Source organism: Salmo trutta, chromosome 2 (genome assembly GCF_901001165.1).
Source record: "Salmo trutta chromosome 2, fSalTru1.1, whole genome shotgun sequence".
NCBI lineage: Eukaryota > Metazoa > Chordata > Actinopteri > Salmoniformes > Salmonidae > Salmo > Salmo trutta.
In genome coordinates, this window is record NC_042958.1 from 36,382,589 (window position 1) to 36,443,536 (window position 60,948).

A 60,948-nucleotide genomic window follows, 5' to 3' on the forward strand; every position below is an offset into this window, starting at 1 on the left:
GCGCTCAAGGGCATTACGCGCAGCAGCACTCATTGGACTCATGCTGTCCTGTTCCATGTCCGTTGTACTTAAATGTTCATTCCCTGTACCTGCTTCTCGTCTACCAGCGTCAATCCTTACAGAATGCTGACCACTAAAAGAAGCATCAGGTAGTTTTGTTTTTTTGTTTTGGTTGGTGACGTCGGGTCCGGATGCCATCGCCGAGGGAACCGGGGGTGCCTCAGCTAGCTCGTCAGGCTTCCACACCTTAGCTGGCTCGAGAGGTCTTCTTGCCTCGGTGGGCTCGGCAGGTGCCCTCCCCACGTCATGCTTCAGCTGGCCCATCAGGCTCCCACGCTTTAGCCGGATTGTCGGGTTTCTATGCCCCATCGGCATGTCCAGTGCCCATGCCTCGGCCGGCCCGTCAGGCTCGCCCAGGTGGGACGCCGGGTGGCGCCCCTAGAGGGGGGGGGGGGGTACTGTCACGCCTGCTACCGCTTTCCCTCTCTGGCGCTTGAGGGTGCCAGGCTGCCCTTCATTACGCACACCTGTCACCCTAATTACATGCAGCAGCGCTCATTGGACTCACCTGGACCCCTTCCCTTTGTTGATTTCCCTGTCTATAACTGTCTGCTCACACGTTTGTTCCCTGTGTCAGCATTAATGTCGTTATGTGTTCATGTCCAGACGCTGTCCTGTCCTGTTTCATGTTCATTGTTAATTAAAAATGCAACTGCATGGTATTTGCAACTACAACGATTCTGGATAATGATCAATTAAACCATATCAATGCAGTTAAACAGGTTCATGCAAAATAATGAATTTTGTTGGCTTACACTTATGGCACTTCCAAGGCTGTTTCATGATGATTATTATGGTCGTGTCAATCATGTTATATACAGTGGGGCAAAAAAGTATTTAGTCAGCCACCAATTGTGCAAGTTCTCCCACTTAAAAAGATGAGATAGGCCAGTAATTTTTATCATAGGTGCACTTCAACTATGACAGACAAAATGAGAAACAAAATCCAGAAAATCACATTGTAGGATTTCTTATGAATTTATTTGCAAATTATGGTGGAAAATAAGTATTTGGTCACCTACAAACAAGCAAGATTTCTGGCTCTCACAGACCTGTAACCTCACAGACCTTTAAGAGGCTCCTCTATCCTCCACTCGTTACCTGTATTAATGGCACCTGTTTGAACTTGTTATCAGTATAAAAGACACCTGTCTACAACCTCAAACAGTCACACTCCAAACTCCACTATGGCCAAGACCAAAGAGCTGTCAAAGGACACCAGAAACAAAATTGTAGACCTGCACCAGGCTGGGAAGACTGAATCTGCAATAGGTAAGCAGCTTGGTTTGAAGAAATCAACTGTGGGAGCAATTATTAGGAAATGGAAGACATACAAGACCACTGATAATCTCCCTCGATCTGGGGCTCCACGCAAGATCTCACCCCGTGGGGTCAAAATTATCACAAGAACGGTGAGCAAAAATCCCAGAAGCACACGGGGGGACCTAGTGAATGACCTGCAGAGAGCTGGGACCAAAGTAACAAAGCCTACCATCAGTAACACACTACGCCACCAGGGACTCAAATCCTGCAGTGCCAGACGTGTCCCCCTGCTTAAGCCAGTACATGTCCAGGCCCATCTGAAGTTTGCTAGAGAGCATTTGGATGATCCAGAAGAGGATTGGGAGAATGTCATATGGTCAGAAGAAACCAAAATAGAACTTTTTGGTAAAAACTCAACTCGTTGTGTTTGGAGGACAAAGAATGCTGAGTTGCATGCAAAGAACACCATACCTACTGTGGAGCATGGGGGTGGAAACATCATGCTTTGGGGCTGTTTTTCTGCAAAGGGACCAGGACGACTGATCCATGTAAAGGAAAGAATGAATGGGGCCATGTATCGTGAGATTTTGAGTGAAAACCTCCTTCCATCAGCAAGGGCATTGAAGATGAAACGTGGCTGGGTCTTTCAGCATAACAATGATCCCAAACACACCGCCCGGGCAACGGAGTGGCTTCGTAAGAAGCATTTCAAGGTCCTGGAGTGGCCTAGCCAGTCTCTAGATCTCAACCCCATAGAAAATCTTTGGAGGGAGTTGAAAGTCCGTGTTGCCCAGCGACAGCCCCAAAACATCACTGCTCTAGAGGAGATCTGCATGGAGGAATGGGCCAAAATACCAGCAACAGTGTGTGAAAACCTTGTGAAGACTGACAGAAAACGTTTGACCTGTGTCATTGCCAACAAAGGGTACATAACAAAGTATTGAGATAAACTTTTGTTATTGACCAAATACTTATTTTCCACCATAATTTGCAAATAAATTCATTAAAAATCCTACATCTCATTTTGTCTGTCATAGTTGAAGTGTACCTATGATGAAAATTACAGGCCTCTCTCATCTTTTTAAGTGGGAGAACTTGCACAATTGGTGGCTGACTAAATACTTTTTTGCCCCACTGGACTTAGGCTACTGTAACAAGGCATATGCCAGCATTATAGGCCTCCTGCCTCTGCCCAGAGGCCTACTAGGCCTTCAGGGCAAAGGCCGTTAGAGCTCACTTTGCCACGTATGAGCCCTAGTTAGAGTCCCTGTTGCAGCTTTCAATTTCTTACTCTACATTGGTGGCAGCTTGGACCCAAAACAAACACATTCTAAACATTTACAAACTACCTGTTTAAAGTGTTATTACATCCATGGTGTTCTTTTGTTACTGAAGCATATATCAAATAACCTGACAATGATCCACATCGTATTGGTAGACAAATAATGTAAAGTGTGTTATGCAGCAAAACACAACTATCCTTTTTTGAGGATGCAAACTAGTAATATGAATCACTGTTGATCCATTCTGTTCTGATCTAATGACATGGATGTAGGATTTCCCATGGCCTAGAATCGAGGCCTTTCACTCTCATGAAGGATGAAGGTAGGCCCCTCTTGGTTCTCATTGGCAAAGACTGAACTCAAGTCAGGGGTTATATGTCAGACTCTCCTATACCACTATTCCCAAACATTTCATACCCCAGAGGTTGTAAATAAACCCTTTTTATCAAGGCACAAGGCGAGACCCAGATACAGACACAGGAGGCAGATGGTTGGAGTCTTACAATGTTTATTAATCCAAAGGGGTAGGCAAGAGAATGGTCGTGGACAGGAAAAAAGGTCGTGGACAGGAAAAAAGGTCAAAACCAGATCAGAGTCCAATAGAAGGACAGGCAGAATCAAGGTCAGGGCAGGCAGGATGATGATCAGGCAGGCAGGAAAGTAGTCCAGAGTCAGGCAGGGGTCAGAACCAGGAGGACTATAAAAAGAGAATAGAAAAGGAGTACGGGAAAAACACGCTGGTTGACTTGACTAAACTTACAAGATGAACTGGCACAGAGAGACAGGAAACACAGGGATAAATACACTAGGGAAAATAAGTGACACCTGGAGGGGGTGGAGACAATCACAGGAACAGGTGAAACAGATCAGGGCGTGACACTTTCTAAGGTGATATAACTTGTATCATTATTATAGGGCTGTGAAACATATAGCCGAATGGCTTCAGACTGAGCATTTCTCAACATTCATTTACGGAGAGCTATTTCTATCTTATAACAGGTGCTGATGGCCTCTGTTTCAGTAGCGAATGACTTCAGTGCGTCATCAACATAGAACTCACGTTCGACAAACCTTCTCACATCGCGGCCAAAGTCATCCTCTTCCTCCTTGGCAGCTTCTTAGGCCATAAATGGCAACAGCAGGGGACAATGTCATAGTTGGGATCATTGTTGCGATACCACAGGAAGCGGTGGAAGTCTCTGGGATTCTCCCTCACCACGAAGCAGTGGAACATGTGCTGGATATCAGCAGTGATGCCATGGGTTCTTTCCTATACTCTTGTGTACCCCCAGCAGGCTGTTGTTGAAATCTGGGCCTGTGAGGAGTTCATCATTGAGGAAGACTCCGAACGAAGGGAGGTACCAGCATTCTTGACCTTCCTGAAGTGGTGGAGCTACCTCTGCATGGTCATTGATGAGCATTTTCTGCATGAACTCTAGGAAGTTCTCCTTCATCTGAGTGAGTTGTCTTGCACATTTGGCTCGTTCAGGATCTGCTGCTGTGCTCCGTAACTGAGCTTCTCTTTCACCCTAACCTGACTGTTGCATGGGCTGAAGTAGGTTGGACAACCATTTTCCAAGATGGATGTCTTGAACGAGCTCACCTGAGATGGTTTGTTGGCAGCTCTGAGACATACGTCCCTGACAACAACCCAACCTAGGTCTAGCTTCAGGGTGAATGAAGTGTCGTCTGGACTGTTGATTTGGTTCCTGGCTTTATGTACTCTCAAGACATCTCTGCCTAAGAGGAGAAGTATGTGTGCGTCAGGATCCAGAGGTGGGATCTTGTCTGCGATGCGTCTGAGGTGACTGTGGTGTCGAGCTGCATTTGGAGTGGGAATTTCTGAGTGTTTGTTAGGGACTTGGTTACATTCGATGAGTGTTGGAAGGCGGAGACTTGTCTTCTCATCGACTGACTCCACAATGTAACCACGGGCCTACTGGCTGTCTACCGGCTGTCTCTGTGAGTCCCGCACACGTCTTGAGTGTGTGTGGTGATGAACTACCTTCGACCTTGAAGATGTCAAAGAACTCTGATCTTGCTAGAGACCGATTGCTTTGTTCATCCAGTATAGCGTACATCCTTTTGGATTCTTCACGACTTCCTTCGGGGAACACAATAACGAGGCATATCTTGGAGCATGCTCCGCGCTCATTCCTTCTCCACATATCTCGGTGCACTTAGATGTGACCTCCTGATTGGCCGGTTCCTCTTCCTCCCTGCCATGCTCTGAAGAGGAAGGGGATGAGCTTAACTTTCATGGAGCTGGGCCATTACCTTACAGTTCTTGGCGAGATGGTTTGTGGAAGAGCAGCACTGAAAACACACAGAGTTCTCTTTGAGGAACTGTTTGCGATCTTCCAGGGACTTCTCTCTGAAACCTCTACACTTCTTTAACGGATGAGGATTGTTGTGGATGGGGCAGTGCTTATTCACATCCACTGATTTCCTCTGATCCCCCGTGTTCTCAGTTCAAGACACTTGTGTCTTGTGGACAGATATTGTCTTCCCATGTCTGTCTTCCTTGTCTCTTCTGACGGGGCTGCATGGGAGAAGAGGTTGAAGCTTGGGTCTGTCCTGACTTTGGCTTCTCTACGGATAAAGTTGGCGAACACCCAGAGGTGACGTTGTTTTCTAACTTGAATTTGGCCCACGGCCACCCGCTGCTCTTTGAGAAGAGTAAAAATGATAAGTGCTTTCACGTCAGAGTATCCAAAAGTCTCCAATAACACCAGAAAAAGTCGCTAGATTTTTCGCTAGGTGCTTGTTTGAAAATTTGTCGCTAGAGTGGTCTGAAGACTCGCTAAATATAGCGACAAAGTCGCTAAGTTGGCAACACTGCACATGGCTTCGCTTCTGAAACTGCTTCCTGTCACATGACACAAACAGGTCAATTCTACACTGCTCCACGAAATCTGAAATGCATTACGACGAAAACCGTGTAGGCCTACACAAAAAAATAGTATTTCTGACTACAAGTGCACTAGTATCCCAAAGTATTAAGTAAAAACAAGCATAGAAAACAGTATTGGCATTAATAAAAAATGTAAAAACGTAAGGCTACTATTATAATTATTTTGGTGACAGCCTGGTTGATTAAATATATTGGGTTGTTAACACGTTTGCTTTTTATATAAATAAATGTGCAGTGTAGAACACCATTGCTCATCAAGCATTGCTCTAATAACTTTCAAAAGATTGTTTCCCGAAACTTGCCCCCAAAAATGTATTTTCTTATGAATGAAGTCGCACAATAATTTGTATTTTCCTCAAATTAAGTCGCACGCAATTGTGTGTCTTTACACATGAATTAAGCTACACAAAAACGCATGAAATCTGCTGAAATGGTTTTTGTACATATTTGCATGAATTGAGTCTGAGACTGAGTTGGCATATTGGTAGAAATGGTAAGATAAATTGTCAGCTTCCCCAAAATTGAAACTCAGGAGCTGCCTATGGTCTTTACTATTACAGCCATTTAAAAAATTGTGAACGCACAAGCTTGTGCACACATAGGAGGTCCAGTGAAAAAACGTGTCCCCAGTCCAACTGATTCTGTCATGAACGTTGTTGTAATGATCGGACCAAGGCGCAGCGTGAGTAGCATTCCACATCTTTATTAGAAAGTGAAACTTAGCAAAATACAAAACAATAAAGAATAAACTAACCGTGACGACTATGCAGTGCTAACAGGCAACTAAACATAAACAATATCCCATAACTCCCAGGTGGAAAAAATGCTACTTAAGTATGATCCCCAATTAGAGACATCGATAACCAGCTGTCTCTAATTGGGAATCATACAAATCACCAACATAGAAAATAAACCTAGAACCCCACATAGAAAATATAAACTAGAACAACCCCCCAGTCACGCCCTGACCTACTCTACCATAGGAAATAAGAGCTCTCTATGGTCAGGACGTGACAGGTTCGTTCTGCCGCTGGGTCTGTGAAGGCCGACATATGTGGATGCTTGGATTGAGAAGCAGCACATGCTAAAAAAGAGAAATGTTAGTTTTGAACGGACAGATTTTTATGGGGACTTTTTTCTTATGTTACTTAGATTGAAGCACGGGTGTGTCAATAGACGCTTAACATTGTGCACAATATGGGATTTGGGAAAGTGGCATTCGGTTGAACAAAGTTAATGTCACGTATACTCCCTCTCCGGCCTCTAGGTCATCAGGCTGCTGATTATCCCGCACACCTATCACCATCGTCAAGCGCACCAGCGCCTCATGACACTCACCTGGACTCCATCACCTCCTTGATTATCCTCCCTATATCTGTCACTCCCCTTGGTTCTTTCCTCAGGTGTTATTGACTCTGTTTCATGTCGGTGTGGTGTTTGTGTTTCGTGGTTATTGTTTTGTTTTATTTATTAAAACACTCACTCCCTGTACTTGCTTCCCGAATCTCAGCGCACTCTTTGGTTAATCTTTAATCTAGTTTATTATTAACATTGTGGTAAAAGGTTTGATATTGTTCCACGTATCTTTGAGATTTCTTCACATGGCGACAACAGAATAAGCATCTAAATGCTAATACTTGTGTCTATTAACCTGGCCACTTCACGTGTCACATTATTTCACAACATCCTTGAGACACAGGCTACTTCCGGCATGCATACACTGGATATTGGATTTAAAAGGTATGGAGCAGAGGGTAATCCTGGTCTTACATTCTCTGACAACAAAATTACTCTATGGCCTGAGGGGCAGTCTTTCAGGGGCTGCCTGAGGTACTGCCTCCCATCCTTCGACTGCCTCCCCTCAGCATTGCACAGCTCAGGCCACCCTGATCTGTAACTGAAGCATGTACAAATGGAAATTACTGTCCAGGAGGAAAATGAAGAGGATCCATTAGAGAGAGATCTTCTGTTATTCTGAGATAGGAATTTGAATTTGCTTATGAATTTGAAACTTTTTCCCATTTTGAAATGCAAATAATGTAGACCTTAAAGTTCTGGATTTTACAACTTGAATATTCGAACATTTGACAATTACACATATGCCACTATCACCCCAATTGATTTTGTCTATCTGTGAATTGAATTCCTCAAAGAACCATAAACTGCCAGCGCCTGATTCATGCGTCAAACCATGAGGTCATAATGTCACTGTAACGGCTGTCGTCTGAAGAAGTGGACCAAGGTGCAGCGGAGTTAGTGTTCATTATTAGAATTTAATATAAACAACGTGAACACTATACAAAACAAGAAAAGAGCAAACCGACAGCAAACAGTCCTGTCTGGTACAAAACAATTACCCACAAAACCCAAAGGAAAAACATGCTCCTTATGTGTGACTCCCAATCAGCAGCAACGAGCTTCAGCTGTGCCTGATTGGGAGCCACACACACGGCCCAAAACAAAGAAATACCAAAACCTAGAAAAAGGAACATAGAACGCCCACCCAATGTAACACCCTGGCCTAACCAAAATAAAGAACAAAAAACCCCTCTCTATGGCCAGGGCGTTACAGTCACATACAGAAATGCAGTTATAGTAATATATGGCCTCATTGGCCTGAACACAATAGCCTATAGCTGAGGTATATGCCATATTTTGCTGAACCACAAGACAATTATTGGATTTATCTAATGTGTATTTCAAGGCATTAGTGTCATGGATTTTGTCGTTTATTGACAAATGAAATGATCAAATATGCATTTAAGTCAAATATATTACAGGCAGTTCACATATGCATAATAAAAACAACCCTCAATGCAGGGTTAAATCTTTACTGAGAGGGACTCAGATGTGCTGTCTCATAGTTTGATATGAAATATTACACACTCTCACATACACTGCTGTAACACATTTCTCAGAGGAGATATAACTTATATGGGCTCCAATGGCTTTGCCTATTAACCAGGCTATCAGTCTGAAAAGATTGCTATTTGGCCACACACACACACACACACACATACACACACACACACACATACACACACACACACACACACACACACACACACACACACACACACACACATACACACACAGACAGAGGAGAAGGGACAGAGAGAGAGAGAGAGAGAGAGAGAGACCTGAAACAGAGGTCTGTTAAATTGAAAGTATTTTATAGCCCAGTTGTCATATAAAGTAGAGGAGGATAGATATTCCCCCTCTGCGGATCTCCCAATAACCATATACCACATTTCCAGTGTCATATTTGCAACTTCAGCTTCAGGGAAGAGACCGACTGCACAGAGAGTGTTGTACCGTGAAATGAGGAAGCACGGATAAGATATTCTGTATGACAGATTTTCTTCTTCTTCTGAAACACACAGACAGACACACAACAGCTATTTTATCAACGATAAAGCCCTCGTTTGACCTTCTTAATAGGAGCGACGAGGAGAAAGTTGAGATGACAGTTAAAAAATACCCTCCCAGCTCGATCCTCACCAGTTCCAAGTGCTGTGTAATGTAACACAGTGGGGATGTCCTTCAGAACAGGTGCTTGTGCGTCAGAACATCTGTTCAACAGTTCAACCACATACAGTATCTGTCTTAGAAGAACCTTGTTACCCTATTACCCTATTACCAATTATTTTCCCCATCAAACCTAGACAATAGATGTCTGCAAATTGCAACACCAACTTTACAATTGTCAAGAAGTTCATGAGATGGACAAAGACATGTATGCACGCATTAATGCATGCACCTAAGCATGCACGCGCACACACACCCACAAACACACAAATTCAGTTACACCCACATGCACACAAACATTAGCATAAACACTCAAACTTGCAATAGGCTACTGGCAAGATAGTGATTGTTACAGTTCAGTGAACAGGCAGAGATGATTAACAAGTACAGTTGATTGATTGTTTCACTATAGAGTAGCCTTTGTCTATTCGCTTATGTATGTATAAAAGCACAAGTCCTTTTTTTCTGCTGAATTTCAAGCTCAATTAACAGAGAAAGCAATTTTCAATTCACATTAAAACCAGATCTGTTGGATAGAGATATGTAACAGATGGAGGCATCTATTCTTGCTGAGAGTCCCTGATGGTTTTTACTGTTTTCATCTCTCTGACAAAGTCAATTAAGGCTGAATTCAAAGGAACCCACACAGTTTAGTTGGCATTTGGTGCTGCATGGGTGCCACCACTATACACCTACGTAGGCCTAAGCAGGCTATAACGTAGGCAGAGGCCTAATGGACATTGTCTTGGAGTTAAACCTACCTTAGTCTTCGATAAGACCATTCTCTACTTGGAAATGAAACACGTGTTGATAGGTGTGTTTTAACATTAGTATTAGCAGCAAAGAGATCTGTTAACTTCGCGCTCCATCGGTAACTAATGCTACACAGCATGCATCAAGTCCTATGAAAACTGCATCGTGCATTTTAACATAGATCGCTACTGCTCTCTTGTGGCTGTAGGCTCCTACTGCCGTTACGCAAAGAGAGACCAAATCCATGCGCTCCAAGGAGGTGCGATGGTTTTCCAGCTGTGAGTTGGCTGACATAGTTGGCCTTGTATCATGGAGGACATGGGTCGCAAATTCAAACACCTCACATGTCAATGACCCACACCATTGCATAGGCATATTAGGGTACTAGGTGGTAACTACCCCCCCACCCCCACCCCCACCCTCCCCACCCCTGAGAACAATGTCTAATTGCTGACACAAAAAAATAAATGTTTGGAGAAATAAAAAGGTATGTGGATGAAGGTCATGCTAAGGCAAACCAACCATAAAAGTAAATGGCTACATTTCAGACTTTTTTCAGATTTTTTTTTTCATGAAATACATTTTTAGAAGAAGGCCATAACCACGGGTGTGCCAGTTACCCCGGTTGTCACTCCCTGAACTGTTTCACCTGTCCTTGTGCTTGTCTCCACCCCCCTCCAGGTGTCGCCCATCTTCTTCATTGTCTCCTGGGTACTTACAGTATACCAATGTTTTCTATCTGTCTGTGCCAGTTCGTCTTGTTTGTCAAGTCAACCAGCGTTCTGTTTTAGCGCCTGCTTCCCCCCCCAGTCTCTCTTTTTCTCGCCCTCCTGGTTTTGACCCTTGCCTGTCCTGTCTCTGAGCACGCCTGCCTGACCACCCTGCCTGACCCTGAGCCTGCCTGCTGTCCTGTACCATTGCCCCACCTCTGGACTACCGACCCCTGCCTGCCTTGACCTGTTGTTTGCCTGCCCATGTTGCTGTAATAAACATTGTTACTTTGACACAGTCTGCATCTGGGTCTTACCTTCAAAACCTGACACCGGTAGAAGATTATGGCAAAGGGTTTCACCCAAGTGTGTTAAAATCCATGTTTTCCTTAGAAATTCTTTAGTAAGTAATACTTAAAAGCTAAGTCTAGTTGTCTTATTTTAATTATTTAAATAAAATATGGGGGGAATGGTGTTGCACATGTCACCATTACTATCCTCACTATGAGGAGATTTGATGTAAAGTCCCTCTTTGTTCTTTCTTTGTTGTTCCTTTCCCGTACATTCCATTATGTACAATTGCACTAAATTTTATTTAAGTAATGCAAGATTTTAAATCCCAGCAGTCTTTAAAATGACATTCATGAGCAAAAGGTTTTCAAAAGTTGTTTTTAATTCATAAAGAAATATATTTATTGGAATATAACTTCTAAAATGAAATAACATTGGAACATAACATTTAGTAACAATAACTTAACTAATTAACTCAGTGTAACATTGGTGTGGCAACTCTCTTATGCTCTGCTATTGCACAATTCTAATTTGTACATAGGTCACAAATAAAGCTATCCCCAGTCAAATTGGACCACAACTCATGAGCCCACCTCCTGCACTGCTCATACCTAATCCAGTCCCCACATGTGACTGTAAACAGGGGGAGAGATGTCAATTGAAATGCTCTCTCTTAAAAACGTAGCTAGCTGTCCATCAAAATGACATAAAATGCTGTGTAAAATTGCTAAAAGGCTAGTTGCCCTCAACACACTCATCCAACATATTACTACTTTACTCAAAGTATCTACATTTTCTATCTAAACAAGTGGATTATTTATTTTAAGGCTTTCCTAGTTGCACATTTAAAAAAAAATTATAGATCTAACTTCATTGTAATATATCTACAAGTTTTTCAAATTTAAAAAAAATGCGATCAACTTCTCACAAAATCGTTTTCTTGAAATATCTCCAAAAGTTGTGACAACGCGGAGGAAATGTTATGTTGAGCATCAGCAGTGGCAGCCAGGGTACGTTTTGGGAAAATAGTTTGGTGACATCTTGTGCTCTTTATGTGAATTACAGAGGGGGTATACTGTATCCTGATGATGAATTTATAGAATAAAATCTCTATCACCAACCAGGTTTCCATCCAACATTTTTATGCGCATAAAGTATATGTTGGGTAAAAACATGTCATGACAGGCATAATGGAAACATACAATGTATCGGTACACCTTACAAATGTCTACAAAACAATATATGCTTGACAAGGTGGGATCTATTTGTGTCGGTAAAATTAATGCGAGAAATGTAGGAGGAAACGCTTTCATGCGCAAATATTGATACAATAACCATCATATCGAAGTACACATGGAGTCACGCGATGACATGTTGTGTGGTAAAACAAATAAATACAAAGAAAATACATGTTGTGTGGTCCTCCCACTGCGACCTGTCAGGAAACCATGCAGTTTATCAGGCTACAGATGAAATAAATGATGATGAACTTCACAGGGTTGTGAAAGTGCAATGTGATGAGCTTGATGCTCTTTTCAAATAAATATCGAGGGTCTTGTTCTGGAGACATGAAGATCAGATCGATGCTTGACTGCTGTTTGACAAATACAAATATTATTATTATAATAAACTCATCATGTAGGCTAGCCTAACCGCACAGCCTACCCACACTGTATCTGTTGTTGCCTAGAGCGCACGTGTCAAGACCAGAGAAGGCTATTGTTATTTAATGCAACAGTTTTGGAAAATGCGATGGACATTTGATTTGGTACAATGAAATATTAAGCGAAACAAATATGTTTGTGTGCACTATGTCATCACGCACTGATTTGTATCTGGAACAAGTCCGTTTGGTGACAACACTACTGTTGGTTAAATTGCGCATATTTTCGACGTGTGGATTTTAGAATATTTTCATGAAAATCTGTCGCCAATTGGATGGAAACCTAGCTACTCATGGTGGGTGGATCATGTATAGGTTTCATTCAGTGGTTGTGAAGTAGGCTATGCTACAGATGAGCATATGAGAGCATCATCAAACATTGCTTGAAGCCTCCAGTAAAAACTGGTCTGCCCTTCAACGCTTCAGCTGCAAAACATATTTTTTTTGCATCGAAACAAAACGCATGCGCATGGAGCAAACGAATTGCAACACAGTGCAGACGGATGTGATTGAGGCAAGAATCACCTGTATTCTGGCATTCATGGTGACACAGTGAGTACAGTTACATTGGAATTTCCTCTTTGAAATATAATTGAATGCTAACATTTGAATTAGATTCAACATCAGCAATCTAAATGGAAAATGATGGACACTAGATAATTATTGCCAGCATGGTTTCTTGACAATCTCGTTCTATCTTTTGGAAATAGCTACCGAATTTAATGGTCAATTATTTATTTATTGCTGCTGTAGTCATAATTTGCATCAGATCATTAGATGCCATATTCTCCATCTTGAAAGAAAAATACACCTTATGCGTTATTATACTGTATGTCAGCATACAGTATTTCGTTTAAAATATTGTCAATATTGATGAACCTAATAAATGGTAAAAAAACAAAAGCGCTCTAACCCCCAAGTCTCCATCTGTGTTGTATCTGAGGATGCTTGGATGGAGGCAGCAACGCCTCGTCTTTCTCATCCCATGCATGTCTCATCCCAGAGCGCGTTAAAATGATTTGATCCTGCGAATGTTAGGCTTGGTAATAGGCGTTTAATAGCTTATATATAGCATATATATGTTTATGTATTAATGTCAATGACGGTATTTTGCATAGCCAACTGGTACTACATTTCTCGCTATAATAAGTTATAGCTTTGACAGTGAAAAGAAGTTCTCACAGCGATCATTCTGCTTTGTTGAAGTGGTCAGAGCATTCCGCAAGACATGCGCGCTATAACTGATGTGACGACATGCCGTGGGGATTCCCTCAGTAGGCTACTATTTTTACGTCGTTTCGAGATGTTGTACAAGCAGTGGCGGTTCTAGCTTGTATGGCTCCCTGGGCGACCCCCCCCCCCCATAAAAAAAGCACCAATCTGCACTAACTGTAATTTTTATTCAGACATTTGGAACAACACAAATAAATAATCACTACATTTAAAACTATATAAATATATACAAAAATATGACTCATAAATATAAAAAAAAAGTATCAAAGACATAGAAACAAATTTGTGTTGATTTGGCACTCGAGCATCAATACATTACCCATCCCCCAACACTGTCAACCAAGAGTCAAGACTAAACCAATTCACCTTGGTGGTGTGCAGACAGGTTTAATATTATTCCTAACGATTTTGCAAAAAACAGAAAAAAATGCAACAATATGTCTGTGAAACTATATATTCACAGTATTATGAATGAATTGTGGTTTATTTGGTAGCGTTTCGTAGTGTGTCTGATTTTACTAATTGCATTAGTACTGTACAAATTTAGAGGTGCGCTATTTGATAGATTCCCCCGTTCCTCCTATCTCCGGCTCCCAGTTGGGAGACCTGAGGTCAACCTACCCCCGCTCCCCTCCCCATCTCGTACTTCTGAGTGGGAGACCTTCCCAGGCAGTAGCCTGCCTAGCTCATAAACTAGAATCAGGGCGCCCACTCCGACAAGGTTAATTGACCCATAGTCCCACACGGTGACATGATATCATTGACGTGGTGTGCAAATGAGCGCTAGAAAACCAATCGCGCAAATGTCACCATTCCAAAACAAATTGTGTGGGCGCCCCGTGCCGCCCCCAGCAAGATGCCCATGTTGCCTATACCTAAATCCGCCACTGTGTACAAGTCTTTAAAATTGCATATTTTTCACTCCCTCAATGTCATCTACAAGATATGGAGACAAGTATATGGATGGATGACTGATGCCTGCCTTCTATGTGGGTGCAGTGTGAGTGCAGTGTGCTGTATTGTATTTGGGGGGGGGGGGTCTGCAGTATTGTGAGTCTGTCTCACCTACAACCTCAGCGTGGTGTCTTGGTCTGCAGCCCATGGGGTCAGAGCGGCTGGAGATGCGCAAGAGACAGATGCAAGTACACCAGGAAGCCGCGGCCAGTGTCCTCCAATCACAGCACAGGATGGGGAACATGCCCACCAACGCCTCCAATGCCTGTTGTTTCTGTTGGTGTTGCTGCTGCAGCTGCTCCTGGTAGGTACCACTATACTATCCATAGTAAGTGTTCGTGTCCCAAATGGCACTCTATTCCTTATATGGCGCACTACTTTTGACTAGGGCCCATAGGGTGCCATTTGAGACGTAACCCATAGCTACCTTACATTATATGTACCATGCTTATACCAAAACTCTGCACTCCGGAGCAGGGGCGTCATGCACCCCAAAAATCTGAGGGGGCACCAAGTGTGTGAAGATGGCTGGGGAGTGGTCTGGACGGGGACTAAGCCCCCAGTCAGAAAGTTGGAGAATTCTGCATTTTTCAAACACCTGAAACGGTCTTTCCTGCAATCAAGAGCCATAATCATTATACTTAATTCTATGTCAAAAATATTTATATTTTTCTGCATATCTAAGCATACCGCTTGAGCTGTCTGTATCCTCTGTAGTTATTTTGTTAAAGAAACTAAATATGCTCAAATCTGGGTATAAGATTGAAAGGAATGTGAGTCACATTCAGTGGATTTAGTAATTGCTTGTGTTTCGGAAGTCCACCGACAGCCGGCATGCCAGCTAAGATAGTTAGACTAGCTAGCTACTTGATTGATAGCCTGAAATGGCTTCTTGGTATGTAGTTATGAGGTTGGGAGATTGGGAACATATCTGGGCTAGCTAAAGCCAACTTCATAAAATTGCTAGGTGGATAGTAGTATTACAGAGAAATAACAAACCAAAAATTAAACACATTTTTATTATTTCTATTTTACAGGACATCTCTGAGGGGGCATGACGCCTCTAATCTGGAGCAACCTACATACAGTGCATTCAGAAAGTCTTCAGAACCCTTGACTTTTTCCACATTTTGTTATGTTACAGCCTTATTCTAAATGGATTACATTGTTTTTTCCTTCATCAATCTACACACAATACCCCTTAATGACAAAGCAAAACCATGTTTTTAGAAATTTTAGCAAATTTTTACAAAATAAAAAACTGAAATATGACATTTACATAAGTATTTAGACCCTTTACTCGGTACTTTGTTGAAGCACATTTGGCAGCTATTACAGCCTTGAGTCTTCTTGGGTATGATGCTACAAGCTTGGCACAGCTGTATTTGGGGAGTTTCTCCCATTCTTCTCTGCCATTCCTTTCAAGCACTGTCAGGTTGGATGGGGAGCGTTGCTGCACAGCTATTTTCAGGTCACTCCAGAGATGTTCGATTGGGTTCAATTTGGGCTCTGGCTTGGCCACTCAAGGACATTCATAGACTTGTCCCGAAGCCACTCCTGCGTTGTCTTGGCTGTGTGCTCAGGGTTGTTCTCCTGTTGGAAGGTGAACCTTCACTTCAGTCTGAGGTCCTGAGCGCTGTGAAGCAGGTTTTCATCAAGGATCTCTCTGTACTTTGCTTCATTCATCTTTCCCTCAATCCTGACTAGTCTCCCAGTCCCTGCCACTAAAATAAATCCCACAGCATAATGCTGCCATCACCATGCTTCACCGTAGGGATGGTGCCATGTTTCTTCCAGACGTGACACTTGGCATTCAGGCCAAAGACTTTAATTTTGGTTTCATCAGACCAGATAATCTTGTTTCTCACAGTCTGAGAGTCTTTAGGTGCCTTTTGGCAAACTTCAAGCGGGCTTTCATGTGCCTTTTACTGAGGAGTGGCTTCCGTCTGGCCACTACCACAAAGGCCTGATTGGTGGAGTGCTGCAGAGATGGTTGTCCTTCTGGAACATCCTCCCATCTCCACAGAGGAACCCTGTCAGAGAGTCCATCGGGTTCTTGGTCACCTCCCTGACTAAGGCCCTTCTCCCCCGATTGTTCAGTTTGGCCGGGCAGCCAGCTCTAGGAAGAGTCTTGGTGGTTCCAAACTTCTTCCATTAAAAAATGATGGAGGCCACTGTGTTCTTGGGGACCTTCAATGCTGCAGACATTTTTTGGTACCCTTCGCCAGATCTGTGCCTCGACACAATCCTGTCTCGGAGCTTTATGGACAATTCTTTCGACCTCATGGCTTGGTTTTTGCTCTGACATGCACTGTCAACTGTCGGCCCTTATATAGACAGGTGTGTGCCTTTCCAAATCATGTCCAATCAATTTAATTGTCCAATCAAGTTGTAGAACCATCTCAAGGATGACCAATGGAAACAGGATGCACCTGAGCTCAATTTCAAGTCACAGAGCACAAGGTTTGAATAAGGTATATTGTTTTTTTTATTTGTAATACATTTAGAAAAAACAGTTTTTGCTTTGTCATTATGTGATACTGTGTGTAAATTGATGAGGAAAAAAATATTTTTAGAATAAGGCTGAAACGTAACAAAATGTGGAAAAGTCAAGGGTCTGAACACTTCCCGAATTAACTGTACAATATACTCTGCACAGGACACAAACAGAGGCATAAAAACGGAGCATCTGCCAGCCACACACGGTCTCTGTGGACAAATCCCACAGGGACATTTATGTTTTGAAGTCATAGATGTATACGTAAGCAAGAATTATGCCTCTTCCTCTGACTGCTCTCTTAGGACAGCACTACCTGTTGTGTGCAGAATAAGAGCATGCTAATTCACACCTCAGGGAGTGGGAATAGTCTCTGTCTCCACATCAACCTCAATTAAGTTGTGCTAATTGTCGCAGAGCTGCAGTGTGTGGCTGGAGAGCCCAGATGTGGTGGATTCTCACCTGCTTTTAATTAGGCTACAGGTGACTGCTACACTAGGTGTTTAAATTAACTACAGCACATCTCTAAGGACTGGATGACAGTAGTGTTTACGCAAGACCTCCCTGCAGAACTCACACATCCGGGACATGTGCACCTACCACCACTGTTGTTCACAGTTTGGAACAAACAACATGCCTGCTACCCTCCACACCAATTGACAATAGCCGAAAACCCTACATTGTACATACAGTACATTTTCTATTTCTATTCCGTTTTTCACTGTTTTTCAGTCTGACTGTTATGACAGAGGATGAGAGGATTCAAAGAAGCACCTATGAGAGGAGGACAGAGGAAATCGCAAACTGTGATGACAGGTAACAGCACTGCACAGTAAATATCCCCTATAGGGTTAGCTACATAGTTTAGGAAAAACAAGAAAAGGGGATATGGTTGAGACTGTTTAATAAAATCTCTAGACACAAAGCTCTACTAAATTACTAATATGTAATGTAATGTTTTGAGTTCTATATGTAATTATATAGAGCTGGAGCTGAAACATCAACATTAAACATTCTCAACTACATCTATTGTATGAAATAAAGAGCATGGTCCCTTTTTTGAAGCCCCAAGCCTACTCTGGAGGATGCGACAATGTGGACCATGTCGTTTGAGAGGCTGATGAAGAGCCCCGCAGGGCGGGGCTGCTTCCGACAGTTCCTAAGGACAGAGTTTAGTGAAGAGAACATGATGTTCTGGTTGGCCTGCGAAGACCTCAAAAAGGAGACCAACAAAACTGTGGTGGAGGAGAGAGTACGACAGATCTATGAGGACTTCATTTCTATCCTCTCCCCTAAAGAGGTGAGCTTACACTGCTTTGGCCTTTCTTGAGACTGAAGTATCCTATAATTGTGCTCATTTATAGCTGTAAGCCTAAAATGCTTTCTCCATAGAGTATTCTTATTAGTGTGACTTGCTTCAGCAAGACTACTCTAGATTTCACATAATTCCTACTTATTATAGTTATTCATTAGACCGCTACTGCTCTTATTCAACTTCTCTGGTTGTTTAATTACTTCTCCAGGTGAGTTTGGACTCACGTGTTCGAGATGTGATCAACAAGAACATGCTGGAGCCCACGTCCCACACGTTTGAGGACGCCCAGCAGCAGATCTACACGCTGATGCAGAGAGACTCATACCCACGCTACATGAATTCTACAGCGTATGCAGATTTACTGCAGGACCTGGAAGAACCACCACCTGCCACAGAGCCATAGACTCTCATTCTCCATCAATCACTCTACACATTGCTTTTAGATGACACTTCCGTATCTTAGGTCCAGCTTTCAGTTACAATTCACATGTTGATTGATCAATAGGCTCTATTTACAAAAATGTCTATATTAAGGTGTAACTACTGTTTACTACCTTAAATATTGGCTTTCCAAAATCTTCAAAGCGAGCAAGAACATACGCTGTATTCCATTTCAGATTGCAAGATGTTTCCAAATATATTTATATTTTTATATTGCCTAGCACTTGACATTGCACTTTTCTATAGTTTGATGAGGGGAAAGCATGTTGTATCTGTTAGCACTGCATTTGTGTAGTTCTATTGTCAGACTTAAAGCATTTTCAGTTATTTTTAATGAAATCTAATTTCACTTAATATTAAGAAGACATGGGAAAGTGCCTTGGCATTAGATCGTTTATCACTACACCTTCAACATACAGTACCAGTCAAAGGTTTTTCTTTATTTTCTACAGTGTAGAATAATAGTGAAGACATCAAAACTATGAAATAACACATATGGAATCATGTAGTAACCAAAAAAGTGTTTAATAAATCAAAATATATTTTCCATTTGAGATTCTTCAAAGTAGCCACCCTTTGCCTTGAGAACAGCTTTGCACACTCTTGGCTTTCTCTCAACCAGCTTCATGAGGTAGTCACCTGGAATGCATTTCAATTAACAGGTGTGCCTTGTTAAAAGTTAACTTAATGGGTTTGAGACAATCAGTTGTGTTGTGACAGGGTAGGGTTGGTATACAGAAGATAGCCCTATTTGGTAAAATACCAAGTCCATATTATGGCAAGAACAGCTCAAATAAGCAAAGAGAAACAACAATCCATCATTACTTTAAGATATGAAGATCAGTCAATACGGAAAATATCAAGAACTTTGAAAGTTTCTTCAAGTGCTGTCGCAAAACCATCAAGTGCTATGATGAAACTGGCTCTCATGAGGACCGCCACAGGAAAGGAAGACCCAGAGGTATCTCTGCTGCATAGGATAAGTTCATTAGAGTTAGCAGCCTCAGAAATTGCAGCCCAAATAAATGCTTCACAGAGTTCAAGTAACAAACCCATCTCAACATCAACTGTTCAGAGGAGACTCCATGAATCAGGCCTTCATGGTGGAATTGCTACAAAGAATCCACTACTAAAGGACACCAATAAGAAGAAGAGACTTGCTTGGGCCAAGAAACATGAGCAATGGACATTAGACCGGTGGAAATCTGTACATTGGTCTGATGAGTCCAAATTTGAGTTTTTGGTTCCAACCGCTGTGTCTTTGTGAGACGCAAAGGAGGGGAACAGATGATCTCTGCATGTGTGGTTCCCACCGTGAAGCATGGAGGAGGTGGTGTGATAGTGTGGGGGTGCTTTACGTGACACTGTCTGTGATTTATTTAGAATTCAGGGAACGCTTAACCAGCATGGTTACCACAGCATTCTGCAGCGATACGCCATCCCATCTGGTTTGGGATGGCGTGCTCAGCATATGTGGGAACTCCTTCAAGACTGTTGAAAGAGCATTCCAGGTGAAGCTGGTTGAGAGAATACCAAGAGTGTGCAAAGCTGTCATCAAGGCAAAGGGTGGCTACTTTGAAGAATCTAAAATAAAAAATATATTTTGATTTGTTTAATACTTTTTTGGTTACATGATTCCATGTGTTATTTCATAGTTTTGTTGTCTTCACTATTATTCTACAATGTAGAAAATAGTAAAAAATAAATAAAAATGAGTAGGTGAATGAGTAGGTGTGTCCAAACTTTTGACTGGTACTGTAGTTTGAATAAAATGTCACAAAAATGGTGCAGCAGTTGATATTAAATTGTGGTGCTTTCTGCTCTTCTCAAAGAATAGTAACTTTTTACGTACAGTGTGAGCTGATATCTGGAAAAAGATCTTGCCTGTGATATGAATACTGTGATGCTAATTTAGTCCTATTTCTTTCTCAGTCAAAACGTAAACAGGAACATACATGTATGAAATAAATAGTATGTGACCATTCATATACTGTATTTGTGTATTGAATTAACAGAAAATGGCTTTCAATTCTTACAAATCGAATAAAGCACAATAATTTTATGTTGTCGTCTTCTTTTACTATTGCATTATATCAGGGTTTTATTTCCCCATAACAAATCAACATTTTAAGATTCATATTTTCAAACCATACAATCAAAAAAATACTCCCTGGAAGAGATGGCTTTTCAATAGCAAATAGCTACACTGACAACAGTACTGGCAACAGATTAAAATACGGAAGATTCCACCAGGCTCCCGCAGAGAATACAATTGTTTGAAGTTATGGTGTCCCTCTCCTTGGCTTGCCTCTAGCTAGCCCTAAGGCCTGTCCCTGACTATGTCTCTGATAGTCAGAGTTAGCAGCAGGTTATATTGAGTGAGATATGTGGTTCAGACAGTCTATGGAGCATCACAGGAGTCACCTTCAATGAGCTCTAATGGCAGTGGGTGTGTAGGTCTAAGCCTTAGATTGGAGGAAGCTGCTTTTCAATTAACTTCTTGATATCCATAATTTCCTGTTGGACGCAAGAGAGACAAGTATTACTACACAAAATATAATACATTTCATATAAACTCCATTATGCATGTTTAAAGACTTCAAAAAGTGCCAATCTTCTAAGTTGAACCATATTACAGAATTCACACAGCTGCTGTACAAACCATACTAACCTCAGGGCAGGCACTGTGAGGCATTCTGGGATAAGTATTGTTAGAATAATTTGTATGTGTTAGGATGATGACTTAAGTGTTCCACTCTGAAATTGTAGGATAGGGGGAAAAGTTTGATAATTATGAGAAGATAAAACCAGGATGGGGGTAGATCTGTTAGTATTGAAATACTATGAGGTTATATCCTTTAGTAGGGATGTAAACAGAGTGAAGTTGTAGAGTAGATAATAGAAAATCATTGGAGGGTTTCAAACCAAGAGGGTCCCAACAGGGGAGGGGGGGGGTGAAAGCCTTGTAGAATGTGACAAATTTTATGGTTCTTTGTGGTTAGTGGAAAAGTACTGGTTGTTTGTAAAGGGAGTGGTCTAAAGATAGGAATGTATGTGTGTATTATAAAAGGACTGAGTCCTAATTTTTGACTTTAGAACGTTCTCTGAATAAACTGTACAGACCTTTGGGGATTAGTCAAAGCTTATTGATTGTTAATTATTATCATTGGGATTCAAAATTCCCTTAACAGTATTAAAGGTGATGTTGGATGGATTGCAGAGGGTCTTCAGTTTCTCCATTGTGAGACATCTAAACATTATGGGCACCAGAGGGTCCGCCTCGCCATGGCACTGCAGGACATGCATCTCCTTGTTGGCAGAGTTGGCCGACGCCTGAGAAAGGACAACGTTAGGGTTATATTTAAAATCAGCTATGACTTGCAACGTCTCTAGAATGATTTTGTCAATGTCTTGGAATTTACTTTGACCATTGTTGATTTGTGTGGTTTGGTAAAGTAACAAGCTAATAGACTGTTTACATTCCAAAACAATAGAATGGATTTTATGTATAACCTAAGTCCACCACACAACACTTCTAATGCAGGATTGCCTATACCTGAGGGAAGGTGTGCTGTGGAGGGAGCCAGCAGCTGAGAGCAACCGCTCCCCCCAGCTTCTGTTGGGCCGTGAGAGCAGTGTAGAGAGACAACGCTCCACCCTGTATACACCAAAGCACACAAATAATTACTATCACTATGTCTTACCACTGAGTTTCGTACATTTCAGTGTTGTTTTACAGGTTTTTGTTGTCATAGGCTAGTCTACCTGAGAAAACCCACCAAGAACAATTCTGTGGGATGTTATTCCATTCTTCACTTCTTGATTAATCAGCGTTTTAACTGAGAAGACAGGCAGCACTCAATGAAATCAAACTCAAATAGAATCAAGCTCAGGTTCATACAGTTTAAAACATTACCATACTGTATGCCCTAGTGCAGCTACATCCAAATGATGTAGACTCACTTTTCTCTGAAGCCTGTTTAATACCAGCTTCGTCTTCCTCTGCATCTGTTTGCAATCTGATGATGTCAAACCTATAACATAGAGTGATTAACCCAAATCGGCTACCGTTCTTCAATATTGCCTTCTTTTTATAAAATTAAATAAACTTGACTTCTTACCAGGAGGGCATGGACATGCCCACGTTTAATGTAACAGGCCTGATTGGACTGAACAATTAAAATAAAATGAAATAGTTTCACTGTCATTAATAAATGCATATACCATTAACACCATGTAATCAATAATCACTATCAACAATCTCCAAATACAGGAGCTGTGCTTGTCCACAGAGGTAGTCACGCGTGAGTACACATGTATTTCACATGTGGTGTCAGAATCCCAGCAAAGGCCTCTGCCCAGCCATGGCTATGAACAAAAGCAAAAGACATCTTATGAACTTAAGACTACAGTAAATGGAAATAATATGACAGTTAACTCTTGGGTCAATGGTGAGTGGTAGGAGTAAAATGAGGGATGAAATGAATGAGCTGTACTGCACATACCCAGTGTCACCCAGGCCATGAAGAAATGTCACCTGTAATGCAAAAGAGATACATAAATGCACAATGTGGTTAGATTTATTGACAACACTTCAATGTCAATGGCTTGTAGGTCTAGGTTTGGGGTGTTCATTCCTCCACCTGCAAGCTACTGTACAGGCTTTTGTTACAGCCCTACACTAAGACAACTGATACTAGCAGCCCACGGTGGGGGCATTTACTGGGAATACAGATGTATGTGAGACAATAATGTGAGAGGAAGTTATTGTCTGCAACAACATGCCTGTTGCCTTCAATGCTCGCTGCCAAACATCCCTCGCTCAGCGCTGCAGTGGCTTTCCGAGCGGCAGGTACAATAGCAGGCAACGGCAATGACATATTATTACCGCACATACAACCAGTGGCGGATTTAGGTATAGGCAACATGGGCAGCCACCCAGGGCAGCATCTTGCCAGGGGCGGGACGGGCGCCCGCACCAAAAAAAAACGGAATGGTGACATTTATGTGATCGGTTTTCTGTCGCTCATTTGCACATTACGTCAATGATATCATGTCACTGTGTGGGACTGTGGGTCAATTAACCTTGTCGGAGTGGGCGCCCTGATTCTAGTTTGTGAGCTAGGCAGGCTACTGCCTGGGAAGGTCTCCCACTCAGAAGTACGAGATGGGGAGGGGGGTGGGGGTAGGTTGACCTCGGGTCTCCCCACTAGAAGCCCGAGGTAGGGAGAGCGGGGGAAATAGCGCACCTCTAACTTTGTACAGTACTGCACACCACCAAGGTGAATTGATTTAGTCTTGACTCTTGGTTTTCAATGTTGGGGGATGGGTAATGTATTGATGCTCAAGTGCCAAATCAACACAAAATTGTTTCTATTTGTCTTTGTTACTTCTTTTTGATATTTATGAGTCTTATTTTTATAAATATTTTTATATTTATATAGTTTTAAATGTTATGATTATTTATTTGTGTTGTTCCAAATGTCTGAAAAAAATGTGTTTGTGCAGGGGGGGGCGCTGAAGGGGGGTTCGCCCAGGGAGCAATACAAGCTAGAACCGCCACTGCATACAACGTACGTAGCTGGCATTCAACAACAGAATTGACCATGTATGCTTGGATGGGAAGAAAGCGTTCAATTTGTATCGCCCTTGGCCCTATGATTTGCGATAGTTATGAGGGTACCGTTTGTTTACGTAGTCGCGGGCATCAGTTTGGCAGAGAGCGAGCGCAGTACACATTCATTAACTGGTAAACACAATGGATAGGACAATATTATAATCCAATCAAGCTGTAGGAAATCTAGATGTTCCAAAAATCTGTGAAACAATGGTACTTCCGCTTCCGGCATTGGGATTGTGTCACGTCACGTGAGCCACATCCATAGTTCCTGATTTTGTCCTTGGCATGTGGAGAGGACAATGTCTTTTACCAAAAAACCTGGTGGGAAGGCATTAGATATTTTGCAGAATTTGCCTCGTATTACATTAGCAAACCTGCGACCGGAACCGGGGACAAAGAAAGCTGTAAGTATGCGTTTATTAGCTAACCAAAAGTTGCTGAAAAGCTAGCAAGCTAGCTATCATGGCTAGAATAGCCAGAGAGGAAGAGGAAAAGAGAGGGCCCAACTCGGCGTAAAATCTGTCTCCCTCCAACAGGTGGCGTTTTTTCGTCCACCAAGCAGTTCTTGCTGTCGAATTTGGTCAACAACAAAAAATAATGGCTTATTTGCTACTTGAGGTTTATTTGATCAAATAGATGTTTCCTAATGCTTGAGTTGTTACGAGTGTACTGGTATAAATAGGAGATGTGACATCCCTGCAACTTTGAGAAAAAAACACTTTACATCGGAGTTGTCTCGAGATGGCTATGCATGTTCATGTCATAGCATCTTTATTTGTATTATTATTTTTAAATCATTTTTTATTATTATTACATTTCAAATGACAATACAGTAACAACAAAAACATAGAATATCACTACACGTATATTTGCTCTGAAGAAACATAAAATAACTTTAAAGTAAAAATAAGAAAAATCACTACACATCAATTGAGTTTCAAAAGTTAAAGTACCTAAAATAAAATAAGGTCAACGGTTACAAATGTACAAACCTATGATAGAGTTGTAAGAATAGTGGTGTTTTTTTTTGTTATTGACTAATTCTAGAGATTTTACTAAATATTGGATTTGAAGTAGAAATATATTGCATTTGGGGACAGATTTAAAATATTTGTTTGTGTGTATATAAAATTTACCAGAGAGAATGAAGAAATACGTTTTGTTTTCATTTGAATAGATGGGTCTTATTAATAAAATAAAACATGTAAATCCTTAACTCTTAAATACTTAAAATAACTTCACAGAGTCACACATAAAAAATGTGTATAATAGTTTCCCCTTCTTTATCACAGAAAAGTCATATGTCCTCTAAGTCAGTGGTCCTCAACTGGTTTTGCTTGGGGACCCAAATTTGACAATGACAATTGAGTCGCGACCCAATATTATGGACTGTTGATGATTACATTTTGTAATGTTGTATTGCAGCTGCCTTCTTGGGCAGGCTTTACTTGCAAAATAGACTGTCTCACTGTCTACTATTATGGTATTAAAAAAGTCATTAAAATATATTTCAAAATCATTTAAATGTAACCTTTATTTAACTAGGCAAGTCAGTTAAGAACAAATTTTTATTTACAATGACGGCCTACCCCGGCCAAACCTGGACCACGCTGGGCCAATTGTGCGCCGCCCTATGGGACTCCCAATCACAGCCGGATGTGATGCAGCCTGGATTAACTGAGAAGACATGTATTATCAGTTCAAGAGAATAAGCCATTTAATTAGCCGACCAGTTCACCTGTGGGGTGTAATAAATGATCAGACTCAGAACATGACATCAAAACCAGCCCAATAATGTTAATGAACAGTAACACATACCAGTGCTTAAAATAGAAAAAACAGCAATCATTAGGAATTCTTAATCATCAATTACCATGTGAATAGTTTCATAACTTTGAAAAGTTTTTTTTTTAAAGGTGTACGTTTTTAACCAGTTCAATAAAATGTAATATAAATGTCAGAATTAATGAACAATAAAAATTAACATAGTGAACAATAACTCATTAACCTATTTATTTATTGTGTGTGTGTGTGTGTGTGTGTGTGTGTGGCCTATTAGTGGGAAAGCTGGGGGTTTCTTCAGATTGCTAAGTTTATTGAAGTCTGGGGTGATGGTTGACAGGTCAACTCGGAGGTCGTGCTGGCTGTCCAGTCTGTTTCTGCTTTTAGTTTTCAGCACGGCCAGAGCAGAGAAGCCACTTTCACACAGATAGGCAGTGCTGAACGGTAGCATGCTTCACTACAGGCGAGACCAGGATACTCTCCCATTACTCTGCACCAGAACTGTGGCTGTGTCCGCGATCAAATGACAGCTCCACCAGCAGATCCTTTTCGTTGCTTGGCAATGTGACGCTTCCCATCTCCACTCGAAAGGGGGTCCGGTGTCCAGTCGTCTAGTCTCCTGTTCTCCACCGGGAAGTAGTTGCTCTCCTCCGGGAATTAGTCGCAAAACTTTCCCTGCAGCTTGACAAGATGCTGTTTAAGGTTTTTTTTCAGTGTATCACAATGTGCTATGTTGATCAGATTCTGAATCTCAAAATCAGCATTGGGAAACATGTCAATCCTCCTGTTAGAAACTTGCCCAAACTGCAAATCCATGTTGCCCCTTTGTTCAAATCGATTGTGCCCCCTCCCTCCCTTGCATTGACACATTGAGCGAATTCAAATGATCAAAAATATCTGCCAGGTAGGCAACCTGCGTGAGCCATTCCTCTCAATCGAAATATTCAAAGCTCATAAAAGCGACCCAACACATTACCCCTGGAAAGCCAGCGGACCTCTGCATGATAAAGCACCTGTTGGCGCTCGCTCCCCATATCCCTGCAGAAGGCCTGGAAACACCTGCTTTTCGTCAAACTCTTTTTGATATAGTTGACACACTTGATCACATTCTGGAGAGGGGCGTGGAGCTCAGGCACGATGTCCTTCGCTGCCAATGCCTCCCTGTGTAGGAAGCAGTGGTTCCACATCGCACTCGGTGCTCTCTCCAGGATCCGCTGTAATACTTCGGGGGCTTTCCCATCATGGCAGCTTCCCCATCAGTGGTCACACCGATGCACCCACCCCAGGCAAGTCCCACGGAGCCCAGGTACATATCCATTGTGTTAAAGACAGCCTCTGCGGTGGTGGTGGGCAAATCAGCATTAAAAAGGACCCGCTCCTCGAAGTTATTATCCCAGACGTGTTTGACATCGACCATTAGAATTGCATGGTTAGCCACATCTGTGGATTCATCAAGCTGCAGTGCATAATGGACGTTTGCACTCTGATGTCTGGTGCGTTATGTCCTCAGACATGTGCTGGATTCTCCTCATGGTGTCATTGGATAGGGGTATGGTTTTAAGTTTGTTGGCGGCTGACTCTCCCACGATTTTAGTGCACATGTCAATGCAGCAGGTTGCACTTAGCAATACGCTGGGCCACAAGGTATGATGTGCGAAGTGCCTTTTCTTGTACCGTGCATACGTTGTTAAATTAATCTTGTAACATACAGTGTATTCTGAAAGTCTTCAGACCCCTTGACTTTTTCCACATTTTGTTACCTTACAGCCTTATTCCCCTCATCAATCTACAAACAATACCCCATAATGACAAAGCAAAACAGATTTTTTGAAATTTTTGCAAATGTATTAAAAAATAAAAACGGATCACATTTACGTAAGTATTCAGATCCTTTACTCAGTACTTTGTTGAAGCACCTTTGGCTGTCAAGTCTTCTTGGGTATGACACTACAAGCTTGGCACACCTGTATTTGGGGAGATTCTCCCATTCTTCTCTGCAGATCCTCTCAAGCTTTGTCAGTTTGGATGAGGACCATCGCTGCACAGCTATTTTCAGGTCTCCAGAGATGTTCAATCGGTTTCAAGTCCGGGAAGCCCCGAAGCCACTCCTGCGTTATCTTGGCTGTGTGCTTAGGGTCGTTGTCCTGCTGGAAGGTGGACATTCGCCCCAGTCTGAGGTCCTGAGCGCTCTGGAGCAGGTTTTCCTCAAGGATCTCTCTGTACTTTGCTCCGTTCATTTTTCTCTCAAACCTGACTAGTCTCCCAGTCCCTGCCGCTGAAAAACATCCCCGCAGCATGATGCTGCCACCACCGTGCTTCACCGTAGGGATGGTGCCAGGTTTCCTCCAGACGTGACACTTGGCATTCAGGCCAAAGAGTTCCGTCTTGGTTTCATCAGACCAGAGAATCTTGTCTGGCAAACTCCAAGTGCGCTGTTATGTGCTTTTTACTGAGGAGTGGCGTCCATCTGGACACTACCATAAAGGCCTGATTGGTGGAGTGCTGCAGAGATGTTTGGCCTTCTGGAATGTTTTCCCATTTCCACAGAAGAACTCTGGAGCTCTGTCAGATTGACCATCGGGTTCTTGGTGGTTCCAAACTTCTTCCATTAAAGAATTAAGGAGGCCACTGTGTTCTTGGGGAGCTTCAATCCTGCAGAAATGTTTTGGTACCCTTCCCCATATCTGTGCCTCGACACAATCCTGCCTCGGAGCTCTACGGACAATTCCTTCAACCTCATGGCTTGGTTTTTGCTCTGAAATTACTGTTGACTGTGTGACCTTATATAGACAGGTGCGTGCTTTTCCAAATAATGTCCAATCAATTGAATTTACCACAGGTGGACTCCCAATGAAGTTGTAGAAACATCTCAAGGAGGATCAATGGAAACAGGATGCACCTGAGCTCAATTTCAAGTCTCATAGCAAAGAGTCTGAATACTTATTTAAATAAGGTCATTTAGTTTTTTTTATGGATTTGCAAAAATGTCTAAACTTGGTTTCGCTTTGTCATTATGGAGTATTGTGTGTAGATTGATGAGGGGGAAAAAATATTGAATCAATTGTAGAATAGGGCTGTAACATAACAAAAGTTGGAAAAAGGGAAGGGGTCTGAATGCGCTGTAAGTTGTGCATCTATCTTGACATGTTCATACTAAACACAAATTACATTTCATTAAGTCCTGAAGGTATTGCCTTCCATATAGAATGAAATTATTTGATGTATTTGGAAGTTGTATGTTTCTAAGAACTTTCTATTAGAGAGAATAATTCCTTTTTTATCAAATAAATCAAGCACAAATATAATATTTCTTTCAAACCACTTGGGGAAGAACAAATACTTTGTTTTTAACAACAGTATCTTTGTTGTTCCACAAAAGTGCCTTGTGTGGGGAGAAGTTGTGGACATAACTTATTTTCCAGGCTGAAAGGACTTTTTCATGAAACTTGGACAGTTTGATGGGTAATTTTGCTGGAGAATAGTTGCATTTCCACAAAAATGTAAGACCACCCAATTTCATAAAAATATGACAGGGAATGAAGTACCATATAAATTCAGAGCTAAGCATACATATTTTTATCCAGTTTACTTTAAAGATATTGTTGATATCAATCAAATCTAGTACTTCGAGCCCACCATCAGCTCTTTGGTTTGATATTACAGACTTCTTAAGTTTGCATTGTTTGTTTTTCCATATAAAGTCTAGGAAAGTTTTGTTCATATCCTTGCTGGTTTGATCCACTACAAATAGGGAATGCGCATGGTAGACAAAACTTGACAGACCCTCTGCTTTGGACAATAAAAACCTTCCAATAATAGAGAGGTCACGCTGGGGCCAGTTATTAAAGATGGATTTTGTTTTCTTTCATCTCTGAGAGAAATTGAGATGTTGATGGACAATATGTTTTTTTTGCTATGTGCAGCCCTAAATATTTCACATTATCTTTCACTGGAATATTCTCAACAGATTGGTAATTTGACTTATGTATGGATAATATTTCGCATTTATTTAAATTAAGTTCCAGACCAGAAGCAGAAGAGAATGATTTGATAATATTAAGTGCAGTAGTAACTTGATCTTTGTCTTTTAGAAATAGCTATATCGTCTGCTAATTGAGATATTTACATGTATTTTCCAGATATTGAAATACCTTTTAATTCAGGGTTGTTTAAAATGCTAATAGATAGTAATTCTACAACTAAAAGGAATAAGAAAGCTGAAATAGGGCAACCCTGGCGTACACTACGGTGAATATTAAATATTTTAGATGTGTTACGATTAATCATAATAGAACTTTTCATATCTTTATAAAATATATTAATAACAGAGACAAAGCTAGTTCCGAAACCAATAGTGTACAACGAATGTATTAGGAATTTGTGTTAAATTGTATCAAATGCTTACAAAAGTCAAGGAATAGAATAATAGCCTCTGATTCAACTGAATCAGCGTAATCAATCAAGTCTAAAACTAACCTAATGTTATAGCTGATGTGGTGACCTTTCATGAAACCATTTTGGGTTTCATTAACAAGGTGGTGTTTTTTTAAAGTCTATCAGCATATGCCAAAGTTATGAATTTATAATCTGTATTTAATAATGTAATAGGTCTCCAATTATCTATGAAAAGGGGATCTTTATCAGGTTTTGGTATTAACCTCTCTCGGGTATGTGGGACGAAATCGTCAACAGCCAGTGGAATCGAGTGGCGCGATATTCAAAAGCCTTAAAAATGCTATTACTTCAATTTCTCAAACATATGACTATTTTACACCATTTTAAAGACAAGACTCTCGTTAATCTAACCACATTGTCCGATTTCAAAAAGGCTTTACAACGAAAGCAAAACATTAGATTATGTCAGGAGAGTACCCAGCCAGAAATAATCACACACCCATTTTTCAAGCTAGCATATAATGTCACAAAAACCAAAACCACAGCTAAATGCAGCACTAACCTTTGATGACCTTCATCAGATGACACTCCTAGGACATTATGTTATACAATACATGCATGTTTTGTTCAATCAAGTTCATATTTATATCAAAAACCAGCTTTTTACATTAGCATGTGACGTTCAGAACTAGCAAACATACCGAAAACTTCTGGTGAATTTACTAAATTACTAATGATAAACGTTCACAAAAAACATAACAATTATTTTAAGAATTATAGATACAGAACTCCTTTTTGCAATCGCGGTGTCAGATTTTAAAATAGCTTTTCGGCAAAAGCACATTTTGCAATATTCTGAGTAGATAGCTCGCCATCACGGGCTAGGTAATTTGACACCGACCAAGTTTGGCATTCACTAAACTCAGAATTACTATAAGAAAAATTGGATTACCTTTGCTGTTCTTCGTCAGAATGCACTCCCAGGACTTCTACTTCATCCACAAATGTTGTTTTGGTTCAAAATAATCCATAGTTATGTTCAAATATCCTCTGTTTTGTCCGTGCGTTCAGGTCCCTATCCGAACGGTGACGCGCGGACGCATGTCGTGACAAAAAAATTCAAAATATTCCATTACCGTACTTCGAAGCATGTCAAACGCTGTTTAAAATCTATTTTTATGCGATTTTTCTCGTAAAATAGTGATAATATTCCGACCGGGAGACGTTGTTTTTGTTCAAAGACTGAAAGAAGAAAATGGACTCTTCACGTGCACTCGCGCACCCGTGTCATTGTTCTCAGATCGACCACTATCTAAATGCGCTACTGTTTTTCAGCCAGGGACTGCAGAGTCATCATTCCCCGTTCTGGCGCCTTCTGAGAGCCTATGGGAGCCTTAGAAAATGTCACGTTACAGCAGAGATCGTCTGTTTTCGATAAAGAGGCTATAGAAGGCCAAGAAATGGTCAGAGAGGGCACTTCCTGTATAGAATCTTCTCAGGTTTTGGCCTGCCATATGAGTTCTGTTATACTCACATTCAAACAGTTTTAGAAACTTTAGGGCGTTTTCTATCCAAATCAAACAATTATATGCATATTCTAGTTTCTGGGCAGGAGTAATAACCAGATTAAATCGGGTATGTTTTTTATCCGGACGTGAAAATACTGCCCCCTACCCAAGAGAGGTTAAGGAAATAACCCCTTGTTTCATGGTGCTAATCATCTCACCCGTAGCTAGGCATTCTTGGAACATGTTGAATACTGGTCCCTCTAAATGTTCCCAAAAGTGTAAATAGAATTCCACAGAAAGATCATCTGTTCCAGGTGCTTTGCCCTTCTTCATAGATTTAAGAGCATCTCTAATCTCAACAATAGAAAACTCCTCTTCACATATGGACTTGAACTCTTCAGAAATAATTGGAACGTGACCATGGATGTGTGTCATAAAATGTTCACATTCAATCCCATTAATTTGATTTATACAGATTTTCATAGAAAGATTACACAAAGCTCGAGATGATCGTAGGGTCTTTACTAGAGGTCGGCTGATTATGATTTTTCAACGCCGATACCGATTTATTGGAGGATCAAAAAAAGCCGATACCAATTAATCAGCCGATTTTTATATATATATATTTGTAATAATGACAATTACAACAATACTGAATGAACACTTATTTTAACTTAATATAATACATCAATAAAATCAATTTAGTCTCAAATAAATAATGAAACATGATCAATTTGGTTTAAATAATGCAAAAACAAAGTGTTGGAGAAGAAAGTAAAAGTGCAATATGTGCCATGTAAAAAAAGCTAACATTTAAGTTCCTTGCTCAGAACACGAGAACATATGAAAGGTGGCGGTTCCTTTTAACATGAGTCTTCAATATTCCCAGGTAAGAAGTTTTAGGTTGTTATTATAGTACTATTTCTCTCTATACCATTTGTATTTCATATACCTTTGACTATTGGATGTTCTAAATGGTACTTTAGTATTGCCAGCCTAATCTTGGGAGTTGATAGGCTTGAAGTCATAAACAGCGCAATGCTTGAAGCACAGCGAAGAGCTGCTGGCAAATGCACAAAAGTGAGGTTTGAATGAATGCTTACGAGCCTGCTGCTGCTTACCACCGATCAGTCAGACTGCCCTATCAAATCATAGACTTAATTATAATATAATCAGAAATACGAGCCGTAGGTCATTAATATGGTCAAATCCGGAGACTATCATTTAGGGAAAAAAAACATTTATTCTTTCAGTGAAACACGGAACCGTCCCGTACTTTATCTAACGGGTAGCATCCATAAGTCTAAATATTCCTGTTACATTGCACAACCTTCAATGTTATGTCATAATTACGTAAAATTCTGGCAAATTAGTTTGCAACGAGCCAGGTGGCCCAAACTGTTGCATACACCCTGACTGCGTGCAATGAACCCAAGAGAAGTGACACAATTTCCCTAGTTTAATATTGCCTGCTAGCCTGGATTTCTTGTAGCTAAATATGCAGGTTTAAAAAAATATTCTTCTGTGTATTGATTTTAAGAAGGCATTGATGTTTATGGTTAGGTACATTTGTGCAACGATTGTGCTTTTTTCACAAATGCGCTTTTGTTAAATCATTCCCCGTTTGGCGAAGTTGGCTGTCTTTGTTAGGAAGAAATGGTCTTCACACAGTTCGCAACGAGCCAGGCAGCCCAAACTGCTCCATATACCCTGACTCTGTTGCACAGAACGCAAGAGATGTGACACAAATTCCCTAGTTAAAATAAATTTATGTTAGCAGGCAATATTAACTAAATATGCAGGTTTAAAAATATATACTTGTGTATTGATTTTAAGAAAGGCGTTGATGTTTATGGTTAGGTACGCATTGGTGCAACGACAGTGCTTTTTTCGCGAATGCGCTTGTTAAATCATCCGTTTGGCGAAGTAGGCTGTGATTCAATGATAAATTAACAGGCACTGCATCGATTATATGCAACGCAGGACAAGCTAGATAAACTAGTAAAATCCTCAACCATGTGTAGTTAAGATTGATTGTTTTTTATAAGATACGTTTAATGCTAGCTAGCACCTTACCTTGGCTCCTTGCTGCACTCGCATAACAGGTAGTCAGCCTGCCAGGCAGTCTCCTCGTGGAGTGCAATGTAATCGGCCATGATCGGTGTCCAAAAATGCCGATTACCGATTATGATAGCTTGAAATCGGCCCTAATTAATTGGCCATTCCGATTAATCGGTCGAGCTCTAGTCTTTACACAAGGTATTGTCAATATTTACGGCAGAAAGAGATTTGCTCTTATAGTTCCTTTTTTCAAGAGCAAATAAATAGCTTGTGTTTTTCTCACCCTCCTCAACCCATTTTGCTCTAGATCTAATAAACGGCCCTTTAGCTAAATCCATGTACATTTGATCTAGTTCTACTCCAGAGATTTGAATACAGAGACATTGTATTCAAATCTCATTCTTCCTCTGCTGAAAGGGTATCCTTCTTTCAAAAATGTTTGCTTCTTTAGTTCCTTACTGCGTGTAATGGCGATAGATCTCACTTTGAATTTAAATATTTCCCACTTCCAAGCTTTGATTCTAAATCATTTGAATTAAACAAATCTATGATCAAGTTCTTTATGTTCTTGTTGAGGACTGGATCATTTAGGAGTGAATTATTACGTTTCCAGTATTCTCGAATGCCACTGGATTTTTCAGAACATTCTAACTTCAATAAAATAATCGTATGATCAGTCAAAGGAGCATGTTTATGACTTACTTATTGTACATACTGTAAAAGTGGGGGATAAATGAGAAACAGATAAATTCTGGATCTGACCATCATTGACCTATTACACCAGGTGTATTTGTTTAAGCTTGTATTAAAGAAACGCCATGTATCAACCACTGTCAGTTTACTGCAAAATGGGGTGATAATGTCACTATTCTGAGATCTCAGAACTATTCTAGGTGGAAATCTATCTAAAGAGTTATCAGGTGTTTCATTGAAGTCTCCAGCTATTATAAGCCATGCATTTGTATACTTGTTTTGCAGCTCAGTAAGCCTATCAGCAAGATCCAAAAAATAAAGTCTTATTTGTGGTGTGAGAATTGTACCCATTCACATTGCATATAATAAAACAAGCATTATCTTGTACCCATGTCCCATCTTTGGACACACCAAACTCTGAAGTATCACCTGTAAACTTATGAAGCAACATCATAGTACCAGCTGAGTGGTTAGACCCGTGACTCTAATAAACAGTATTTCCCCATTGTAATTTCCAAAAGCTAGAATCTGAATCGCAGGAGTGAGTGTCCTGGAGTAGAATTAAATCTGCATTACAGTATTTACAAAATAAAAACGGTGCTTTTCTTTTAGTTATGTTTTGTAAACCCCTGGCATTTCGAGATACAAGGAGGTCAAGTGAATGTCATGAAAGTACTGAATGTTTTGAAAACACTGCTCGGGAAAATAGCTACATTGACTTGGAAGTTGATGGCGTCCTATTCTTTCTAAATCAAATGATAACGTTAAGAGTTAGCTAAATTACTCTTGAGTAATAAGTCGATTTGTGATTTTTACGTTCACCCCGATTTATATCACCAGGTTTGTAAATGTGAATACGGGTTCATCATATTGATCACAACCTCCTCGGTTTAGGGTAGTCCAGTTCTTTCTTTAAGCTCAGGTTTCCTTACTAGCTACCTAGCTTACTGGTTCCACTAGTTAACCAGATATTCATATCACTACACTGTATTTGTTTTTTTATTTAAATTACATTTTGTCAGGTTAGATAACGTTTTGAATTCAATGCACTAAATATGTCATAGCATCTCTCACCCTTGAATACCAGCTGTTGACGTCATCGAATATAAAAACATATTACAATAATGAGATGTATCCACCGATCCTCCGAAACACGACCCTGCCAAGCCGCACTACTTCTTGACACACTGCTCGCTTAACCCGGAAGCCAGCCACACCAATATGTCAGAGGACAACTGGAGACCGAAGTCAGCTTGTAGGTGTCCTGCCCGCCACAAGCAGTCGCTAGAGTGCGATGGGACAAGGAAATCCTGGCTGGCCAAACCCTCCCCTAACCCGGACAATGCTGGGAAATTTGTGCGCCGCCTCATGGATCTCCCGCTCACGGCTGGCTATGACACAGCTTGCAATCGAACCTGGGGCTGTAGTGATGCCTCAAGCACTGCGATGCAGTGCCTTAGACCGCTGCATCTCTCGGGAGGCCCCATTATGGGGTATTGTGTGTAGATTGATGAGGGAAACAACTATTTAATACATTTTAGTGTAAGGCTGTAACGTAACAAAGTGTTGAAAAAGTGAAGGGGTCTGAATACTTTCCGAATGCACTGTACATTTCAATCACATTAAAATAAATGTTATGTTCATTCAAATGACTTCTATTATACTGTTTGTAGATTTTGGCTAAATATATGTAATGATGTATAACATGTGCGCAATGATGTGCCAAATCTTAATTTAGTGCATTAATATAGGGTAAGCATTTAGAATAACCCGCCTCAATTTTTCCAGCCATTGGTCGTAATATCACTCTAGAAACTGATCCGTCGTCAATATTGTGGAGTAAGTATAATGCTAAGGAAAGATTTGAATAGTGAAAGCTGATCCGAGAGCAGCACTGCTTTTCATTTGATCCTACCGGTAGCAACACATGGTCTAACTACACACTTAGCAAACGTTCTCTCCATGTGCTTGTTTGGGGAAAACACTTGCATCGTTATTTAAGAGACAACTCTTTATCTGGTACAATCATTGTAATGCTTAAGTTACATCACAACTGGGAAGCATGGCCCTGGTACCGCCAAATAATGGACATAAAAAATCTTTGGTAAAATCACATTATCTGGCATACAATCTGTAGCAAATTCATTGCAAGAATTCATTGTGACAATGACAAATAATTAACTTTTGATTACTATGTAATATGTCAATTGTTACACATGTAATATATTATGAAACCTTAATAGTGAAGAAAGAATAGCACAAACACTGATGATGTGATTCATATTCTGTCTCATCTATCATTTTGTAGGAGAAGAAGCGCGGCAGAGGCCAACATGGAGGAAACAGAAGTGGCCGGGGTCACAAAGGGGAGAGGCAGCGAGGCAACCGACCTCGCCTGGGGTTCGAGGGGGGTCAGACTCCCTTCTATCTAGCCATCCCCAAATACGGCTACAATGAGGGACACAGGTTAATATATTGTTGTCCCATGTGCATTGTTGAACACGCCATGTTCTGTCGGTCATACTATCAAACGGTCATAACGTTACAACACCGAGATGCAGTCTGAGAAGCAACAAAGTAAGGCTTTATAGCTTTTCATACTGTATCTCTGTACTGTAGTTGTTATTGCCTTGATGTCAATCACATTTTCTATACGTTATAGCCCTTTGTTTAGGGACAGATTATGGTCACAAATTTGTGCTTTTCTTCCTAGTCGGCGGGCTCAGTACCAGCCACTGACCCTGAACAGGCTGCAGTATCTGATTGACCTGGGCCGGATTGACCCCACTCAGCCCATTGACCTGACACAGCTGGTCAACGGCAGGGGAGTGACCATCCAGCCCCAGAAGAGAGACTATGGTGTTCAGCTTGTTGGCGAGGTATTTACATTGGCTACATTTACACCTATGAGCTGTCATGACTGTGTCTCCGCTTGATTTGGGGGTGAATTCATTGTTACGGAAGCTTGGGGATGAAGCACGATCCCAGCAAGGCAGTTGATTACTTATGTTTATGTAAAGCAAGGAAGATCTGTTTTTTAGTGGACATATCTTTTGCCAGTAAGGGGCAGTATTTAGCTAATTAGATTGTAGTGTGATTATGCTAGACCAGAGGCAGTTTTTTTTCTGTTCTGTAGGTTTGTTCTGTATTGATTGAAAATGTATTTTCTCTATTCTTGCATCCAATTGTGTGTGTTATCAGGGTGCTGGTATCTTTGCAGCAAAAGTCAACATAGAAGTTCAGATGGCGTCTGAGGAGGCCATTGCTGCCATTGAGAGAAACGGAGGGATCGTCACTACAGGTTTCTATGACCCCAGAAGTCTCGGTGAGTAGTAGTGATGGTAAGGTCGCAGTGGGTAACACTTTACAATAAGGATCCATTTGTAAAGTGTTTATAAAGGGGTTAAAATTATGTTAAGTTATTTAATAATTTGAAAATGTATTAAACTATTAATAAATGGTTATCGCATTGGTCAAAATAGTGTAATAACTGGTCAGTGTTTGCCAAATAGTGAGACAATATTTACCTCCAGTTATTAACCATTTACAAATGCTTATAAGATGAACCCTTATGCAACCTTATTGTCAATAGTTACATAGTTGAACAATAGTTATTTTCTCACTTTTGGGTGTGATGCATTGGTGCTCTGTCCCAGGAACAGAAGAGCTTTGTTTTCATGATGTGTCTTGGCCCACATTTGAAACCCTGATGCCCTGGCCAAATTTACATCCAGGACATAACTAAATTATTCCCCCTTACCAGATTATATCAACACACACTTACCACTTCTCTGTGATAGTCCAAGTATGGTGAAGGCTCTGGTGTGAAATGGTAACCCTAATACCTTTGGTTGGTAAAACAGTGGAGGTATCCTCTACAACGTTGAATGTTTTGGTCTTCATAACCACCATTCATTGGCTGAACATGTTTAACAAAGTGTTAAATCTTCTCTCATGTATGTGGTGATGAGTATCCAATACTGTCCTATAAGGATGTCTAAGCACTGAGTGAACTCTCAAATCTATAAATGATTTACCCACATGTATAACTGCTAAAAGTATACCTTATTTTAAGTAATAGATCTATGAACATTTATAACTGCTCAAATGATACCTTATTTTAAAGTGGCAATCCACTGACCATTAACAAATTAGTTACCAATATTTATAACTGCTGAAAAGATTCCTTTAAACGTCCAATATGCAGAAATCGCTCTGCCATTTCCTCGTTGCCTAATTTCAGTTTTGTGACAAAACAAGCAGTCATTGTGTAGACAATCATTGAACCATCTAAACCACTTTTCCCATAACCCAGAATATTGTATTTTTAGCTGGTGTACAAAACTGAAGGTAAAAACAAAACTTAAAAACAGGAAGCATAGAAATAGCACACACAGAACAGATCTACCACTTATTAGACTTGCTTTCAATGAAAATGACAGATCTAGAACCTTTAAAGAAAATGGAACCCTACTGACCATTTATTAATGAGCTAGGCCTACCAATATTTATAGCTTCAAAAAAATATACCTTAAAGGAAAGTGGAAACCTTCTGGCCAGGGGGTGTCTTTTTCCAGCTAGCCAGCAAACGTGATCTACTTATTTAGTTAGCTATATCATGCCAAAGATTATCTTGTGTTAAATCGTCTAGCAGAATGTCTATATTCAAAAATACATTTGAGGTTTTATCTACTGCTAGCTAGTGGGCTAGCTAACGTTTCCTAGCTATGTAGGCAGGACAGATGTGCTAGCAAACATTAGCTAGCTGAGCAGCATGCTAAATCATCCAGGAGAACGTCTGTATTCAAAACTGAAAGAAAATGCATAGAGAATTTACCCATTCTCCGCTGTCAACATTTGTATCTTGTGAACAACATTTATATTGCGCAATCTCTTTGGTCTTCGCACATTTCTCATAGCCACGTCCATCATGATTCTTCACGACGCACTGTCACATGATGTCAGTGCCAACACAACATTTTGTGCACCTTCCAGGTCGTCTTTATTTTAAGCGCGTTTCACAGATCTCCCAAAGTTGGGGAAGTTTTTCAGAAACCAGCAAACTGCACCAATAATGTGGCTTGTGATCTTGAGATGAAGCCTTCATTCCTGGAATAAATAAGTGTACCAATTGTATTTTTCTATTTAAAGTGCGGGGGGGCTGCCTTAATTGACAGTGGGTTAACTGCTTTGTTCAGGGGCAGAACAACAGATTTTTACCTTGTCAGCTCTGGGATTCAATCCAGCAACCTTTCGGTTACTGGCCCAACGCTCTAACCATTAGGCTACCCCAAAATATATTTGCGTCATCAGGGTTTCAAACATGGGGCGAGACACATCATTGGGGTTTAGGGGAAAATATATTTTTAAGAAAAAAAAACATTTTAGATATATTGACAAAAAAATATATATGGGGGGGTTGGAAATGATGCTGACAATTACATTGATGGAAGCTACAATCTATCTGCAATATTAAAGCTGATCTACCCCCCCCCCAAAAAAAAGACACATCATTGGAGTTGACCATTGGGTCTGAAAAACAATAATTTCTATTCCTGGGAAAGAACAAGAATGCATCATACCCAAAAGTGAGAAAAAAACTATTGTTTAACTTTGCAACCGTTGAAAATAAGGTTGCATGATTATGCAACGCATTTGTAAGTGCATTTATAAATGGTTAATAGCTGGAGGTATTTTGTTTTGTTATAACCTATTAATGATTTATAATGCATTTACGTAATAATAAGTCCTTTTTATAAACCCTTTACAAATAGAACCTTATTGTAAAGTGTTACTCCATAGAAACACATTAAGCCAAAACTTGAATCATCTTGCTATGACGCCACTTACATTTTACACTTGGAAGGGTAGTAACTCTCTGCTTTGTTCTGTCTGTAGCGGTCCTGTGTAAGCCTGTGCCGTTCTTCTTAAGTGGACAGCCCATTCCAAAAAGAATGTTGCCTGGGGAGGACATGGTCCCGTACTACACAGATGCTGCCAACCGTGGATACCTGGCAGACCCAGAGAAGATTCAAAAAGCACGGATAGCCTTGGCCCAGAAGTATGGCTACGTTTTACCGGACATTTCCAAAGACGAGTTGTTCCACATGCTGTTTATGAGGAAGGACCCCAGACAGATCTTCTTTGGCCTCTCGCCAGGCTGGGTGGTCAACATGGCAGAGAAAAAGATTCTGAAACCGACTGACGACAAACTACTCCAATATTACAATTCTTAAAAATGATTAAAATTAACATGCTCTGTTTATGTACATAAATGTCATGATGGGTGATTTAAAATAAACGTCTCTTAGCACAACTTGCCAACAGATTCAGCTTTTTCAACACAACTGATGTACTGTGTATACTGTATTAAATGTATTTAATTTAATGCCATGGTTCTCTCATTCGTCTTAGGGGCGTTTCAGCCAAAATCTGAAAATAATGTATTTCTATTGTACATCCCTGTAAGAAAGGCACCATGCTTTATGATCAATGCTTATAGTGAATGGAGGAGTAAATGGAGGTTAGGTAACGCACACTACTTGACCAAAAGTATGTGGACGACTGCTCGTCGAACATCTCATTCCAAAATCATGGGCATTAATATGGAGTTGGTCCCCCCTTTGCTACTATAACAGCCTCCTCTCTTCTGAGAAGGCTTTCCACTAGATGTTGGAACATAGCTGTGGGGGCTTGCTTCTATTCAGCCACGAGGGTTAGTGAGGTCGGGCACTGATGTTGGGTGATTAGGCCTGGCTTGCAATCGGCGTTCCAATTCATTCCAAAGTTGTTTGATGGGGTTGAGGTCAGGGCTCTGCAGGCCAGTGAAGTTGTTCCACACCGATCTTGACAAACCATTTCTTATATGGACCTTGCTTTGTGCACGGGGGCATTGTCATGTTGAAACAGGAAAGGTCCTTCCCCAAACTGTTACCACAAAGTTGGAAGCACAGAATTGTCTAGAATGTCATTGTATGCTGTAGCGTTAAGATTTCCCTTCGCTGGAACTAAGGGGCCTAGGCCGAACCATGGAAAAAAAAGCCCCAGACCGTTATTCCTCCTCCACCAAACGTTACAGTTGGCACTATGTATTGGGGCAGGCAGCATTCTCCTGGCATCCACCAAACCCAGAGTTGTCCGTCGGACTGCCAGATGGTGAAGTATGATTCATCACTCCAGAGAACGTGTTTCCACTGCTCCAAAGTTCAATGATGGTGAGCTTTACACCACTTTAGCCGACGCTTGGCATTGCGCATGGTGATCTTAGGCTTGTGTGCGGCTGCGCGGCCATGGAAACCCATTTCAAGAAGCTCCTGACGAACAGTTAATGTGCTGATGTTGCTTCCAGAGGCAGTTTGGAACTCAGCAGTGAGTGTTGCAACCGAGGACAGACAATTTTTACACGTTTCAGCACTCGGCGGTCCCGATCTGTGAGCTTGTGTGGCCTACCACTTCGCGGCTGAGCCGTTGTTGCTCCTAGATGTTTCCACTTCACAATAACAACACTTACAGTTGACGGGCTGCTGTAGCAGGGCAGAAATTTGACAAACTGACTTGTTGGAAAGGTGGCACCCTATGACAGTGCCACATTGAAAGTCACTGAGCTCTTCAGTAAGGCCGTTGTTTTTTTATTTTCATAATTTTTTTACCCCTTTTCTCCCCAATTTCATGGTATCCAATTGGTAGTTACAGTCTTGTCCCATCGCTGAAACTCCCGTACGGACTCGGGAGAGGCGAAGGTCGAGAGCCATGCATCCTCTGAAACACGACCCAGCCAAGCCGCACTGCTTCTTGACACAATGCCCACTTAACCTGGAAGCCAGCCGCGCCACAATGTGTCGGAGGAAACACCGTACATCTGGCGTCCGTATCAGCGTGCAAGCTCCCGGCCCGCCACAGGAGTCGCTAGAGCGCGATGGACAATTGTGCGCCGCCTCATGGGTCTCCCGGTCGCGGCCAGCTGCGACAGCCTGGACTCGAACAAGGATCTCTAGTGGCACAGCTAGCACTGCGATGCAGTGCCTTAGGCCACTGCACCACTCAGGAGGCATTAAGGCCATTCTACTGCCAACGTTTGTCTATGGAGATTGCATGGCGGTGTGCTCGATTGTATGCACCTGTCAGCAATGGGTGTGGCTGAAATAGCCGAATCCACTCATTTGAAGGGGGGTCCACATACTTTTGTATATGCACTACCAGTCAAAAAGTTGGACACACCTTCTCATTCAATGATTTTTCTTTATTTGTACTATTTTCTACATTGTAGAATAATAGTGAAGACATCAAAACTATGAAATAACACCTATGGAATCATGTAGTAACAAAAAAAGTGTTAAACAAATCAATCTGTGTTATTATTTAAATTCTTCAAAGTAGCCACCCTTTGCCTTGATGATAGCATTCTCTCAACCAGCTTCACCTGGAATGCTTTTACAACAGTCTTGAAGAAGTTCCCACATACACTGAGCACTTGTTGGCTGCTTTTCCTTCACTCTGCTGTCCAACTCAACCCAATCCATCTCAATTGGACTGAGGTCGGGTGATTGTGGAGGCCAGGTCATCTGATACAGCACTCCATCACTCTCCTAATTGGTCAAATATCCCTTACACAGCCTTGAGGTGTGTTGGGTCATTGTCCTATTGAAAAACAAATGAGAGTCCCACTAAGCGCAAACCAGATGAGATGGCGTATCGCTGCAGAATGCTGTGGTAGCCATGTTGGTTAAGTGTGACTTGAATTCTAAATAAGTCACAGACAGTGTCACCAGCAAAGCACATTTTCTCCTCCATGCTTCACGGTGGGAACCACACATGCAGAGATCATCCGTTCACCTACTCTGCATCTCACACAGACGGCGGTTGGAACCAAAAATCTCAAATTTGGACTCATCATACCAAAGGACAGATTTCCACCGGTCTAATGTCCATTGCTTGTGTTTCTTGGCCCAAGCAAGTCTCTTCTTATTATTGGTGTCCTTTTAGTAGTGGTTTCTTTGCAGCAATTCGTCCATGAAGGCCTGATTCACGCAGTCTCCTCTGAACAGTTGATGTTGAGATGTGTTTGTTACTTGAACTCTGAAGCATTTATTTGGGCTTCAATTTCTGAGGTTGGTAACTCATGAACTTATCCTCTGCAGCAGAGGTAACTCTGGGTCTTAATTTCCTGTGGCGGTCCTCATGAAAGCCAGTTCAATCAAAGCGCTTGATGGTTTTTGCAATTGCACTTGAAAAACATTCAAAATTCTTGATATTTTTCGGATTGACTGACCTTCATGTCTCCGAGTAATGATGGATTTACGTTTCTCTTTGCTTATTTGTGCTCTTCTTGCCATAATATGGACATGGTCTTTTACCAAATAGGGCTATCTTCTGTATACCACCCGTACCTTGTCACAAGACAACTGATTGGCTCAAACGCATTAAGAAGGAAAGAAATTCCACAAATTTACTTTTTAACAAGTCACACCTGTTAATTGAAATGCATTCCAGGGGACTACCTAATGAAGCTGGTTGAGAGAATGCCAAGAGTGTGCAAAGCTGTCATCAAGGCAAAGGTTGGCTACTTTGAAGAATCTCAAATATAAAATATGTTTTGATTTAACTCTTTTTTTTTTGGTTACTACATGATTCCATATGTGTTATTTCATAGTTTTGATGTCTTCACTATTATTCTACAATATAGAAAATAGTAAAAATAAAGAAAAAACATTTAATGAGTAGCTGTGTCCATACTTTTGACTGGTACTGTATATATGGTATACACTGAAGAGGGATAGCCTTGGGATACCTCACACTTTGACTAATGTATTGACTTTGATTAATGACCGCACGGCAGTCTCAGATGAAAGTGCTGTAATGATCACATCTGCTGGCGGTGCTTTAGGTCCCCTTACTGAGAAACACCAATAATCAACATGATGGAAGGAACGTAGACCCCAACAGGTGAGGGGGAAATAAGGAAAATAAAAACTCTGAATGGAAACAGGAAACAGATGCCTGCTGTGTGTTACATGTGAAAAGGCTTGCCTTAGATTGAGAAGGGGTTTTAAATTAGTCATAGGCAGCTGTATCCTGCCTGGACGTTGGAATGATTCTACACCCCCTGTTTGGAACACAATCTGAGGCACACACTTGCAGTTTTGCCCCTGTTATGCTCTAAAGCTGACTGAAATGTAAAAGGTATTTAAAAAATGTCATGATGTTAATGTAATGCTCCAAAAACACTTCCTGATTGTTATCTAAATGATCACCCTTTCAGACAGGAAGAGGACAAGGTATTCCACATCACATTTCTGGAATTCCACCATTAGAGTGCACCCCCAGTTCAGAAAACATGCATATGACTAAAGGGCTTCTTTGATGCAATCACTAATATGTGCACATGCAAAACAACATCCATATAGTTAATCACCTTTCATTTCTTCATCATTCCAAATGATTTTAATTTGATCAGATACATTTTTTTAAGCAACGCATATTTATGCTGTGTAGTTATCTATACATATTCTTCCCAACAGAGGTAAGTTATTGAATTTACAACATACTGCCCCATTGGCATTCCAGAATAAAATCAGAAAAGTTCCAGAATAAAATCTAAAATGGCATCAGAAAAGTCATACTCCCCGGCCTCTTCTATATGTGTTCTCCATAAATAACTTAATATTTATTTGTATTATTTTATCTGTATTATCTTCGGTGTTTAAATCAAATAGCTTGGGTGTATTGTAATATCAATTGCCAAAGGTGGAATAGATCTGAACATCCTTTTAGACTTTTACAATTGCAATATTAGGGGAATTTTTGTGTACAACTGTTAATTTCTTAAATGTAAATGTCCTAATCTTACTACGCGTATAGTTATAACATTTGTAAATGTCTTATGCAATTTCTGTATACACTGCACAAATGTCACATTCGAAGGCCATCATGAGTGTTTTTCTGGGTGTGTGGATGTGGGGGGGAGGGTCTCAGGATTGGCATCTTGTTGCCAATAATAAACTCCATACACACGTAGTAGATACTGCACACACATGGCAGGCCCTGCCAGGAAAACAAGTCTGAAACCTTACAGCATAATACTTTAAATAAATCACACCACAGGAAAGAAACTACACAATTACTGTTTATGGCAGAGCTGCAGTCCTTATCTTCAAAGCAACAGAAATTCTTTTTAATCTGGATCAGGTCTGAACATTTAAAAAAAGAAAAGACTGTTTAAACTTTTGAGAGGTTTCTCTGAAATCCCTGGTCTGGAGTTAATGTTGAATTTAAAGTATCTACGCAGAAAGCATCCACATTTGTATAGTAGTAGACTTAAGTGTTTTAGACTAAACTAAATTACACTTTAACCAGTCTAAACATTTATTCGAAACTTAATTCACATGGCCTGTCAATCGAGTGGTCTAAGCATTTCTCCTACTTAATAAGACTAAAAAGATTTGCCGGGAGTGGATCAAGCATTTACCATGGCTTGTGCTACAAATAACCTAATGCCTGAGTCTGATAGTCTGCCCAGTTCACACTATCTAATTAAACATTCAAATATTGTCGTTGTCCGAGCAGACCAGATCAGAGCATTGATTACTTATCTGCTATCTCTGAGTAGGCCGTCTAGGACAGACACAGATATCATGGTATCTCAGAGGTCTAGTGAGGGCTATACATTGATACTGATTCTAGACCAGTTAACAATTAGAGACAATTACAATAAGATGGAGCTCTATCTGTCTGTCTGCCAGGGGACCTGGGCTATGAGCAGATCACACAGACAAGACTGGGGACAGGACAGGGAGGAGCAGTGGGTCAAATCAAGGGGCTATACACCCACTAGGGGACAAGTCTTTACATTTGGGTAAAATATGAGAATCTGGCACATTGCGTAGGATCATGATGAGATACAGTTTCCATGACAGCAGTGCTTGGGTAGAACGGCAGAGAGGCTCAGTGACTGAGACTTGCTGTATTGGATGTAGTGCAACAGCCTGCTGTGGCAATACAATACTTCATCAAATGCCAAAGCTCAACAGCCCGCACAATAAACAAACCACTCAATTCAACAGATAAGGGTCTTATCAGAGAGCCAGGTCCAGAATACAATTCCTAATTTGCAAAGAATAGAATTGATTCGAAAGGGTTTGATGCCTCCTTCAATAGTGTATTTCAGAGCTGCTGAGCAATGCACTTTACAATGAAAGACATTTATGGATAACTCACTAGGGAGGAATAAAGTTTGAATGGGTTTAGGGGATATGAACACTGATGTTTTTTCTGCGTCATGACACAGTAGGCTGACACAATGGACAGAGTCATCATTGGTTCCTATTGAATCTCTAGAGGTGTCTTTTCTTTTTTTAAACCAGCTGTGTTGTGCTCTTGCAAAGGTGCTGGTTAAACTGTTTAGATTTACTTCCTCATCACTGAATGTATTACAACACTGTAATATAAATACCTTGATATTGTTATTATTTTGTCTTATTTCAGTTACCAAGATGTGGACGTAAACTTAATGTTGAAAACCAAACTTAAGGAAAAGCAGATGTGCTATTTAGAATGTACGTAAAAGCACAAATCACCCTAATAAAGAAGTAATCATGATGACATTATCCCAAAAATGATGTGGTGGTCTGAGGATGTGGTTGTACCGTTGTAAATTCTGTTTGGGGTCTGGTGTGTTATCTGCTCTGAGAGGTGGGGACATCATTGTGTTCAGCTAATGAGACTACATTAAGCCCAGCCACCCCAGGGGGCGTGTAATCGTCTCAGCTATCCCCACGTAGGACAGGGCAGGGCACTGTTTACAAGTGCTGGGGCTAGCACCCAGGGCTGAGGCCAGGGTCTATGTGGTGTGTGCTCAGACACATGATTAGTACTGACTGGGTGCAGGAATAGAGGAGGGGCAAGCCTGCTGAATAGAATTGGGAGAGGAGGGGAACACGGCTGTTACATAGAATAGTGTCTTAGCCTGACAGTGTATCTGATGGCAGCCTGCTGAGCCCATACAATACACTAGGAGTCTGAACAAAAGTCACCAGATTCCCACTCCACTCCCTCTCACACAGTTTTACGAAACAATGCAGCTCACAGCTCAAACCTCATCACAAGTTCCTATGATGAACCACTGTGAGGAAACTTACCTGTATCTCCACATGGGACTGTTTTATAAGAGCTTCGTCAACAAACATCCTCTTGTTAGAAATACTCTTTCTTATGTCTCCTTTTTGCAGTGACACATTTGTCATTGGAATTACTTTAATACACAGAGCTTCAAAGTACAGTTGGTGAAGATCATCCTAGGATGGGAACATTTTACTTTCAGTTCCACCACATACAAATGTAAGCCCTGCATGCAAACCACACTGACACAATACAAGATGGTCCCATTGGTGGTGATGATGATTATATCCAGGCATGGCTATCAGCCTCATGTCACTCCATCCAATGAGCTTCCTCTTTCTACTGTACTGTATGTCCTTGGTCCATTGAGGGACAGCATTGGCTCCAGCATATCCAACACGGGTTACAAAAGGGTTCTTCAGCTGTCCCATAAGAGAACCCTATTGAATTCCATGTAGAAACCTCTGTGGAAAGAGTTCTACATTGAACCCAAGCGAGTTCTACCTGGACCGTTCTACCTGGAACCAAACAGGTTTCTTCAAGGGTTATCTTATGGGGACAGCTGAAGAACCTTTCTAGGTTGTAGATAGTGTAGATAGTGTACATCCACATCGAAGACAGTGTCATAGCAAGAATCTTTGTTCTGACCTATCCAATGAGCTTCCTCTTCCTACTGTACTGTACATCCTTGGTCCATCAAGGGACTGCATTGGCTCCAGCATGTCCTAGGTTCATCCACATCCAATACACTGTCATAGCGGGAATCCTTGTTCTTACATCCATGGAGAAGGTGACCCATTCCAGAGAAGGTGCTCTTCGGGTGAACAGACTGTAGGGGAGACCCCTGAAGACCTCCAATGCTGATCTCTCCACCTGGGCCAATCCTGGCTCACTCCAAATCATACTGAAGACAGAGAGTGTCTCAGGAGTGTCTCATATATGACTTCTGTCCAATACAATGGAACATTGTGATGGGGAATCTTCAGAGAACAATCCCCATTCAAACATTATAGTGACCATTCAGCAACATCACTGTCCCTAACTGTTAGGATTTCAACACTCACAATGGCATGCATGAAACAATGCAATGATAGGCCTACTGTGTGTCAACTGCCATCCATTCATTTATTAAGAAACCAATGAGATTACACACATCTACCTGCAATTCATAACAAAATAATGGTTAAGAATATAATGAACATTTGGAACAACTATAAAAATAAATCACGTTTTTATTTTCTGACCAGTAAATGCCAAAGGTAAATAGATACCAGAGATAAGGGGGAAATAAGATAAGCTACTTTGAATGTCAAACATTATTTACAGAAATGTCAACCGAAACTAATATTAAAATGTTTTATGTGTTTTATTAGGCTAATATTAGGCTTCTAAAGTACGCTAATAAATAATAAGGATATCTTTTTTTAATCATTTTGTATTTTTATTGGGCTAAATAACTTAATTTGATTAGTTTCATATGCAATGTCAAGCCCATAATCTTGATTAACGAATCCTGTGAGAGATCATGAATGCAGTATGTGACAAAATATTATTAACATCTTTAACTATAGGGTTAGAGCAATTTGAACAAATAGGGCTATAGTCTACTAACACATATTTCGTGTGGCTATCAGTCTATGCTTTAATTGGAGCGCCTAAATTCGATGACTTCGTTCTGCTATCATTAGACTGTCTAATAAGCAAACATACGTTATATCGATTCACACACATACACCTCAGGGCTCAAAGTTTTGTTGCGCCGACGCCCAGACTGATCTTTGACTTTGAAGAGTCTAAAAGAGGAGCATCTAGAAGAAAAAAGAAACCTTGATCCCCCCGTTGTTGACTGAACCGAGGCAACATCAGAACTGACTCGTCTGTTTGATCAAGGTGTCAACTTCCATTACCTTTTTTTTTTACGGGGCCTGAAGACATATTCAGCAATTCATCTGTCACTGCAAAACAGTGCAGGGGAAGGCCTAAATGAATGAAGACACTGCTGTGTCGTGTGTATTTTCACAATGCCTAGCCACAACAAAACATGACAGGTGGCGCAAACCAGAATGGATGACAGGCGTTCGCCTGTGTCGTGTTGATTCTACATCTGCATAAACTGCTGTAATGACACTAGCCTCTTGTTGAAGTTGATGGGTTGTATAATCAGATGTGTAATCAACGAAAATAGAGTGGGATTATCATATGAAACCAAGAGGAATTCTATAATGTTAGGCCTTTTTTGTAAAAGACTAGTCATGCAAATTGCAAATCAAAAGGAATACACTGACTGAATTCAAAGGCTGCGCTTCACAGCCAGGGTTCGTTGACGCACTGAGGTCATTTTAATATCTACATTTGTGAGTTCATGAACAATATCACGAGTTGTGAAAATGAAACATGTTTATATGAAAACAAGCTCGCCCTAGCTCCCTGGGGGGTTGTACTGTCCCACACAACTCCAATAGATTTTCCTTCCTGACCTTTTAGGACTTCCTGTGCAAATCTTATCACTCTGAAAAACCTGACAAGGCAAAGGCAACACGAACATGGCCAAGATGTCAAAAAGGCCTGTTTAAAATAGGCTTCATATTTTTCTTACGTATATATTTTTACATACTGGATATGTCTTTGTGCTAACCCATGAAAACCCACAGAATGTCCAAGATGGCTTTAGCTCCATAGACTATTGTATTATAGGCCTACTTATGAATCGACTTGAAATAGGCCACTGTCACACACAAAGATAAGCTTGTCATGCGCCCTTATCAAACGTTTAGATATCTCTTTTGTTGGGGGTAAATATGTGTGTACATAATCCTATAATAAACCTGCCTTGATCATGTTTGTTTCAGTGTCCCCATAGGTGTAAAACGTGCTTTGAGAGAGACAGTGGACCTGACAAGTGAGGCTGCTGCCTACATACAGACTTGAAATCATTGGCCACTTTAATAAATGGATCACTAGTCACTTTAATAATGTTTACATATCTTGCAATATTCATCTCATATGTATATACTATATTTTATACCATCTATTGCTTCTTGCCTTTCCTGCCCGGTCATCGCTCATCCATATATTTATATGTACATATATGTCTTATTCCATCCCTTTACTTAGATTTGTGTGTATTAAGTAGTTGTTGTGGAATTGTTAGATTACTTGTTAGATATTTCTGCACTGTCGGAACTGGAAGCACAGCATTTCGCTACACTCACATTAACATCTGCTAACCATGTGTATGTGACCAATACAATTTGATTTGATTTGATTTGAGGGGCGGGCAATTGGCACGTGACTTAATGAATAATAAATAACTAAATAATGAATAACTAAAGTTCTGCCAGAGAACTTTGATATAGGATGGATGTCCAATTGATTTAATTGTATTTATAACACACAGAGGAAAGTGAAGTTAGGCCTCAATAGAAAAACGGAAAGATATTTGAAAAGGGGAATAAAGTAGGCATCCGATTCATTTGGCATAGGGCTAGGCATAGGAATTTGCCAGCTTCATAAAAGGTAAATCCATAATGGATACGTTGTTATTATTAGCCTTCAACTTCAAAGGGAAAGACGGCCTATGTCACATTTGCCAAGATTGTCGTGATCCAATCGAGCAGTCATTGTACCGAATCATGAGAACATTTATCACGAATCATTAAAAAAAATATATTTATAAATATTTATGTTCTTCGATAGGCAAATAATAGACCTACATGTATTATTTTTATTTAACATTAAATGGCCATTTGACTGATTGATGATGGATTGAGCGAAGCATCAAGAACTATCACCGACTTGAGAGAACACCTTGATTTGACACCTTAAATCCACTCCTCCTGACCTACTATTGGTGGATAGACACCCGGGAACGCATATAGCCTATGTCCATCACTAGTGGAGTAGGAGAGCAACCTCAAAGCAACATCAAAGGTAAAAAAAGATACATAACCATGTACTTTGATCGGATCCCCCCACATTCCGATCTTTGCACAACGAAAGCCATGCTTGAAAGCGACGAGTTCTGGGGTACGTCTTCCCAGAGTGAGCAGATGTCCGAGGTGCAGTCCCTCGGCTCTGTCCCATCCTGTCATCTCTCGGTCAACTCCGACTCCAGCTGCTCTAGTCCTGAGCCGAAACCATTGGCAGAGCCACGGGTCAGAAGGCCGCTGAACGCCTTTATTATCTGGACCAAGGAGGAGCGCAGACGGCTTGCCAAACTCAACCCTGAACTAGAGAACAAAGAACTCAGCAAAATGCTCGGTAAGTTTTATTCACATAATTTCCATTTGAATTAAAACTATTATGAGAATATTCATATTTCAACAATTACCAAAATCATTATTAGCCTATTAACCATTTGATGAGGACAGACATGGCAAGTTAGCTGAATGTAGCATGCATATTGTGTGTTTTGTGGTGTTTCTATACTAATAACTAATATGATTGTGTTGCTGCAGGTAAAACTTGGAAGGCCATGTCTCTGGCAGAGAAGCGGCCCTACATGCAGGAAGCAGAGTGCCTGAGAGTACAGCACACCATCGACCACCCCAAGTACAAGTACCGGCCCCGCAGGAAGAAGCAGCTGAAGAAGGGCCCCAAAGCCCTACCTGTGGAGGCCCTGGTCCCTCTCAACTACCTAATCCAGAACCAGTGCCATCAGCAGCAAGCCTACCCAAACCCAGCCATCTACCCAAACTCCCAGGCATACTTCTCCCATATGCCCGGGACCTACCCAAACAGGTCCAATTACCCAGACCCATCATCCACATTCCCTAACGAGCCTCAAGAATACTCTAACACAGGGACATACCCAGCAGAGTCTCATCCATACTACTCTACCCAGCATGGGCTGCAGCAGTGTGAGGCCCCCAGCCCAGCTTATGCTGTGTCTCATTGGGAGCAGGGGGACTTCATGGCCCAGGGCCTCCAGCTGTTCTCCTCCACTGACCTCTCTCTGGAGTTCTATCTGGAGCAGATTCACCTAGATATGCTGTATGATCTGGACCGCAGTGAGTTTGAACAGTACCTGAGCCCGCCCCCATGCAGGCCTGAGCCAATGGAGTACAGTTATCACCAGCAAGGCAGCCTACGGGAGGCCTGAACTATGTAATTTGCCATATATGGCAAAGATTTGAGCTGTTTTTGTGTGTACAGTATAGATGGCTTGGCTGACAACGTCATGAAAATGAGGCACTCTCATCGATGAGGCAGAAGGCTGTGTTGTGTTATGATTCTGAACAATCAGATAGCTAGGAACCATGACAAGAAGCTGCCATGTGGGGAATCGTAGGTGGCTCGTTTCAGCTCGTTGTATAGCTTGTTATTGATACCATTTATTGTTTTGAGGGGTTTGGACTCATGTCATGTCTATGCTAATATGGCAAAAATTCTCTAGCTAGCTAACCATGTATTTGAGAGATAACAAGTGCTCATTGTGCAAAGGTTTTATGTTTTCAATAAACATTTGGAGACTAAATATAGTTTACATGTTGTCAGGAATCTAAGCCAACCCTGTCTGTTTTGCCCCATAGTTGTGCACGCTTCGGTTTAGTTGCTAAACAACCAACCTGTCTAACTCCAAAATGTATTAATTTAAATGATTGTTTTTTTCCCAACTTATTTGATACTATTTAGAAGTATGGAAATGTTATTACATGTTTTAAAGATGACATTTTTTAGCATTGTTATTTATATTTTATATTTTGTTTTTGTCAAAATGTATTCTTATTGATGAATGTTTCCAACCCAGTATTTCTTATAAATAAATACATCTAAAATAACCTTACATTTGGATGTCCTTACTCTTAAGTGAATGCTATACAATTAACAGATTAAAATGTGTGGGGCACTAAATTATACAACATTTCAACAGATTCATTTATAAAGAAAGCTATATTTTGATGGATGACTGGCAACAAATGATCTGGAATATTTATTACTTATGTCAACAAACTGGAGTGGACTGAGAGGCTGTTGGGTTTATTGCTTGCCCAGCCGTTGGCAGAAGCCAGGCTGTTGACATACTGTTTTATCTCTGGGCCTATGTCTTTCTTGACTGGGCAAGGGGAGGAAAATAGGGTGGGCGCCAGGGGCATAAACCTCCACACTTCCTGTTTCATTTTAAAACATCTCACAAAGGCTCTAAATTTATGCCAAATATCTACACATCTCCCAAATCATATGCCTCTGGCTGCCAAATGTTTATCCATTTATGAAAATGTTTCTCTCACTCTGCCCCAACCTGACTGGGCATAGGGCCAGGCAGGGTAGCTCCATCAGCCAATCAACGAATGCTACAATAAAACACATCACAAGTCCCCACTCCACACTCAAATTTACCAACACATATTTTTTTATGCATCCTTTATTGAGGGTTCACATGAGGAAGCATTGAATAATGACAGGGATGGTTATTAATTGTGGGGAAGGGGGAAGCGCAAGATGGAGGCCAGGGGACTGAGGTCCAGCGACCTGCTCAGGGAGAGAGGGCTGATTAGGGGCCTAAAGAGCTGCTCCGCTCAGCACTTCCAGGCTCTAACCCACAGATCCCTGAATGAATGGATGAAATCTGACGTCAGGTCCATTCCCATGATACTCATGTAAAACCGCCAGACAGTGTGTGTTTATGTGTGACTGAGAGACACTATCTCTCTCACACATAAATACAACAACAAGCTCAATACACAGGATATTTTGAAGGTTTGAAATCTCTACTTTCCTCTCTCAATTCAATTCAAAGGGTTTAATTGGCATGGGAAACATATGTTTACATTGCCAAAGCAAGTGAAATAGACAATAGACAAAAGTGAAATACACGATAAAAAATGAACAGTAAACATTACACTCATAAAAGTTCCAAAGGAATAGAGACATTTCAAATGTCATATTATGGCTATATACAGTATTGAAACAATGTGCAAGTACAAAAGGGAAAATAAATAAACATACATATGGGTTGTATTTACAGTGGTGTTTGTTCTTCAATGGTTGACCTTTTCTTGTGGCAACAGGTCACAAATCGTGCTGCTGGGATGGTACACTGTAGTATTTCACCCAAAGATATGGGAGTTTATCAAAATTGGATTTGTTTTCAAATTATTTGTGGGTCTGTGTGGTCTGAGGGAAATATGTGTCTATAATATGGTAATGCATTTGGCAGGAGGTTAGGAAGTGCAGCTCAGTTTCCACCTCATTTTGTGGGCAGTGTGCACATAGCCTGTATTCTCTTGGCAGCCAGGTCTGCCTACGGTGGCCTCACTCAATAGTGAGGCTATGCTCACTGAGTCTGTACATAGTCAAAGCTTTCCTTACTTTTGGGTCAGTCACAGTGGTCAGGTATTCTGCCACTGTGCTTTCTAGTTTGCTCAGTTTTTTTGTTCATTCTTTGCAATGTGTCGTAATTAGTAGAAAGAGGAGGAAGGGAAGCGCTACTAAGGTACACAATAGTAAATGTTGGTAGACAGAAGGTGCTCTTTGGTAAAAGGGGTGAGTTGGTCATCAAAAATAATGGAGGACCAAGGCACTCTTCATATAATTGATTAAAATGCCTTTATTAGTATGGCATGTTCAATAGAAACAATGTTTTTAAAAATCCGACGTGTTTCGGCTGCATGGCCTTCGTCAGGGAGTACAAAGAAATACATTATCTTTTTGTTTTCTCATGATTTGGTTGGGTCTAATTGTGTTGCTGTCCTGGGGATTTGTGGGGTCTGTTTGTGTTTGTGAACAGAGCCCCAGGACCAGCTTGCTTAGGGTCACTTCTCCAGGTTCATCTCTCTATAGGTGATGGCTTTGTTATGGAAGGTTTGGGAATCGCTTCCTTTTAGAAGCTCTCTCTCAATCTCTCTCTCTCCCTCTTCCTCTCTCTTTCTCTTACTCTCTCTCTCTCTCTCTTGTGCACAATTTGTTGATCCCTTCTCTAAACTAATCCTACATTTCTCTACTGTGTATCTCTGTTGTAATTTGGTCTCTTAGCAACAATCAATATTCCGTTTCAGGAATTTCCTGAAGGACCAACAGAGACAGTGTCAATGATAGCAGTGAAATGATTCATATGATCAACAGTAAACAGCAGACACCAGTAGGACAATTGGAAACAATTCATTCAATTTCTAAGATTTATAATGAGTGAATCTACTTGTGAAGTAGGAAATACTATGAATTATCCATCCTTGTGCACTATTGTGCTGATGCATAAATATATCGTGCCTTCAGAAATTATTCATACCGCTTGACTTTTTCCACATTTTGTTGTGTTACAGCATGAATTTAAAGTGGATCACATGTCAATTCAGATTTTTTTGTCACTGATCTACACACAATACCCCATAATGTCAAAGTGGAATTATGTTTTTCTTTTTTTATTTGTATAAATTAGCTAAAAACAAAATGTTGAAATGTCCTAAATCAATAAGTATTCAACCTTTAGTTATGGCGAGTCTAAATAAGTTCAGGAGTACAAATGTGGTTAACAATCACATAATAATTTGTATGGAGTCAATCTGTGTGCAATAATAGTGTTTAACATGATTATTAAATGACCACCCCATCCATCTCTGTACCCTACACATACAATTATCTGTATGGTCCCTCAGTCGAGCAGTGAATTTCAAGCACAGGTTCAACCACAAAGACCAGGAAGGTATTCCAATGGTTAGCAAAGAAGGGCATTTTGGATGGTGTATCAATACATCCAGTCACTACTAAGATATAGGCGCCCTTACTAACTCAGTTGCCGGAAAAGAAGGAAACCACTCAGGGATTCCACCGTGAGGCCAATGGCATTAAACAGTTACAGTGTTTAATGGCTATGATAGGAGATAACTAAGGATGGATCAACAACATTGTAGTTACTCCACAATACTGATGTAAATGACAGAGTGAAAAGAAGGAAGCATTGGGGCGGCAGGTAGCCTAGTTTTTAATGCGTTGGACCAGTAACCGAAAGGTTGGGGACTGAGCACGCACCCCGGAGGGGCCCCCATGTTGAGGATCAGCGTGGCAGATTTGTTGTTACCTACCCTTACCCCCTGGGGGCGGCCCGTTAGGAAGTCCAGGATCCAGTTGCAGAGGGAGGTGTTTAGTCCCAGGGTCCTTAGCTTAGTGATGAGCTTTGAGGGCACGATGGTGTTGAACGCTGAACTATAGTCAATGAATAGCATTCTCACATATGTGTTCCTTTTGTCCAGGTGGGAAAGGGCAGTGTGGAGTGCAATAGAGATTGCATCATCTGTGGATCTGTTGGTGCTGTATGCAAATTGAGTGGATCTAGGGTTTCTAGGATAATGGTGTTGATGTGAGCCATGACTGGGCCTTTTAAAACATTTCATGGCTACAGACGTGAGTGCTACGGGTCGGTAGTCATTTAGGCAGATTACCTTAGTGTTCTTGGGCACAGGGACTATGGTGGTCTGCTTGAAACATGGTGGTATTACAGACTGAGACAGGGAGAGGTTGAAAATGTCAGTGAAGACACTTGCCAGTTATCAGTACATTTTTGGAGTACACGTCCTGGTAATCCGTCTGGCTCAGCGGCCTTGTGAATGTTGACCTGTTTAAAGATCTTACTAATGTCGGCTGCAGAGAGCGTGATCACACAGTCGTCCGGAACAGCTGATGCTCTCATGCGTGTTTCAGTGTTACTTGCCTCGAAGCGAGCAAAGAAGTTATTGAGCTCTTCTGGTAGGCTCGTGTCTCTGGGCAGCTCTCGACTGTGCTTCCCTTTGTAGTCTCTAGTAGTTTGTAAGCCCTGCCACATCCACTGAGCGTCGGAGTCAGTGTTGTACAATTCGATCTCTTTGCCTGTTTGATGGTTCGTCGGAGGGCATAGCGGGATTTCTTAGAAGCTTCCGGGTTAGAGTCCCGCTCTTTGAAAGCGGCAGCTCTACCCTTTAGCTCAGTGTAAATGTTGCCTGTAATCCATGGCTTCTGGTTGGGGTATGTACGTACAGTCACTGTGGGGACGATGTCCTCGATGCACTTATTGATAAAGCCGGTGACTGACGTGGTGTACTCCTCAATGCCATCGGAAGAATAACGGAATATATTCCTGTCCGGGGGTATCATCGGATGGGGCCACAGTGTCTTGTGACCCCTCCTGTCTCAGCCTCCAGTATTTGTGATGCAGTAGTTTATGTGTCGCGGGGCTAGGGTCAGTCTGTTATATCTGGAGTATTTCTCCTGTCTTATCCGGTTTCCTGTGTGAATTTAAGTATGCTCTCTCTAATTTTCTATTTCTCTCTTTCTTTCTTTCTTTCTTTCTTTCTTTCTTTCTTTCTTTCTTTCTTTCTCTCTCTCTCTCGGAGGACCTGAGCCCTAGGACCATGCCTCAAGACAACCTGGCATGATGATTCCTTGTGGTCCCCAGTCCACCTGGCTGTGCTGCTGCTCCAGTTTCAACTGTTCTGCCTGCGGCTATGGAACCCTGACCTGTTCACTGTGATTACTATTATTTGACCATGCTGGTCATTTATGAACATTTGAACATCTTGGCCATGTTCTGTTATAATCTCCACCTGGCACAGCCAGAAGAGGACTGGCCACCCCTCATAGCCTGGGTCCTCTCTTCCTAGGTTTTGGCCTTTCTAGGGAGTTTTTCCTAGCCACCGTGTTTCTACACCTGCATTGCTTGCTGTTTGGGGTTTTAGGCTGGGTTTCTGTACAGCACTTTGATATATCAGCTGATGTAAGAAGGGCTATATAAATACATTTGATTTGATTTGATTTGTGCTAGCAGAACAGTCCTGTAGTTTAGCATCTGCTTCATCTGACCACTTTTTTATAGACCGAGTCACTGGTGCTTCCTTCTTTAATTTTTGCTTGTAAGCAGGAATCAGGTGGATAGAGTTATTGTCAGATTTGCCAAATGGAGGGCAAGGGGAGCTTTGTACACGTCTCTGTGTGTGGAGTAAAGGTTGTTCAGAATTTTTTTCCCTCTGTTTGCACATTTAACATGCTGATAGAAATTAGGTAAAACTGATTTAAGTTTCCCTGCATTAAAGTTCCCGGCCACTAGGAGCGCCACCTCTGGATGAGCGTTTTCCTGTTTGCTTATGGCGGAATACAGCTTATTGAGTGTGGTTTTAGTGCCATCTTTGGTCTGTGGTGGTAACAGCTACAAAAAATACAGGTGAAAACTCTCTAGGTAGATAGTGTGGTCTACAGCTTATCATGAGATACTCTACCTCAGGCGGGCAAAACCCTGAGACTTCCTTAGATATCATGCACCAGCTATTGTTTGCAAATATGCATAAGCCCCGCCACGTGTCTTACCAGAGGCTGCTGTTCTGTCCTGCCGATAGAGTGTATAACCCGCCAGCTGTATGTTCTTAATGTCATCGTTCAGCCACAACTCAGTGAAACACAAGATATTACAGTTTTTAATATTGATTGAACGTTAGCGATTGAACGTTAGCTAGCAGAACGGAAGGCAAGGGCAGATTAGCCACTCGTCGCCTGATCCTCACAAGGCAGCCTGATCTCTTTCCACGAAACCTACATTTCCTTTTCCTGTGAATCACGGGAATCTGGGCCTGGTCGGGGGTCCATAGTATATCCCTCATGTCTGACTCATTGAAGAAGAACTCCTCGTCCAATTTGAGGTGAGTAATCCCAGTTCTGATGTCCAGAAGCTCTTTTCAGTCATAAGAGACGGTAGCAGCAACATTATGTACAAACAACGCGAAAAAACTAGTAAAGTAGCATGGTTGGTCAAGAGCCGATAAGACGGTAGCCCTACCCTCCCTCCATCATGTGGAATCATGTAGTAACCAAAAAAGTTTTAAACAAATCAAAATATATTTTAGATTTTAGATTTTTCAAAGTAGCCACCCTTTGCCTTGATGATAGCTTTGCACACTCTTGGCATTCTCTCAACCAGCTTCACCTGGTATGCATTTCCAACATTCTATTGTCCAACTCATCCCAAACCATCTCAACTGGGTTGAGGTCAGGTGATTGTGGAGGCCAGGTCATCTGATGCAGCACTCCATCACTCTCCTTCTTGGTCAAAAAGCCCTTACACAGCCTGGCGGTGTCCTGTTGAAAAAAAATGATATTCCCACTAAGTGCAAACCAGATGAGATGGCGTATCACTGCCATGCTGGTTAGGTGTGCCTTGAATTCTAAATAAATCACAGACAGTGTCATCAGCAAAGCACCCCCAAATCATCACACCTCCTCCTCCATGCTTCACGGTGGGAACCACACATGCAGAGATCATCCGTTCACCTACTCTGCGTCTCACAAAGACACGGTGGTTAGAACCAAAAACCTTACATTTGGACTCATAAGACCAATGGACAGATTTCCACCGGTCTAATGTCCATTGGTCATGTTTCTTGGCCCAAGCAAGTCTCTTCTTATTATTGGTGTCCTTTAGTAGTGGTTTCTTTGCAGCAATTCGACCATGAAGGCCTGATTCACGCAGTCTCCTCTGAACAGTTGATGTTGAGAAGTGTCTGTTACTTGAACTCTGTGAAGCTCTGTGAACTCTGTGAAGTTAACTCTAATGAACTTATCCTCTGCAGCAGAGGTAACTCTGGGTCTTCATTTCCTGTGGCGGTCCTCATGAGAGACAGTTTCATCAAAGCGCTTGGTTTTTGCGACTGCACTTGAAGAAACTTTCAAACACATACGTAGCAAAGATGATAACACATAATCACTCCAGACAGACACAAGCAAAAACTCATTACATAAATGTTGCAGCAGCCTAGGCTACACCTAAACATTCGAGATCTGACATGCTGTATGGGATGAAAACGAGACAATTTGTAGACTACTAATGTGCGCTGTCCATTTGGTCAGGGTAAACTAATTGGTAACGTTACGTATTTATAGTCCATTTGTGTGTCAGGAGAAAATGTAAATGTGA

The 60,948-nt window shown here is 41.2% G+C and overlaps 4 protein-coding genes across 7 annotated transcripts; 3 read left to right on the plus strand and 1 right to left on the minus strand.

The window, feature by feature from the left end:
- The first annotated feature begins 12,899 nt into the window (after window positions 1-12,899).
- Window positions 12,900-19,364, plus strand: LOC115154609 (regulator of G-protein signaling 20-like). The gene is made up of 5 exons (XM_029701036.1): window positions 12,900-13,017; window positions 14,796-14,956; window positions 17,882-17,965; window positions 18,215-18,449; window positions 18,673-19,364. Exons 2-5 carry the CDS (start codon window positions 14,799-14,801, stop codon window positions 18,865-18,867), a joined length of 672 nt encoding a protein of 223 aa, XP_029556896.1. The 5' UTR covers window positions 12,900-13,017; window positions 14,796-14,798; the 3' UTR covers window positions 18,868-19,364.
- A 1,527-nt stretch (window positions 19,365-20,891) lies between these two features.
- On the minus strand, window positions 20,892-23,814 carry LOC115154612 (acyl-protein thioesterase 1-like). 4 transcript variants are annotated; one of them, XM_029701064.1, is made up of 9 exons: window positions 23,733-23,814; window positions 23,411-23,443; window positions 23,208-23,273; window positions 23,027-23,074; window positions 22,869-22,939; window positions 22,671-22,744; window positions 22,462-22,563; window positions 22,078-22,196; window positions 20,892-21,438 (listed from the first exon to the last, which is right to left on the minus strand). In XM_029701064.1, the coding sequence occupies exons 1-9, from the start codon at window positions 23,798-23,800 to the stop codon at window positions 21,372-21,374; spliced, it is 648 nt and encodes a 215-aa protein (XP_029556924.1). In that variant the 5' UTR covers window positions 23,801-23,814; the 3' UTR covers window positions 20,892-21,371. The 4 variants fall into 4 exon arrangements, with proteins under 4 accessions (XP_029556924.1, XP_029556909.1, XP_029556918.1 ...); XM_029701049.1 differs by having other exon boundaries at window positions 22,078-22,238; XM_029701058.1 differs by lacking the exon at window positions 23,027-23,074 and having other exon boundaries at window positions 22,078-22,238.
- Window positions 23,815-24,754: 940 nt separating this feature from the next.
- LOC115154636 (39S ribosomal protein L15, mitochondrial-like) lies at window positions 24,755-41,350 on the plus strand. Its single transcript, XM_029701082.1, has 5 exons — window positions 24,755-24,929; window positions 37,273-37,430; window positions 37,678-37,843; window positions 38,166-38,289; window positions 40,863-41,350. Exons 1-5 carry the CDS (start codon window positions 24,825-24,827, stop codon window positions 41,198-41,200), a joined length of 891 nt encoding a protein of 296 aa, XP_029556942.1. The 5' UTR covers window positions 24,755-24,824; the 3' UTR covers window positions 41,201-41,350.
- A 10,540-nt stretch (window positions 41,351-51,890) lies between these two features.
- LOC115148385 (transcription factor Sox-17-beta.2-like) lies at window positions 51,891-53,262 on the plus strand. The gene is made up of 2 exons (XM_029690286.1): window positions 51,891-52,337; window positions 52,535-53,262. The coding sequence occupies exons 1-2, from the start codon at window positions 51,959-51,961 to the stop codon at window positions 53,176-53,178; spliced, it is 1,023 nt and encodes a 340-aa protein (XP_029546146.1). The 5' UTR covers window positions 51,891-51,958; the 3' UTR covers window positions 53,179-53,262.
- The last annotated feature ends 7,686 nt before the right edge of the window (window positions 53,263-60,948 follow it).

Excerpts from the sequence above, each read along its gene's own strand:
- LOC115154609 (XM_029701036.1), top strand. The coding sequence starts at position 14,799 with ATGGGGTCAGAGCGGCTGGAGATGCGCAAGAGACAGATGCAAGTACAC. Across the intron at positions 14,957-17,881 it reads TGCTGCTGCAGCTGCTCCTG|TCTGACTGTTATGACAGAGG; the intron begins GTAGGTACCACT and ends ACTGTTTTTCAG. Across the intron at positions 18,450-18,672 it reads CTATCCTCTCCCCTAAAGAG|GTGAGTTTGGACTCACGTGT; the intron begins GTGAGCTTACAC and ends TTACTTCTCCAG.
- LOC115154612 (XM_029701049.1), bottom strand. The coding sequence starts at position 23,800 with ATGTGCGGTAATAATATGTCATTGCCGTTGCCTGCTATTGTACCTGCC. Across the intron at positions 23,075-23,207 it reads AAATACATGTGTACTCACGC|TCCAATCAGGCCTGTTACAT; the intron begins GTGACTACCTCT and ends TTAATTGTTCAG. Across the intron at positions 21,439-22,077 it reads ACTGTTAAGGGAATTTTGAA|CTCTTGCGTCCAACAGGAAA; the intron begins TCCCAATGATAA and ends TAATACTTGTCT.
- LOC115154636 (XM_029701082.1), top strand. The coding sequence starts at position 24,825 with ATGTCTTTTACCAAAAAACCTGGTGGGAAGGCATTAGATATTTTGCAG. Across the intron at positions 37,431-37,677 it reads GGCTACAATGAGGGACACAG|TCGGCGGGCTCAGTACCAGC; the intron begins GTTAATATATTG and ends TTTTCTTCCTAG. Across the intron at positions 38,290-40,862 it reads CTATGACCCCAGAAGTCTCG|CGGTCCTGTGTAAGCCTGTG; the intron begins GTGAGTAGTAGT and ends TTCTGTCTGTAG.
- LOC115148385 (XM_029690286.1), top strand. The coding sequence starts at position 51,959 with ATGTCCATCACTAGTGGAGTAGGAGAGCAACCTCAAAGCAACATCAAA. Across the intron at positions 52,338-52,534 it reads AGAACTCAGCAAAATGCTCG|GTAAAACTTGGAAGGCCATG; the intron begins GTAAGTTTTATT and ends GTGTTGCTGCAG.